This window comes from Tenrec ecaudatus, chromosome 1 (genome assembly GCF_050624435.1).
Source record: "Tenrec ecaudatus isolate mTenEca1 chromosome 1, mTenEca1.hap1, whole genome shotgun sequence".
NCBI lineage: Eukaryota > Metazoa > Chordata > Mammalia > Afrosoricida > Tenrecidae > Tenrec > Tenrec ecaudatus.
This window is the reverse complement of record NC_134530.1, coordinates 166,399,101-166,467,358: the sequence shown is the minus strand read 5'-3', so window position 1 is coordinate 166,467,358 and position 68,258 is coordinate 166,399,101. Positions and strand designations below refer to the sequence as shown.

At 52.7% G+C, this 68,258-nt stretch overlaps 4 protein-coding genes and 1 pseudogene across 8 annotated transcripts in view; 1 reads left to right on the top strand and 4 right to left on the bottom strand.

The window, feature by feature from the left end:
• The window catches only part of BCAN (brevican), a 13,173-nt gene extending 3,250 nt beyond the window's left edge, over nt 1-9,923 (bottom strand). For both annotated transcript variants that reach the window (XR_012786909.1, XM_075563484.1), the window contains exons 1-7: nt 9,821-9,923; nt 8,833-9,207; nt 8,226-8,400; nt 7,845-7,972; nt 7,099-7,392; nt 4,128-4,349; nt 2,790-3,404 (exon numbers count right to left, since the gene is read on the bottom strand). Coding sequence is in view for 1 of the 2 variants with exons in the window: in XM_075563484.1 (XP_075419599.1) it covers nt 2,790-3,404; nt 4,128-4,349; nt 7,099-7,392; nt 7,845-7,972; nt 8,226-8,400; nt 8,833-9,207; nt 9,821-9,905 (1,894 nt within the window). In the remaining variant the exon portion in view is untranslated. The remainder of the gene's footprint in view (nt 1-2,789; nt 3,405-4,127; nt 4,350-7,098; nt 7,393-7,844; nt 7,973-8,225; nt 8,401-8,832; nt 9,208-9,820) is intronic.
• Nucleotides 9,924-33,341: 23,418 nt separating this feature from the next.
• On the bottom strand, nt 33,342-35,569 carry HAPLN2 (hyaluronan and proteoglycan link protein 2). Its single transcript, XM_075540396.1, has 5 exons — nt 35,482-35,569; nt 34,889-35,242; nt 34,658-34,774; nt 34,050-34,232; nt 33,342-33,891 (listed from the first exon to the last, which is right to left on the bottom strand). Exons 1-5 carry the CDS (start codon nt 35,567-35,569, stop codon nt 33,608-33,610), a joined length of 1,026 nt encoding a protein of 341 aa, XP_075396511.1. The 3' UTR covers nt 33,342-33,607.
• Nucleotides 35,570-48,609: 13,040 nt separating this feature from the next.
• LOC142437101 (heterogeneous nuclear ribonucleoprotein A1-like) lies at nt 48,610-49,582 on the bottom strand (annotated as a pseudogene).
• A 7,459-nt stretch (nt 49,583-57,041) lies between these two features.
• Nucleotides 57,042-64,420, top strand: GPATCH4 (G-patch domain containing 4). Of its 4 annotated transcripts, none has more exons than XM_075563457.1 (8): nt 57,042-57,127; nt 59,629-59,768; nt 60,340-60,413; nt 60,499-60,591; nt 60,700-60,786; nt 62,519-62,610; nt 62,882-62,932; nt 63,135-64,420. In XM_075563457.1, exons 2-8 carry the CDS (start codon nt 59,690-59,692, stop codon nt 63,937-63,939), a joined length of 1,281 nt encoding a protein of 426 aa, XP_075419572.1. In that variant the 5' UTR covers nt 57,042-57,127; nt 59,629-59,689; the 3' UTR covers nt 63,940-64,420. The 4 variants fall into 4 exon arrangements, with proteins under 4 accessions (XP_075419572.1, XP_075419556.1, XP_075419548.1 ...); XM_075563441.1 differs by lacking the exon at nt 57,042-57,127 and adding an exon at nt 57,148-57,364; XM_075563433.1 differs by lacking the exon at nt 57,042-57,127 and adding an exon at nt 57,148-57,504.
• A 341-nt stretch (nt 64,421-64,761) lies between these two features.
• On the bottom strand, nt 64,762-66,993 carry NAXE (NAD(P)HX epimerase). Its single transcript, XM_075563472.1, has 6 exons — nt 66,775-66,993; nt 66,541-66,649; nt 66,307-66,417; nt 66,101-66,214; nt 65,309-65,456; nt 64,762-65,007 (listed from the first exon to the last, which is right to left on the bottom strand). Exons 1-6 carry the CDS (start codon nt 66,945-66,947, stop codon nt 64,805-64,807), a joined length of 858 nt encoding a protein of 285 aa, XP_075419587.1. The 5' UTR covers nt 66,948-66,993; the 3' UTR covers nt 64,762-64,804.
• Nucleotides 66,994-68,258: the final 1,265 nt, after the last annotated feature.

Genomic DNA, 68,258 nt, shown 5'->3' with positions numbered 1-68,258 from the left:
TCCCAGTCGGAGAGGGCTAAAGGGAAGTGCCCAGCGACCCCGGAGACCCCCTACACTCTGGGGTAGAGCTACTGGGTGTTAGTCCTGAGGCTGGGGTTTTCATCTGGATCCTGGTTAGGCTGCATGACCTTGGGCAGGTTACTTCTCCCTGGTTCGAGTTTAGTTTTCTTTGTTCCAGTTGGTCTTAAGACAGTAGTCATAGCAACAGTGGGGTGTGGCCTGACCTTATTGCCTCAGGGACCTAGGACTTGGGTGGCCCAAGGGGAGCCTAACCATTCATTGCACTGTCCAGTGGGCAGGTCAGCGTCAGTGGAGATCCACACTCTCCCAGGGACCGACGTGGCTTTGTCTCAGCATCGTCTGACCTCCCTTTTACCTTCCCCTCCTCAGACTCCTTCTTCTGCTCGCCAGTTCACTTCTCCTCAGGCTCCCTGGCCTCCTGCTGTGCTTGTCTGAAAGCCTGGACTAGGCTGTCTGGATCTGCCCAGTGGCTAGGCTATCTGCCCTCTCCACTCCTCACTCTTTCCCTCTGGCTCCTGGGGTGAGCTCTGGCCATCCTCCCACAGGGATGTGCGTTCCTTGGTTCGCCTCTTAGCGGTTTGGATGACCCCAGGGAAGGTGGTCCTATAGGCTGACAGTGCAGGTCAGGGCCCTCAGCCCGAGTTAAGATCTTCCCTGAGTGGGGCCCTTCAGACAGCACAACCCGTGCCTAGTGGTAGAGGCCAAGACCCACAATGCTTCACTCTGGCCTGAGATCTCATTGCCTGATGGGATTCAGAAAGAAGCTGGAGTTGATTCAAAGAATTCTGCTGGGATGACCTAGCTGTTTTGGTTAAAATTAATCCAGCACCACGCCCCCTGTCACCTCCTCTCTCCCAATGGTTTCTCCCAAGCTGTGGGTCTGTCCTCCTGGGCAAAGGGACAGAGAGGGAGGAGGAGGCATTCTATTTAACTCATTAGACACCAGGCCCCACAGAGGTGACTCCTCCTGGAGCTCCCTCCTGCTTTGTTGCTCCTCTTGGCTCCTCCCTATCCAGCCATCCAACCCTGGGGGACAAGTCACAAGTCCCTCCCCTGGCTGAGGGCTGCCACCGGAGTCCAGGACACCCTGAATCCAGTGAGAAAACTCTTCCTGAGACTTTCTTTTGTCCTCCGTCCCCTCCCCGACTATAGTTCTGACACCCTTCCCTTCTGTGTAGTAGCAGGCCAGGGGTCCTCGCTCTCCCTCATGCTCCAGGTGGTGAAGCTGGAGTCACTAACACACAGCAGAGACCTCCACTGGTGCTCCCCCTCCCTAGCCCATGGTACCGAAGGCCAGCTAGGCAGGCAGGCAGCCAGCAGTTGGAAGTGGGTGAGCTGGGGTGAGATGCAGGAGTGCACAGCCTACGCTGTACCATCAAAGGAGTGTGGGGCGGGGGGTGGGCAAGCATTTTCCAGGGAGTTCCACAGGGAAGCCCAACTTTCCCCATATACTGGGGTTCCTCTCCAACCCAAGAACCCAGCTCAAATCGGTCTGCCCCTCCGAGTTGTCCACCATCTCTGACTTGAGTCTTCTCCAGGATTCGGGACTTTGCAAACCTTGGGTCTGGGTGGGTGAAGCCATTCCCTCTGGCATGAGGGAGTGGTTGTTAGTGCAGGGATTAGTGGAGCAGGGGTGGGTTGGGAATGTGGGCATTGGGGTGAAGAGCCATACCCCTTCGGAGAATCAGGGCTGGGAGGGTTGGGGCACCAGGTACCAGGCATGAATGAGCCTGCATATCAAAGATGGTCTTAGCCAACTCCAGTGTGGGAGCAGCCAGGATGGGTTGATAGCAATGCAAGTGCACACAGGCACACCCCTGCTGTGCAGTGCCTCCCCATCAGCAGTGAAGAGCTACATGCCCTGAAAGGCCTCCGGGCTGACAAGGGCCTCACTGGGGTCCATCCTATGGACAGTCCTATGTGGGATCTCAGCAGTAGGGAAGGAGAGTGTGGACAGGCCGGGGGAGAAGCTGAGGGAGCAGGAAGGGGCTGTTAGATGCCAGCACTGGCAAGGGTGTGGTGGCAGCGGATGAACAAGGAAGAGGCAGAGACACAGAGACAGGAGAGAACTTGAGGGAGGGGCATGGCATGACTGAGAAGCGTCCGAGAGCGACCTAGGACACAGGTCCATGGAATGAAAAGACCAGACAGCTGGAGGTGGAGACAGAGGGTTCGAGTTGGGGTTATAAAGTGGTTTAATAGAGATTTATTTCCGAGGCTTGTTTTCCATGAAACAGTCGAAAAAAAATACTTCACAGAAGTAGTCACTTAAGGCTCCGTGGGGCTAGGGGCTCTCCTGGGATCCAATCACTGGGAGAGGGAATCCCAGGAGTCCCTGATGTCAGTGGGAGGCAGCTGAAGGGGGTGGCACACGGGGGGAGGGGGCAGTGCTTCTAGACCTGGACCCTGGGGAGGGCAACAGTTGAGGGAGACACCCTGAGCAGGGTGTGAGGGTGCCCTGGGAGGCGGATGAGAGTCCCAAGGGGAGGAAAGGGCCCCAGGTGGTCCGAGGTGGGGCTGAGCGTCGCAGGGTGGGAATCATGGAGTTGGAGGTCACAAGGTGAGGGTTAGAGAGTGAGAATGGAAGTTACAAGGTGGGGTGTCCCAGGCTGGAGACCCCCAGGTAGAAGTGGGTTACAGAATGAGGAGAAAGGACAGAAGGTTCAGGGGCAATGGGGATTAAGGGACTGCAGGTCAAGTGATCCAGAGCTGCAAAGGGAGAAACAGGAGGAGGCCCAGGAGGCAGGTGGAGCCTTGAGCAGAGTTACCTGATGCAGGGGCCACGGCCACTCCACCTCGGCTGCCGCTGTCAGTGGGCAGCACCGGCTGAGCTGGCACTGAGGTCCCTGCCAGGGCAGTTCTTCCGGAATTGTCTTCAAAGGGGGCCTCGGGAACCCGTGTGGCTGGAAGCAGGGGAGGGGCCTCTTCGGAGCTCCCTGTCTCCTCACTCTCTCCTCGGGGGACCTCAAACAGCTCAGGGCCTTCAGTCTCTTCCCCCACCTCTCTTGCTCCAAATGGCGTGGAAGGTGGTGGGGACACCAGTTCCCACCTGGGAGTCGGCCAGGTCTCAGTGAGTGACTCACGGACTGTTGGGAGCCTGGGAGCCTCTGACCCCGCACCAGGATGTGGCAGTGCACCAGCTTGTGGGACCACCCTCGCAGGTGGAGAGACCTGGGACAGCAACTGCTTCAGGGCAGGGTCGGTGGGGAAAGGTGCCTCTGAGCCCAGGCTGCCCAACTCGCTGGGCTGGGTCCACAGGGCCTCCTCCTCCTCCCCGTCTTCCTGCTCCTCGTCTTCCTCCTTGTATTTCTCTTCTTCCTTCAACAACTTGCCTTCCTCTTCCGAGGACCCCGGGGGAGGTGTCATAGACTGGGTTTCCAATTCTGTACAAAACACAAAGGGTTCAGCACCAAGGACAGCGTCCGGACAGCAGAAAGGAAAGGGCTGGGTGGAAAGGTGGGGCTGGGGAGGCCTCTTTGCTGCACTTCCTAAGAAGAGCTCCAGTCAGAGGTTCAGAGTGGCGGGAGAATGGAGAAGTCCTTGTGCTCTCTCACTAGCCAGCAGCATGGCTGCTGCATCTCCCTTTCCTCTCTCCAAACCAGAAAACTCCCTGTCCTCACGTCTGACTCATAGCGACCCTATAGGACAGGGCAGAACTGTCTCTGTGGGTTTCAGAGGCTGTAATGCTTTACAGGAGTAAAAAGCCTCATCTTTCTGCCTCGGTGGTTTTGAACTGCTAACCTCACAGTTAGTAGCCCAACTTGTAACCATTACTCTATTTATTTAAGGAGGCGGGGCCAAATAAAGGGAACCTTTTTCCTGGGGGTAACTCCTTAAATTGAGCGTTTCCAGCCCTGTCCAAGCTTTCTAACTCTGCACTAGAGACTGCCAGTGCAGCTGAGAGAGACTGGACGAAGCTAAGACTTCCCGGAGAGTTGGGGGTGGAATGTGCTGGAAAGATGAAGGTTGGGAGAGGGATGGGGGAGATGCCTCACTGAGCTGCTGAGAAAGGATGGGACAGAATCATGCAGTCAACCTGGGCTGGCTCCTTCTGCTCCCAACTTCTCTCAGGTGGAGACTTCCCCAGGATAAGTGATTCAAGTTACCTAGGAGGGTCCTAGGGGCCTCTGCAGGGTCTTCAGGGGTGGAGCTTCCACCTCCTCCATCCTCCATGATGGGAATGGAGTAGATGGCCCCACGAGACTCGCTCTCCACCCTGTCCTGAGGCAGCTGCAGCTCCTCCAGGGTCTCGGTCACGGTGATAATGGCTTCCAATCCATCAGAGGCTGGGGGTGAGGTCTCAGGGATGGCAGAGGGCTGGGCAGAGTCTGTTGGGAGGAAAATGCCCAAAGGAGACTGACTAGGTGTCCTCTTGAGTCATGGCCTGCAGTGTGAGAACACTGGTTCTTTTCTCACACCTTCCCTGGGCAGCTCCCTCAGGGCCCAGGAAGTCCCTCGGACCAGGTCACGCTGTCCTCAGTCACTATCAAGGCTCTGCTATGTATCCAGCCAAGCCCCAAGGATGCAGTGGAGGACAAAATGACAAGCTTCTTGTCCTGCAGTCTGCACACAAAGAAGGAACACACAGACACTGGAGCAAGTACAAAAGCATTGCTCCAACGTTCCGCTGCATATGTGCTGGGTTTATTCCACACACATCACATGTCTCTGCAATCAGCGGACAGGTGCGAACGAGTCCCCACAGCAATCTGTTTGCCTCAGTCTCATTAGGTACCTTATGAAAAGCAAAGAGGTACTGAATGAAAACATTGAGGTGGGGGATCAGCTGGCTCCAAGAGCTGATCTTTCCATCCATCTTTGAACATCCAAGACTGAGGCTGATGAAGATGATTTACGGAATGCCTCATCACTGGGGACAAGTCTTGGATGCACCAATACGATCCAGAGTGCCCGATCCAATCAAAACAGTGGCTGCTGAAGGGAATCTGCTGGGTTGGGCAAATTCAAGGCAGAGATCAGCACAGGAGATTGCTTTGAGGGGACTCCCACAGGGGGAATCTTCATCAATTTGCTCGAGGGTTACAGAATGCTACGGGGGCTTGTTGGGAAGAAGTTTACAGAACATTGAATACTTCCTTGGTGACAAAAGGCCAGGGAAGTGGGGAGGAATTTCCCCCGTTGTGACAAAGCATCTTCTCTTCTCCCGGGGGAGCAAGGGCTGTGCAGGGAAGAGTGTGTGGGCAGCCAGACCCTCTCCACCCTGTAGTTCTAATCTTGACCCTTCCGACCTCTTTTTGTGCCCCAAACTCAAAGAGCATGTTAAAGAAACGCCATGCGCATCCCTCAAGGAAGCCCAAACAGTCCTTTCGACCTGGCCTAAGTCAGAGAGCACAGAATTCTATGGGGGGAGGGCTAGAGAGACGGAAGCACCTTCATATTTTGATACTTTTGTTGAACAGAAGTTTGATTTTGTGGCAATACTTTCTTACTTCCTCTCCCATGGCACAACATACAGCTGAATACAGAGACTTCAGGGAAAGTGGTCAAGAGAGGCTCAGGTGAGAGCTGTTCCCTAGGTAAGGGGATGGAGGCCAAAAGATGGACCAGGTGGCCTCAGCACCTGGGGACCCTGGGCTGGGTGGCAAGGTTATGAGGGATCTCATTCATTCCGCCTTACACCCCAAGGTCCTTCGACTGGCGGGGACAGGCGCCCTTGACACAGGCGGGGTGAAGGGCATATAGAAAGAACCTTCAATAGTCACCAGCTGAACTTGGAGCTGGGACCAGAGGCCAGCGAGGGCCACCCTCTCCTTCTGGAGTCTGCTCCTTTCAGGGAAGGAAATTCCGTTTAGGATGGCTGCACTGTCTTGTCCTTTGGGGAAAGGAACAGAGAGGAGAAACCCAACAAAGCGAAGATGGAATGGGGCTATGAAATGCCCCGAGGGCTGTCTGCTCAGCGGAGCAGGACAGGATAGGACGTCCCTGTCCTCATCACCTGCTCCAGTGAGCCTGGCTCCAAGGCAAACAAACACACCTCCTGTCCTCCACCTGCTCCCAACACCAGGAATCCTCTCCCCTCGCCATTCCTGCCCGCCTCCCCACCCCCCAGCTCTGCCTGCGTTTCTTTGCAGGGCAGTGCTTGGTGTAAGATGCAACGCAGAGAAATACTAGCTACCATCACCATCGTCATCATCATTGTGAGTCGTGTCCCAAGGGTCCCTCCCAGATGGACGCACCTTCATGCCAACCTCCCTTCCCCACCGCCCGCAGCCCCCAACCAGAGAGGTCTGCAGATAGGGGCCACAGGAAACCATGCTTTTCGATGAGGCTCGCCTCATGCTGGCAGCGAGGCACCCTGTCTGCACCCTCAGAGAAGGAGCTCCATGAGGATAATGACTGTCTCCTCCTTTTTCTGCACCCCACCCTCCTAGCAGCACTGCAGGGTCTCAAGTGTGATCATGCTTCCGGGATGGTCAGCCACCCGTGGCCTGGACCCTGGGCCTCTGGGAGTCTCAGGCGCTGCCTTCCCTTCACCTTCCAATTCAAGATGTAGGCAGGGAAGCACCAGAGCACCTCTCCACCCAACTTGCTCCCAGTTGGGGGTGGGGGGATTCTCTCTGCCCAGCCTCTGGTAGTTAATAATCAGACATACACCGTCAAGCTTCAGAGTCTGAAACATGACCCCTCCACCCCACTCCTTCTGGGGAGGACTCTAGTTGCCTGGGAACAGTGGAGGAGCTGGTGAGATTCCTTAGTGGATCCAGAGACTGTCAGTCATCTCTGCACACTGAGTGAGCCGGCAGGAAATAAGAATTTAGTGGGCCAAGCAATATGGAGAGGTCACTTTGAACGTGGGAGACAATGGCCTGGACTGACTCCTGGTTGGAGACGCAGGGAGGCAGTCGCTCCACGGGGGCCACACAGCGGAACCAGGCCAAGCCAGGAGGCACGCCCAGACTTAGGGCCCTAAGGGTGACAACGCTCTGCCTTCCCCTCCCCCCCCCACCCCCCCACCCCCGGCTCCTGCAAGCAAACAGCACAGACCTGAGGGAGGCTGGCCCGAGCTGGGGCAGGACTTCTCAGGCTGGACAGGTCTCTGTGGGGCTGGGGACTCACCTCGGAAGCAATAGACATTGAAGCGGCTGTGCTTGTTGGGGAAGCCAGTCTGGTTGGGGAAGAGGAAGAGGGTCTTGACGCCAGGCAGGCCTCCTCCACAGCGCTGACTGGGGTTGACGATGGGGTAGCGCACACTGCCGTCAGCCAGCCAGCCTGGGCTGCAGCGATCCAGGCCACCATCCCAGGCCGCATACAGCTGACCCGTGGTGGCAATCTCAGCCCCCCGTTCCTGGCAGTATGTCCTTGCCTCCTCCAATGTCAGCTTATCTGGGGGGGCACCCAGGAATAGCTCTCCTGTCGGGGGAAGAGGGAGGTGGGTTACTGGGAAGCCCCTCCAACCCGGGGCTCCCACAGGGGCCTGAGCAAGCTTCTCCAGGTCTCTGTCTCCTCATCCGTGTCACGGGGTCAACTACTCCCCCCTACACACACACACACACACACACACGCTGGAAGGAACCTGTCCAACCCAGCCTCCTCATCCTGCACAGAGGGAAGTGGAGGCTCAGAGGAGCTAGGAGCAGAGAGGGGCCCAGCATGTGGCGGCAGGGTCAAAGCTTCCCTCCCGGGGCTGTGATCTCTTCCACAATGTTTGGAAGAGGATTGTCTCCTTGCCCTGGGTACCCAACGCGACCATGCAGCCCTGGGAGCCTGATGGGTCAAGTGCTCTCCAAGCAGGCCTGCAGGGAGACCTCCCGACAATGCTGGGGAAGGGCTCCATCTCCTGGGGACCCTTCACTCCCAATCACCATTTAGGTCTTCAGCATAACAGTAGACATCATAGAGGTCATCTGGGTCCACCACCCCATAGTTCCGCACCCCAGGGAAGCCGTCCATGTCTCCATAACAGGCCTCTCGGGGGGTCTGGATGGGATACCTGGGGAGGGAGGCATTTCTTACTGATCCAATCCAAAGGCAGGCCCTCTCCACATAGCTGACTTTTGATTGTTGACAGCTTGGTTGTCTTGGCAACTTCACCCCACTTCCCCCCTCACCCTTTGAGCAAGGTTCTCAAATCTCCCCCCCACCCCCCCACCCCATCCCTCAAGGCAGGGATCCTGTATGCCCAACTAAACGTAGCCCCTCATACAGCTGCGGGCCACAGCGCGCTCGGTCAGCCCCTTGCCCACCTGACGGTCTGATCCGACAGCCAGCCGGCATCACACTGCTCGTAGCCCCCGAGGTAGGCGGCATAGAGCTGCTCGGGGGTGGCGATGTGGGCCCCGATGCGGGAGCAGGCCTCCTGGGCCCCAGTGAAGGAGAAGGCATAGCGGGCTGAACCCTCCCGGTAAAGGAAGACGACCCCTGAGGAGTGGAGAAAGGGCCTGAGCACGGACCACCCCCGGCCCTGTGCCATTGCGGGTACTCACTGCCCTCCAGTCGAATCCAACTCCTAGCCACCCTGTAGGGCGGGGTAGAATGCCCGGGTGAATGACCGAGAAGGTCACTCTCTGTGCGAGGGCAGCGGGAGGTTTTCAACCGCTGACCTCGCCGTTCACAGCTCAAGTCATAACCCTTACACCACCAGGGCCCCTTCCCGCTACACAAAGAGCCAGCGTTGCGGCTCTCACTCTACAGCATGAGGGGCTGCAGTTAGACTGTGGGTAGAACTTTTTCTCTGTCTGGAGAAGAAGCAGGTAACTCCCTAGGACTTTTCCAACTCCTGCTCAGCCCCATGGGCCTGTAGGTTCCCCCTTCACCAGGGGCCTCCGTACCCTCTCCCAGCCCGCCCCTCACCTTTGACCTTGACTTCCACCGCGTCGCTGCTGTCTTCGATGCCATGCTGGACCTCACAGCGGTAGATGCCCGAGTCGTTGGGCCGCAGCTCGCTCAGCGCCAGGGAGACATCGGTGAGGGAAGCAGGGTAGGCGGGCAGCGCCACGCGGAACCTGTAGGCCTCGCTCACCTTGATGCGCACCCCGCGCGCCACCAGCACCTCGGCCTCCCGGCCCCCAGATAGGAAGGTCCACTTGACGCGCGGAGAGCCCGGCACGGCCCGGCGGCTGTGTGGCGGCCTCAGGTAGTGGACGTGGCACGGGATGGTGAGGGCGCCGCCGAGCACGCCCTGCAGTGGTGCGTCGCCCGCGATGCGCACGCGGAAGGCCCGGTCCTCTGTGGGCAGGGCGGGGCGGGGCCCGCTGCAGCCTTGAACTGTGCGCTGGCTGAGTCCCGCCCCCGGCTTCCAAGCCCCGCCCTCACCATCTGGCCCCTGCCCCCAAGACCCCCCGCGGCCTCCCTCATCTTCCCCTGGGGTTTCGTAGCCCCGCCCCCAGAGGCCTGCTGTGCCCTGTGTAGGGTCCCCAGGCCCACCCACAGCCCTGCATACCCATCTCAAAATCTTTCTGTCAACGTCACTCCCAGAATTCCTCTGCTTTGCTCCCTGAATCTCCCAGTTTCACCCCAGGATTCCCTGGACCCTCTCTAAAGTCCTCTGAACTCTGACCTCATTCCTGTGTGTTTTAACCCTCTCCCCAAAGTCCCCCAATCCGTCGTCCCCTTCAGTGTCACCTCCAGGATGTCTCCCAACTCCATCCGTTCTTCTCCTAGGGTGCCAAATCCTAGGGCCCAGCACCTAGTCCTCTCTCCAAAGCTCTCCTCTCTGCCCAGGGTCCCACAACGCATCCCTTCTATCCATGGCAGGTTGGAGGGAGAAAAGAGGCCACCCCCTACCACCTGCAGGGGAGTGCAGGAAACAGACACCATGGCCCTGGGTGGAACCGCTTACCTGAGCTGTCCCTTTCCAAGGCATCAGCTAAGGCCAGAGGGACCTGGGTCAAGGCTGCCATCAGGGATAGGAGAAGTGGGACCATGATGAAGGCTGATGGAGGGATCTGAAGAGGAAGGATGGAGTGAGACCTCGGTACAGACTTCCCCGGATCTCTCCCGTATAGGTTTGGGTTCCCATGTAACCTGGCCTCCAAAACCCAGTCTCCCCACACCCCACCCCACTATTAACGGTGCCTATCTGAGTCCCCATATCCCAGCCAAGGAATTCCTCCTCAGAGCTGGGACCAGGGTCTTAATGGACTTGCTATGTGACCTTGGACAAGTTCCTTGTCATCTCTGAGCCTTTGTTTTCTTACGTGTAAAAGAGCCCATTACCACCATGTCACAAGCTGTTACCAGGCTATGATGCTTAGAAAGTGCTTTTCAGTACCAGGCACACAGTAGGAACTCAACTAAGGCTCTGAGCATAAACGGGGGTCATGACGCTTATGATTCCCCGGCATCTCCCATGACGTGCCAGAGTCCATGTTTGAGCCCAGGGCTCTCTCCTCCCACAGCACTCCTCCAGCTTTCCCTTCTCACCCATTCTTCCCTGGGCACCAGACCCACTTGGGTTCCTCCAAGGGGTCCTGTGAGACTGAACTCAGACAACACACAGCTCTCCTCTTCCCTCCAAAGCTACCCCGGCGGCTGCCGCCTCACTTCCTCCCCCAGCCTCTCCGTTCTGCCTGGCACGGGCTTTCCCACCGGATCCCCTGGCTCAGATATGAGCTGGCACAAAGCCCCTGTCTCTGCCAGCCTGGCCCCCATCCAGCTTGGCCCTCCCCCCGCCCCACCTTCTGTGAAAGCCCTGAACTGGGAGAGTGGGCTAAGGGGAGTGAGAATAAATGGCAGGGGTCACCCCCCTCCCATGCTTGCTATCAGAAGCCCTGGAGACCCAGAATATTCCTTGGAAGATCTCACAGCGCTTCCACTCTCTGAATGGGAGGGGGAGCCAGATGACACGGAGAAAGGGAGAGTGGAATATAGTTGCCCTTATGTTCCCAGCAAAGCAAGTTAGATACCAAGTCTGTGTCCTCCAGAGGGCAGGCTGCAGGTCAGTGTCCCAGGGTACCTCTAAGTGTCGGGGCAGAACATGGGGACCCATGTCTCTCATGGACTAGGCCAGTGATGCTGCAGGAGGGCTGAAGGCTAGACTGCAGGCAGGACTTCGAGGCTTACTCCCACGTCGGCCCCATTGCTCACTCATCTTCATCTCCTCTGCCCTTTCCAGAATCTGAAGACTTCCCTCGTCTCACAGATCCTAAAGGTAGTCTCTCTGCCATTGTAACCTCCATTTTCCCCATTGTGGTGGGTGTCATTTTCTTGGGGTCAAAGTTGGGACAGGAGTGACAGGAGCCAGATGCCCAAGGCCTCTCTTGGGCCTTTGAAGGAAAGGAGATGCTCGAAGGAGCCAGATCAGAGGGTGCTGAGAGCGGCACTAGTCATGGGGTCCTCGGGGGGTTGTGTTCGGGGCCTGGGAGTGGCCATTGTTTGGCATGAGCAGCCAGTGCTTGATGGGTAATTAAGAGACCATTGGCCAAGAGCATTTGAGGCAGAGCCTAAGCCATACCCCTTCCCAGTGCCCTCCTCTCTGGGCTGGAGCTAGAGCTCTGGGGCCAACAATTTGGACTATCCCTTCTAGCCTCTGTCGGCAGGTAAGGGATGGAGGAGGAGGATCTGAGACTGAGGGGTGCCTGCTGCCCTGGAACATGAAGGGCACCCCACTCCCAACTCCAGAACTGGGAGTTACTGAAAAGAGGGCCAAGAGGGTGGCTGCGGTTGTGTGGGCTCTTAGGTCAAAGTGGGGCCGCAGCTGCTTCCTCATCCCGCCAGGGGTCTTGAGCAAACTCAGGAACCCCCTCCTTCAGTACCAGACTCATCACTCAGAAGGGCTTGGCCTTCTATGTCCTCCTTCCACACCACCCACTTTCTCTCCGTCTCCCTCCAGAGAAGGGCACACGGCTCCTCCTCTAACCCAGAGCATTTGCTAGTCCTGTTCCTTCCCCTACTTTCGCTCCAGCCTCCTCTCCACCCTCTCCAACCCTCTCATTCCTGTCCCCGCCTCTAGATGTCCACCTTCCTTCTGTGTTTCCCCCAGCTGTTTCTTCATGTTACAGCATTTGTTCCTGACTTAGGACCTTCCTCTTTCTCCCAGGCACCACAGATCCAGTCCTCAGAGACTCAAGAGGAGGCTGTGTGTGCATGAGCAAGTGTGCTCCTAACACCCACTCACTACCTTCATGCTGAATGCCCACCCGCTGGCAGCCCACAATGTGCCCCCTAACACCTGAGCTCTGGGGCCCAGCAGGGGCAGCAGGAGGCCAGAGCTCTGGCCATACACAGCAGGTTGGCTCTCAGCTGCCCCCTTGGTGGCAGTCTGCAGAGCAGCAAGAGGCTTCAGCAGGGCTGGCAGGTGTAACTGCGGCAATCACATAACTCAGCCTCGTTATTGGAAGCCCCATGAAGAATTAGCTACCCATCAACTGTAGCGCCTGTCCGTGCACAGTATGAAAGGTGCACGAAGCTCTTGTCAATGGTACTTAGCGGTGAGGGTACAGACACTGGCATGCTGGTCTTTTGGGTGTTATCTGGGCTCATCTAAGGGTTGTAAGTGATACCGGTACAAACAAAATCGATGACAAAGCTCTTGATCCTGTTAGGACTCAGATGACCAGTTATTCTGCTGGAAAGGGGTTTGGGGGAGTTCTTCCCCAAAGGGGTTCTCAGCACCACCACCCCCAGCAGTGATGATCAGAATTCCAGCTAACAGGTCCTGACAGCCTGCCAAAGGCATGTCTCCTGTTTCCCAGGGAGGAAAACACCATGCTTACGGTTTGGGCTATACACGCTGAGGATCCCAAGGTTCAGGGAGACCAATTAACTTGCGCAAGGTCACACAGCAAGTAAGTAGGGGAGGGGATTCCAGTTTTAGAGTCTGCGAGATGGCCCCTGGCTGCAGCTCCTCCTATCGGCTGCCCTGCGGGCGACAGCCGAGTGCCCCTGGTCATAGAGTGGCGGGTGGCCGCCGCTCCGCACGCGGAACCTCGGCATAGAGCAGGGGGCTGACTCGGACTGCCGCCTCCCTGCCCAGGACAAGGTCGGACAACCCCGCCCGCGGCGGCGCAGGGAGCGGAGTGCACCGCAGGGAGGACGCGGGCCCACCTCCCGTGGACCCGAGGCGGAGGGAGCTGCGGGGGGCAGCAGCAATGGGGGTGCCAGCGGCAAGGCTGGGCGTTGCGGCTGCAGCTGGCAGCAGGGGCGGTGGGCGCTCTGCGAAGCCGGCCGCCGCCCTCGCCCAGGTGGGCGCGCCGGGCCGGGGCCTCGGAGGCCAGAGCTGCGGGCCTCGGGGCGCGGACCCCGGTGGGGGTGATGGGCGCCCCACCTTGCTCCCCACCGCGCGCGGCGGGCGGCTGGGCTGCGGTCTCACTCACCTGCCGGCAAGAGGCCGAGGGCCGGGGTGGGCGTGCGGCGCCGCGAAGTTTGCCGCCTCCTCCGGGGGTTCCTCCGGGTCCACGCTCGGTCCTGCGGCTGCAGCCCAGACTGCGGCGGGGACTGCGCGGACTCGGGGAGCGGCCAGGCCCGCAGGCGCTCGGAAGAGGGCGCCGGGCCGCCCCGCGCGGCACAAAACCCCCTTTCTTCCCCCCGCCCCTGCCCCGCCTGTCCCCGGGCCGCCCCCGCCCCCTTAGTTGGGAGTCCGGGGGGCTCCGGCCGATCACGGGACCGGCTGGCTTCTCTGCGCTGGTTTCTGGCGGCCGCGGCGAGAGCAAGGGCGAGTGAAGTAGGACATGGTTCTGGGGCTGAGACGCGAAGACTTGGTACAGTAGGGAGGGAGGGCCGAAGAGGCGGGGAGGGAGCGCTAGCCTGAGCTCGAGGATGAGGTTGCAGCTAGAGGGATGGAAGTTAGACAGCCGGAAGGACTTCCCGGTAGTCAAAGGAGGAAGAGGAGGGACTCAAATTCCGGCTTTTGGGGGCGGGGGGCTTGGGATCAAAGGAAAATGGGAGACTTTGTCCCTGGAAAGAGAGGGGAACCGCCCCCCACGCCGTGGTTTGGGTTGGAGGGATGAAGATGGGGGGGGGCTGGGGGTGGGAAAGGCTCTCTTTTTAGAAGGTAGGTTCAGTCTCTGTGGCACTGGGGCTGGCTGCACAGAGGAGGAGCTGACTTTGCAGCGGAGGCGTGGAGGTTAGACAGCAGACTCCTGGCCTAGTCAGGGAATCTTTAGACACGAGGGGCAAAACGAGGCTAGCACGCTGGGTGGACGCTAGTGGCCATGCAAACCAATATGCCAGATGCCGGCCGTTGCTGGGAGCCCAGAGGGCCACGGGCCAGGGCTGCTGCCGCTTTGACTATGCAGCCTGGTGCCAGGGGGCGGACCCTGAGCCTGCCCCGCCGGGAACCTCGCTACTCAGAATACCAACGACATCACCCCCAGGCCCAGGGCCCCGACTTTCCCAGGCTCCCTTTCCTCCTCCCTCCTTCCTGGGACTCCAGGCAAAGCGCCTCCTGGCACACACTGAAGGCAGGACAGGCAAACGCCTGGATTCTCTACCCAGGACAGAGGCCACAGTGGCACCAAGGGTAGCTCGTTTGAGACTTCGCTCCCAGATTCTCCATTAGAATCCAGGAAATACCCCCACATAAAGTGGGGGTGCCTGCAATGCAAATGCAGCCCCGTGCAGGTGCCCTGAGACAGTCTGTCCTGGGGTCCCCAGCAGGAGATCGTTCCTCCCTTGTCTTTTAGTCGCATGTGCAGGTAAGCTGGGACAGGCACATGCAGTCCTTCAGCATCAGTTCATCAAACGACTGCGGTGCACTCTTTTACAAGTATTCTCACTTTATTTTTGACACTGTTTCCGACCTTTGCCCCACCAACCCACCCTAGCCTAACGTTGACCCCTCCAATGATCCATAACGTTTTTGCCGTCTTTCTGACCAGTTTATCATCTCCGCCCTGATGCGTCACCAGCATTTGCATGGAGTACACTTTGAAGACATGGCTACTGGGAGGGTGGAGGTAAGGGGAACAGGTCCCACCAAATACAAAGCTACACAACACACAGCGCTTAAGGGAACAAGACCTACAAGGAGGGCGGCGTCCGCTCCTCCCCGGAGCAGGGGAAGCGGTGAAGCCGCGCAAGGTTTTCCTGCGTAGTGTGTGCGTTGGCCGTGATGAACCTTGTGTTTCGCTCAACCAGTTAATGCAATAGGCTTTATGGAAGTCCGTCCTCAAGAACAGGAGCCCTGGTGGCGGTGGCATAGTGGGTTACATGTTGGCCTTCTCATCTTGGGGTCAGAAGTTCGAAACCAAGAAGCTCACTCAACTGACTGGAAAGAAGAGGCTTTCTATTCCCTTAAAGAGGCAAATTCTCGGAAGCCCCCACCCCCTGGGGCAGTTCTACCCTGTGGGAGAGGGTCCTATGAATCCGAAGTGACTCCATGGCAGTGGACTCCTAAGTCGGGCCTTTTGGGGTTCACTGTGCAAGACTGGAGGGGAGTCTCAGGCCTTGGGAGAGTCTGCCGAGGAAGGAGGAAGACTTTATTCATGTCACTGGGGAAAACGCTGAGGAGGCTTCAGGAAGTTCATGGAGGAAATTGTTCTCTTTTCTTTGCATTTTCTCTTTTTTTATTAAAAATTTTTTTCTTTGCATTTTCCACAGACATTTGAAAGCCTGCCCCCCTCATATTCAATGAACAACTCCAGCCGTGAACCAGGCACTGTTTTATTTATTTCTTTGTAGGCTTGTTTGTATCCCAGAAGTTACTGTCTCAAGAGTCCGATGAGAACACTAGAAGTGGAGGACAACCGGTTAGAGGAATTGATATCTACAGCCTGCTCAGCTGGTTGACAACAAAGCTGCAAGAACTGCTTTCACCAAGAAGCTCTCAAGTCCACTGCTTGTTGTCGTTAGGAGCCATCACGTCGCTTCCAACCCACAGTGACCCTGTGCACCACAGAATGAAACCATACTCGCTCCTGCACCGTCCGCACGACTGTTCCTCTGCCTGAGCCCACTGCTGCAGGCACTATGTCCATCCATCTCATTGAGGGCCTGCCTCTAAGGTTTAAACATCATGATACAGTCAACTTGGATTTAAGGATCATATATATCTATATATATACATACACAGTGCGCTCGGCAGTTCTAGTTAACTAGGCTGAAAACAACTGTGTTAGACTTGGTTGACTAGAAAAACAAATCCAGAGTCACTCATCTGTGTGTAAGAGAGAGCTTTAGATCAAAGAGCAATTGTTCATTGAGAAAACATCCCAGCCCCGTCCAGATCAAGTCCAGATATGTCCGATGTTAGCCCATATGTCTGATACTAGTCCATAAATTCCTCCTTGACTTACGCAACACAGGCAATGATGCCGAATGCAGGAAGATCGCAGGCCGGTGGGTGGAAAGCCCTGTGGATCCAGTAGTGGTGGACGCATCTCCAGGGCTCTGGCTGCCATCAGCGTGGCTCCATGTGTCTTGTCAACAAGAAGGTGAAGCAGAGAGAGAGAGAATCCAGCCTCTAGGGAGGAAGAGGCTGTGACTTGATTGACAGGCTAGATTCACCCCTTCATTCTTTGACATGAAATTGTGTAACTGCAACAACCTAGGCAATGCTTTCGCACATCATCTCTGTTGGTGGACAGGCTCTGTTGTAACCCTTGGAGAAGCAGCCTATGGGGTAGGGGCATCTGAGAAGGCTTTGGGGGACAGGTCTGGGAAGCACCAGCATGACTCTGGGACCTCTCTTTGCTCCTTTCAGATCTCGCACCCCAGAGCTGGAAGAGACCCCCTCCCTAGGACAGGCTCGATGTGAGTACATGTGCCCCCACCCGTCCGCACACAGGCTCTGTGGGCCTTGAGCCAGGCAACCCAGTGGCTGAGGCTGAAAGTCAACTCCAGGCATGGCTCACATGTAACCACTGTTCTTGCCTGAAAGGAAACCTAGATGCGACTGGGCAGAGAGAGAAAGTGACCTTCCTTGCCGTCTGCCCACAGGACCCGAGGTGTGGGCCAGCTGCACCTGGTCTGGACAAGGCTGGTGTCTGAGAGGCAGACCCAGGACAGGAACAGAGCTGGTGAGTGGGCAGACCGCCGCTGCCAGGAGGTTCTGGAAGTGACGAGGGCGGGCTCCTGCGTTGTCAGGTCTGTTTCCCTGAAACATGAATGGCCGAGTAATAATCGTATCTGCTGATTCACTGTATGGGCAGCGTCTTCTGCACCCGGGCTGGGTCAGACAAATGCCTGGCCCGTGGCTTGGGCTCAGCAAAAGCTAGGGTTTTTTCCCTTTGCCAGTTACATGTTGGTACATGCACTGATGCATGCGCACGCATACCCCTGCTCAACCTCAGGCCAGGGGCCAGTGAGTGTGCCCCGGGGGAGGGTGGGAGTGGGATGGAAGACTGGTTCCTTTCCTGAGGGCTTCCTAGAGGAGGCAGGGAACACCTTGGGAGACTTCCTTTGTGCCAGCTGGGGCCGTGCAATGTGCAGAGGAAGCTGGAGGCTGGCCGAGCGGTTGCTGAGCGGGTGTTTTATTAGCAGTGCACAGCCAGACAGCCCCCCAGTTGCTGTTAGCTCCCTGCGAGGAGACAAGAACCAAAGGCTCCCCTTGTTCAGCCCACCCAGGATTCATCGCGGGGGGTCTCCAGGGACCAGTTGGAAGTAAACAGAATCCAGGAAAGCAGGAAGAGCGAAAGAAAGTGAGATTTCAAATAGAACTTCCTGGCCCAGTCACGGGAGGAGAAGGTCTCAGGTAAGTACCTCTGGACATGGAACCTGAAACCCAAAGAGAAGCAAAGTCCAGGGTCACTCAGCCTATGAAACAGTGACCCACAGCCAAGTGTCTGTCTCCCAGGCCAGAGTCCTTGCCAGCGTCCCCCAGCTGTCTCTCTCAAGGGAGACAAGAGAGGGGGAGGGGACTGCAAGTGTAGGCGGCTCTCCTCCTGGTTCCACGTGCAGCCCAGCTGGCGCACCTCCCAGCCTCTTGGGCCCTGGGGAGTTTTCCAGACTCTAGATGAGAACAATCAATCTGCCTCCACCCACTCTGGCAGCCAGGCCAAAGCTGAGGCCACGACCCCAGTGGAGGAGACAGACTTACCCCTCCAAGTTCCTGTACCCCAGCCCCTTCCCGGCCCCCATCCCAGTGTTAGCCCTGCGCCTTCTCCATCTTGAAGGGCCACTGGCCTCTCAGCCCCCTGGGCATCCGTTCCCATTGTCCCAGACTTGCCGGCAGGCTGAGTTCCTCCCTGAGCCCCCCACTCCCCACCCCCAGCTCCCCATCCATCCAGCACAAGCACCTGTGTTCTACACCACAGGGCCATGGCAGTGGGGCTGGAGGGGGCGTGGAGGCGCTGAATGCGGGACAGCTGTGGTTGGAGAATGGGGGCTTTGATAGTGGCTGAAAGGGGCCAGGAAGCACGGGACCCCAGCTCAGCCGAGGGAGGGGCCTGGAAAGTCTGAGGACAGCTCTTAGGCCTCCTGCAGCCAGATGGGGAGAAGTGGGGTAGTGGGGAGTCGGTGGTTGGACCCTCCCGCTTTTCCCCTGCTGCATGAGCAGGAGCGAGGTGTCCCCTGAGCTACTCAGACTCTTCGCTTTGTGGGGTGCAAATTCATGTTCAGAAGAGCCACCAGAGAAGAGCGGAAATGACCAGGGGTTTCGGCTCGAGGGCACAGTACTTCTTAAGACAAGCACACAGCCCCCCACTCTGTCTCAGGATGGGACAACCCACCCACTTCTCTCTCTCTGAGCCTCAGTTTCTTCACCTGTCAGGTGGCGATCACACCTGGGCTATGGTTTGGATGCTGGAACCAAGTAAAAACTTCAATACAATTAAAACACAAAATCAGGTGTGAAAGAATGAAAAGGGCAAAAGCAAAGCTGCCTCTAAAGCTATGAAACAAACAGAAGTAGCCTAACTGTAGGTCAATAATTAGAGGCAAAACCACGCATAGAAACACTTCCTTTCTAGTGACTTTAAAACTCAGCGTTTTGATCGTGCATCCTTAGCCGTACAAGAAGCAAAGAAACAAGGGGGCAATCTTAATACTGGTACATGATTTAAGAAAAACAACTTGCTGTGATAAAGAAAATAGGTGGTTACAGTAATGATGTTAGGAATTATGAGTTTCAGTGTAAGAGAAAGAATGTTAATAGAGCAGCAACAACAAAGAGAACAACAGCAAAAGAACCACCCCACCTAATTCTGAGCTTCCATAGAAAGTACCCGCAGGAGCTCATTATTTGTGTGTGTGTGTCTGTGTATGTATGTGTGCATGTATGTGTGTCTGTGTGTATGTATGTGTGTATGTGTGTATATATGTGTATGTATGTGTGTGAGTGTGTGTATGTGTGTGTATGTGTCTGTGTGTATGTATGTCTGTGTCTGTGTGTATGTCTGTGTGTGTATGTGTGTGAGTGTGTGTATGTGTATGTATGTGTGTGTGAGTGTGTTTATGTGTGTGTATGTGTCTGTGTGTGTATGTGTGTGTGTGTATGTGTCTGTGTGTGTATGTGTATGTGTGTATGTGTGTGAGTGTGTGTATGTGTGTGTGTGAGTGTGTCTGTGTATGTGTGTGTATGTGTGTATATATGTGTGTGAGTGTGTGTATGTATGTGTGTGTGTGTCTGTGTGTCTGTATGTCTGTGTGTGTCTGTGTATGTGTATGTGTGTGAGTGTGTGTGTATGTATGTGTGTGTGAGTGTGTGTATGTGTGTGAGTGTGTATGTGTGTGAGTGTGTGTATGTCTGTGTGTGTATGTGTGTATGTATGTGTGTGTGAGTGTGAGTGTGTGTATGTGTGTGAGTGTGTGTGTGTATGTGTATGTGTGTGTGTATGTGTCTATGTGTGTGAGTATGTGTATGTCTATGTGTGTGAGTGTGTGTATGTGTGTGTGTATGTGTGTGTGTATGTGTGTGTGTGTGAGTGTGTGTGTGTATGTGTGTATGTGTGTGTGTGAGTGTCTGTGTGTGTATGTGTCTGTGTGTGTATGTGTGTGAGTGTGTGTATGAGTGTGTGTGTGAGTGTGTGTATGTGTGTGAGTGTATGTGTGTGTGTATGTGTGTGGGTGTGAGTGTGGGTGTGAGTGTGTGTGAGTGTGTTTATGTGAGTGTGAGTGTGTGTGTGTGTGCGCCCGAGCGCGTGTGCACAGTCACGCATGGGGAGGGAGGAGCATCACAAGCCCCTGGGAAATTGCCATGATCTTTCCCTTCTATTTTCCCGCCCAGTTTTAAAGTTCCTTTGTATATTCCTTATCTAATTCAAAGGTGTGTCAGTCTGGGTGCTTTAGAGAAACAAATCCACAGGAGCTCATATGTATAAGAGAGAGTTTTCTATAAAGGTGAAGTGCACATCAAGAAAACATCCCAACCCAGTGTTGCCCAAGCCCACAAATCCAACATTAACCCATATGTCCAACACCAATCCACAAAGTCCTCCTTCATCTCACAAAACACACACAGTGATGCCGACTGCAGGAGCAAAGCTGAATCAGTGAACGTGTAAGCATCTCAGTGCTGGCAGGGGTCTCCACGTGGCTGCTCCAGCACCCAGGGCTGCATCGGGGTAGGTCCATGTGGCTTCTCCTTGGGGATGTCTTGCAGGAAGTGAGCCTTGCCAGCTGAAGCAGGGAACTGGCTAAGGCAGCTACACCCTGGTCCAACCATCAGAAAGCAAGAGACCTGAGAATTAGAAAGGTGAGGCTCACCGAGCCATTTACCCCTCCGCCCTTCAATTAACCCACATGTGTTTATCAGCCAGGTTGGCACAATACACTAACTACCTCAAGAGGCTTTGGAGCAGCGACACCCAGTTACAGTGAGCACCTCTGGTGCGCACACAGTGGTCCCTAATTAACCCTTCACTAAAAGTGCTCTTTGGGGAAATTCCAGATCTGGCCAGATAGCCTGTCATGCTGGAAAATGAAGAAGGTAGCAGACAGCCTTTGCCCCCCCGTCATCGTGAGCTTGCACAGCAGGCTCGTGACTGGAGTAGTGTGGCTGAAGGTACGGACTCTAGACAACAGCCCCCACACGCGCTCCCTCTCACCATGGCTGATCTAGCTACTTACTGCCACCTCTAAACCTTTGGCCTGTCCACAGCAGAGACAGGTGCTAACCCTTCAACCTGGTTCCGCCCCTCACAGAGCTCACCTAGCCACGTGGTAGCTTCTTTCACTCTGGGGGACAATGCTTGTCCTTCTGGGGTTGATGCATGTTCTGTATTTTCTTTGCCCAAGCGTCTTCTTTAGCCAGCACCACTATCCAAGGCCTCCAAGTCAGTAAGTTCCCATGCAGTACCAGGAACCCTGGTGGCATAGCGGTTATGTGTTGGGCTGTTAACCACAGGGTCCGCAGTTCAAAACCACCAGCCTCTACTTGGGAGAAAGATGAAGCTTTCTACTCCCCCAAAGAGTTACAGTCTCAGAAACCTACAGGGGCAGCTGGATCCTGTCCTATAGTCAGAACTGATCCGATGGTAGTGAAGCTCGGTTTTGGGTTTATCATGCGTCACCAAAGAGAAACCACTTTATAATGGGCACATGACTATAAGATCATTGGTCTAACGCAATACTACATTGTCCAGAAACTGCCGGTCTGTTAATACATTAATATAATCTCTTTAAGATACATCTACACACCGCTGGGGGATAGCACCCTTTGGGACTGGCGTACCAGCCTCCAAACTACAGAAGATATTTTGAACCAGTGACTATGATCTGCTACTGTGTCCAGATAATCAGAATTTATAGGTACTGGAACCAAAATATGGAAGTGGGATGACCCCTCACACTGTCACTCCTAGCGATCCCCTTGGGAAAGTTGTGCCTCTTTCCCTGTAAATTGAGGCTCAGCAGGGCTGGAGGCTCTGGTTCCTGGGGTGGAAGATGTGTCTGCTAGGGGTCGCCGTGAGGGGTACCATGGATCTTGAGGCTGTTAGAGCCACTGGGTCATTTTGGACCCCCGTGCTCATTGACAGGCAGACACAGAAAGGGATTGCCATGGCAGATAGAATTCCCCTTGGTCACCCACGGCCAGTGGTAGCCATGGACCTGTCAGAGGTGGGTAACAAAAGGCTGAGCCTGCCAAAGATGAAGGTCTGGCTTTATCCATTGAGAACGTTGCCTAGCCTAGCAGACCGGGTTGTAGGGGAGGAAGCTATTGAATATTGACTGTGCCTCTGGAACCAAGGGCAGCAAAACTAAAAACAAAAACCCCAACTCACTGCCCTCCAGTTAATGCCAACTCAGAGTGACCCTACAGGACAGGGTGGCCATCGCTGACCTCCTCTGGCTTCCTTACTGCACAAGCAGAGGCCAGACAGGCCTCCACCCTCCACCCTTCTGTACCTCTGCTACACCAACCGTTCCTCCCACACCCTCTGCTTCCATGCCGGGCTCGATGGCGTTCTCTTTTATAATGACCCCAGAGAACTCACAATCACGGCGGGCTACCAGGGAAGTTAATAGGATTTCACACCTCTGGATCAGTAAACAGTAAGGACAGTCACGGGTGGACAGCTGCCAAGTCGTTCCCCTGGTCCTCAGCTTCTCCGCCACGTGGTCCTTTGGCCTCTGCCTCTTGGGCCAGGGAGCCCGCCCACTGCTGTGCCTCACGGCCTCCCAGACTCAGCACTGCTCCTCTGTTCTGTCCCTGGTTTCTTTGCCTTATAGCCTGTGGTCTGGCCGGCCGGGCTCCTTGCTCTGCCCCACAGTCTGTTCTGTATTCACGGGTACGGCTAGTCTGGTCTCGGCCTCCAGCACTTCAGACAGAGATCTAGAATGTGCTCTTCAGCTCGCAGTCCTGCGGGGTCTCCTTACTGCTGCTTCTGGGATACCTCAGCCTTGGAGACAGGGGAGTGGCAACTGAAAACCGACCAACCCCTCTCTGGGTGCGACACGTGCCTTATTTGCAGCCCCACCAAGTTGTTTTGGTAGGAGTTCAGCGACATGGATAACCAAAGAACCGAACTTACTACCTTCTTTGAGTTGTTGCTGACTCACAATGACCCTACGGCACAGGTAGAACTGCCCCCTTGAGTTTCCAAGACGGCCATTCTTTATGGGAGTAGAAAATCCTGTATTTCCCCCTTGGAGCAGCCGGTAGTTTTGAACTGTTGATCTTGGCGATAGCAACTCAAAGCCTAACTCTGCTACCAGGGCTCCACACAACATAGATACTAAGACATTTCACTCTGCCACACCCGCCCACCTACTTATTGTAAGGAGTAACCCCCCTCCCTTGAAGAAGCAAGAATCAGTAGGGACTGAACAAAGCAAGCTTAAACTGGGGCACTAATAGATTGGGGCAGGGCAGAGGGTGAATGAAAACTATCACTTCCATCCTTGCAGTCTACCGAGACTCCTATCGACAAGGAGGATCCTTGTAGAGGGGAAGGTCCTCTCCTTCTCCAATGGATTGATCTGGTGGTGGTGGTTGAGAATATGTCCAGCGAAACATCCACCAACTCAAAGGCTTCCACATACAATGTAGTGGAATCGATTCAATTCTAGGCGTGTGGCACCATTCTCGCCCCCTGTTTCAGAGCTGTTCCTCCCGTAGTGATATAAACTCACTCACAGCCCTGTAAGGGTCCCATCTAACCTTTCAAGTTGTGGTTGGCCGCTTGCTCCCAGGTGGAGAGTTCTTTAGAAAAGCACAATGCAGCCAGACCGTTCAGAGATCAACCTGGGGACAGAGGTTCACGGGTTTCATTCACTTTCCATGGCTCCAGAAAGTTCACGAGAACTTGAAAGTCTGATCAGGATTCTACTACAGGTTCTTGATCAACAGAAGGCCTCCTCTTTCTTCCTCGAAGTGGCTGGTAGTTTTGAACTGCTGACCTTGGGGTTAGTAGCCCAGTGAGTAACCCACTCTGCCACCAGGACTCCTTCAGCTGCACATATCTTCCTCCTATTCCTGACTCTCCTTCCCGTGAGTCCAGGTGACAGAGGCTAATGCTTGAGCCTCGGATGACCACTTGCGAGTGTGGAAAGCTCCAGGCGCCACACATGAACTCAGAGGGAAAACAGAAGCATTAGACATGGCATTCGGCCAATTAACTGGGACGTCCCATGAAACCATGACCCTAGACCTCCAAACTAACTACCCAAATCCCATGAGATAGAAAACAATCTCAGCAATTCCTCTCATTTTTATCATTGTTGGAAATACATGTATCACACCCCTTCTGACATCTCAACTTTTTAAAATATACTTTTATTGGGGACTCTTACATCTCTTATCACAATCCATACATTCATCCAGTGTGTCAAGCACATTTGCACATAAGCCGCCATCATCATTTCCAAAGCATTCTCTTCCCACTTGAGCCCCTGATATCAGCTCCTCATTTCTTTCCCCTCTCCACCCCACCCTTCCTCCCTCAAGAACCCTTGATAAGTTACAGACTATTATTTTCATATCTTACATCGTCCTCCGTCGCCCCTCACCCATTTTTCCATTGTTTGTCCCCCTGGGAGGGGGATATAGGTTGATCCTTGTGATTGATTCCCCCTTTCTCCCCCCACCCTCCCCTAATCCTCCTGGTATCTCTTCTTTCCTTGTTTGTCCTGAGGGGTTTATCTATCCTGGATTCCCTGTGTTGCAGGCTCTTATCTGTAGCAGTGTACATGCTCTGGTCTAATGTGATTTATAAGGTAGAATTTAGGTCATGATGGTGAGGGGAAGGAAGCACCAAAGAACTAGAGGAAAGTTGTGTGTTTCATCAGTGCTATACTGCACCCTGACTGGCTCATCCCTTCCCTGTGACCGCTCTGTGAGGGGATGTCCAATTGTCTACAGATGGGCACTGGGTCTCTACTCCAAGCTCCCCATCCTCCATTCACATTGGGTATGATTTTGTTCTGGGTCTTAGATGCCTGGTACCTGATCCCATCGATACCTCATTATCACACAGTCTGGTGTGCTTCTTCCATGTGGGCTTTGTTGCTTCTTAGCTAGATGGCCGCTTATTTAACTTCAAGCTTTTAAGACCCTAGACGCTGTATCTTTTGATAGCTGGGAACCATCAGCTTTCTGCACCACATTTGCTTATGCACCCATTTTGTCTTCAGCGATCGTGTTGGGAAGGTGAGCATCACAGAATGCCGGATTGTTAGAACAAAGTGTTCTTGCATTGAGGGAGTACTCAAGTGTTGTCCCCCGCAGTGCTATGGTTCAGTGAAGGACATCGTGCCTTGTGGTGGGGCCGGCCCTATGGTCCTTTCTGTGTGTTTTCTGCTCCGAGCAGGAATAGCATCCTCGGGGCTTGGTGGGCCAGGATGTCCTCCTCTCCTCCTCCATCCCTTTTCATTTCCCCGTGTGCTCTAATCAGACGCACTCCTCTCCCTAAGCTGTAGCCCCAGTGCTGTCCTCTGAAGTGGGGTTGGGGCAGTGTTCACATAGTTAGGCTTGGGGCCAGCCTCGCAGACCTCTCTACTGGTTCTCTGGTATATCTCAGCATTTTTTTTTTTTTTACAAGCGTACAGCTGCTGAAGCAATTACAACAACTGAGGAGGCAACCTTTCCTGATCCACTGTGACGTTGCTTGCTCTCTCCTGCCCCGGTAACCACTAACGTTGCCTCGTCTGGCCTTCTTGGATAAGTGATGCCACACAATGTCTGTCCTATGCTGGGCTCAGCAGTCACGTCTTCAACGTATCAAGACTTCATTTCTTTCCCATCGACATCTGTGACTCTGACGGAGGGCATGTCTGACCAGAGGAGCAGGCCTGTGCTTAGTGCCAGCTAGGAATGGTAGAAAGGTAAGCCCCCGCAGGCGCCATCAACCCCAACAATGCCTCGCTTCTGTGCCCGTCGGGGAGGGTTCTCTAAGACAGGTTGTACAGGGTCTCCCGGAGGTTCCCAGCTGGATTGAGTCCCAGTCTCCCCATCTGCCCACTGCTCCATGACACATCGGCCTTAGGACCTGTTTTGGGGGAATCCTCGTGAGTCTGTCAGCTGGCCCAACTGGGGTGGCCTGCATGTGGCTGTGACGCTGGAAGCTGCGCCTCCAGTATTTCTAATACCCACAAGGTCGCCAGTTGTGTGTGGGGTGTGGGTGTGTCGGTGGGGGGGCAAGGGAGGCAGGTCTCAGCAGAGGCTCTACACTAACACAGACTAGAAAGAGAAGTTTGGAGATTGCGTTCTGAAAAGTAGCCAATGGAAGAATTTTTTGGAGTACAACCGAACATTGTCTGACTTACTTGCTTTGGACGCCTGATCAGAAAGGAGGATAACATGTTTGGTGAAGGAGAGGGCCGGCGAGGGGGGAAGAGCAGCCACAGAGACTGTGGCATCCGAGCCAGTACCACGCTGCCTGTAAAGTCAACAGGAGATGCACCCTCCTGGACAGCTGCCTCGCTAATACGCTGAGCATCTTGCTGTGTGTTAGTGATAGAGCTGCCTTCTTTGGCAAAATGTCTGTGCGGGTCCCTTTTCTGTTGGGTTGTTTGTCTTTTTGTTGTTGAGTTGTCGGATTTCTTTGTATCTTCTGGATATTAAACCTGCGTTAGACATATGGCTCCCAAGTATTTTGTCCTGTTCTGCAGATTTCCTCTTCACTGTGTTGATAAAGTTCCTTACTTTTTTCTTCTTTTCTTTCAAACCATTTTGCTAGGACCTACTCTAAACGGCATACCATTTCATGGTTTAATCAGGTCAAGCAATGGCATATAATTCCTACCACAATCCGTTTCAAAAGATAAAGTCCTTTAGTGCGCACGTATTTTAGATTCTGATGGAGTCCAATTTACTTATTTTTTCATTTTAGCACTTGTGTTTTTGGTGTCATATTTAAGAATCTATGGTTGAAAACGAGGTCCTGAAGCATTGTTCCTATGTTTGGTGTCAAAAGTTGTTTTATTTTTTAAAATAATTTTACTGGGGGCTCGTACAATTCTTATCACAATCCACACATACATACATTGTGTCAAAACATATGTACATTTGTTGCCATCATCATTCTCAAGAGTTGTTGTTTTATTACATTGTTGTTTGTTTGTTTTGTTGTAAGAGTTTTCTGGTCTTCTTATTTTGGGGTCTTTTATTTTCATCTTCCCATGGTGTGAGGTATGAGTCCAGCGTCATTCTTTGGGATGTGGACATGCTGTTGTCTCGGTGCGATGCTTAGGTTTGGTGTCAACGTGGCCGGACCACGATTCTCAGCAGTGCGGCAGCCATCCCCCAGGACGTGAGCCAGCATATCTCTACGGTAGCCTCTGGTCTATCCTAATGACCTCCATGACAGGACCTGCTCTGTGTGGGAAGATAGGGTGGAGGGCAATCCCTTCTTCGGGGTACAGCCCTGATGCCATTGGAAGCTTCCCTCCGGAATGTGGCTGACTTCTTGTACACAGTGAGGCTGTGCAAAGCTCACTCGATTCTTCTGGGATCTGGACCCTGCATCCAGCTCATCCGCCTCCAGTTTTCTGGACTCCCCATACTGCCTGTGACCCTGGGATCCATCTAATCGGCCACCTGACCTGCGGACCTTGGGTTCATTGAACTTTGCAGCCACAAGCCTGAACTGATGTTGGGGATTAATTTGCTTCTGCATCCTCCTGCCTGTGGTCTTGTTTTCTCATCTCTCACGGCCACAGGGGTCAGGAGAAGCCGTCAGCTGAGCGTTTATCGAATGTTTTGAGATGAGAAAGTGTGAATCCTCCTTTCTTCTGTTTCAATGTTGCTTTGGCTAAATTCAAGGCCCCTCGCCACCACATATAACTTTGAGGACTGACTGCTGTGCCTGCAAAGAAAGCCGATGGAAATTTGTTGGGGATTGCAGCAAGCCTGTAGATGACTTTGGGCAGTGAGATAGGTAAAGTTTATTGTGCCAACCTGGCTGAAAAACACACGTGGGGTTAATTGAAGGGCGGAAAGATAAATGGCTGAGTGAGCCTCGCCTTTCTAGTTCACGGGTCTCTTGCTTTCTGATGGTCAGACCAGGGTGCAGCTGCCTTAGCCAGTTTCCTGCTTCAGCTGGCAAGGCTGAGTTCCTGCAAGACATCCCCAAAGAGAAGCCGCATGGAGCTACCCAGATGCAGCCATGGGTGCTGGAGCAGCCGCGTGGAGACCCCTGCCAGTGCTGAGATGCTTACATATTCACTGACTCAGCTATCCTCCTGCAATTGGCATCATTGTGTGTGTTTTGTGAGATGGAGGAGGACTTTGTGGATTGGTGTCGGGCATATGGGTTAATGTTGGACTTGTGAGCCTGGGCAGCACTGGGTTGGGATGTTTTCTTGATGTGCACTTACCCTTTATACAAAACTCTCTCTTACACATGTGAGTTTCTGTGCATTTGTTTCTCTAATGTACCCAGAATAACACAGGCAGCATTGACATCTTAACAATATCCACTTTTTATAATTCATGAACACAGGATGCCTTTCTAAGTATTTAGGTCTTCTTTAAAATTTTCCAGCAATGCTTTCTAGCATTTAATATTCGGTACAAGTCTTACACCTCTGGTTAAATATATCCCTAGCTATTATACTCTCTTAGATGCTAGTATATATGGAATTGTTTCCTAATTTTTTTCCAGATTGCTCATGCTGAGAAGGTTATTTTTGAAATGAAGATTTATTAGGAAAAAATATTGAATATTTACAGGTGAAGAGATAGGGTGTATACGAGCTGCTTTAAATACCCCAGCAAAGACAAGCACCTGAAACAAGAAGGACAGAATTTTGGTAATGGTCAAGCTAGAGGATGGGGAACCTGGGGGCTCACATTACTGTGTGTGTGTGTTTGAAAGTTTCTATAGTGATACTTGTTACACGTAGTGATGAGAGCCATATGCAGACTAAACCAGCTGCCTTTGAGTCAATTCCAACTCACGGCGGCCCTTGAATTACAGAGCAGGACGGCTCCGTGGTTTTCTTGGCTGCCAACCCTGGTGGCACAGTGAGTGTGTGGGGAGCTGGTCTGGAATCGCAAGGGTGGCAGTTCAAATCCATTCGCTGCTGAGGCTTCCTACTGCGCAGATGTTCAGCCTTGGAAATTCTAACCCATTGGTCCGTGCTATGCTCTGTCTTATAGGGTCATTAAGAATCAGGATTGACCCGATGGCAGTGAGTTTGAATCTTACCATCGATAGCCAGGCCTTTCTTCTGTGGCGCCTCCACATGTGTTTGAACTGCCTGTCTTTAGATTAGTAGTGGGACGTCACCCACTTGCACCGCCCAGGGACCTAATCGGCAAAGTACTTGTAAACATTGATGATCATGGGTTTTTGTGAGAGGAAAAAACAGAGCTTTTCAGTAAACAGAAGTTTTCTCTCCTGGCAAATCTCCTCCACCCCCACCAGCCCCAACTCCTTTCCTCTCCTCCCTGTGTCTGCCCTCCCTAACCATCAACGTCTGCTTCTTTTATCTTGATTTTCATAACTCTGGTCTCATGCAATATTAGTCTTTGCGTGACTGATTAACTTCACTCAGCATGACGTCTTCCAAGTCCATCCCTGCGCTGCAGTGTTCGACAATTTCATCCCTATTCTTTAGCAATGTGTTTATCTCCTCTTCCTCCACAAAACAAACTCACTGCCATCGAGACACGACTGACTCATCGCGACCCTATAGGACAGGGTGCAACTGCCCAAGAGTTTAGTGGAGTAGAAAGCCCCGTCTGTCTCCCGAGGAGCGGCTAGTGGTTTTGAACTGTTGACCTTGAGCATCACGGCCCAACTCGAAAGCACTATGCCATCCTTCCACTACCCACGGCTATGTGTTTAGGCTGTTTCCATCTACCTACTATTAGGAAGCGTGCTGTGGTGAACATGGGTGAGCATATCGCTGCTCGGGCTGTGTTGCACACTTCTGGAGGGTCAATGCCGGGCAGCGAGATCGCTGGGCCGAATGGAATGTGCTTGAAGCACCTTCCACGGAGCTTGTCCAGGTCTGTGCCCACAGCAGTGTGTGTGGCTCCAGCCCCTCCGCCCCTTCTCCAGCACTTGCTATCCGGTGGTTTTTTAACTCTGTTATCAGTGTCTCTTGGCAAGATCGTGCATGGTTTCTCGACAAAGGCTTTATGCTGAAGCCACATCCCAGCAGCCTGAGTTGCCAGGGCTCTGACTTCACAATAGACCAGAACTCAGAAGACCCAGAGGAGACACAGCTGGGCTGTGTGACTAACCATAGATCCCAGGATTTAAACGTCTTCGCTGGCGCTGAAGGAACGCATTGAAGCTTCTCATTAACTGTGTCTCTATGTTTAGGTCAAAGTAGGACTGCACGTCCCTGCCCCCTTGCGGCTGAGTGAGGTTATGTGATGAACGGCACCAGCTCAGCTATGAACAGAAAGGACAGGTGTCTTACCTGCTCGCATACAGACCCTCCAGAGCTCTTACATTTTGCCCCTTGGGCATGGCGACTGACAGCGTCTGAGATGTGGCTGTTCGGCCAGCCTTGATCTCTGAGTGACTGACGATGATGCTCCCGTAGGCCCGAGTGAGAACTGCACTTTTAAACCACTGAGGCTTGGGGGTCGTTTGTGATCACAGTCTGAACTAGCGTGTTCCGTGCAGTACAGTGTGACGTGGAGACCAGCCACACGCATTTCTTGATGGGAACTGAGCAATGATTCGGGGCAGTTTGTTGAGAGGTGCTGTGGGGCCTTATGGACACCTGAAGGGAACACCACCCGGCCTCCCGCCAACCTCACCATTGCTGTGTATGAGCCCAGGGGGCAGCCACGGTGCCCACCCATGTTGCCTGGGGCTTTCCTCTTTTTAGCCGCTCCCCTACTTTACCAAGCATGGTGGTCTCCTGCAGTGACGGGTCTCCTGATAACACGTCCCACGTACGTGAGACCAAGCCTCGTATATTCGCTTCAAGGAGTAGGTGATAGTCTCGTTTTGTTGTAGTTGTTCACTGCCATCACATTGGGCCCTGAGGCGTGACAAAACACGCACGATGGAAGCCAATACTGCCTGGCCCTTCCCCATCCCCAGGACAGGTGATGGGTGGGCCTGGGGTGAAGTTGTCGTTGGTGCTCCAGTGAAACCTGGCCAGCATGGTGGCAGCACAAAAGCCACACTGATGGATGGGCTAGGACTGGGCAGGAGGTGCCCAGCTAGGGATCCAACCCAGGCGGCTGACAGGGAAGGTCAGAATGCTGGCCCTCGAAGCGCAATGTCCCCAGTACACACTGAGAGCCTTCTATGTCAGGCACTGTATGAAGGGGCTTCAGAAAGTCTGTGGAAATTTGAAAGAAAAGAGCATAGAATTTCCCCATGAACTTTCTGAAGCCCTGTCATGCATTGTCTCAAGTGATGCCACAAAGGCGGGAGGCAGGTGACCCAAGGCTTGGAAGCTTGGACAGATGTTTCATTTGTAGCGTATCAGTTATTAAAGATGTTGACATTTGCTGTCCCTCTTCTATAAAATCCCATAAATGAAAACTCTCCAGGAATTACAGCATGATTCCTTTTAGAAAGCAATTTTACATGGATGAAGGGTCTTTCAAATGTTCTTGGCCTTGGCCTCCTCAACAGATGTGGGGTACCAGCCTCCACAATCCAATGGGTCCAAGGGGCAGTTGTGTAACTGAGGGGTAAAATGAAAGAGACATCAAACAAGATAAGGCATGCAAGGGTTCACCTCTGGGACCACCATGACTTCAGGAGCCAGGTCTGTGCAGAGAGAGAGAGAAAGAGAGAGAGAATATATTTCCAATTGTCTCTAAGGACATGCAAGCCCCCCTAATTACAGGTAACCACATACATAACAAAGTGGGTTGTACCCTAACCCTAAAAGTCCCTGAGTATATTGGAGGAGTAACTTAACATCAGTGCTTGGGGCAGGTGAGGGTGAGTGGCTGTCTTCAGAGCCTAGAAGGTGATAAATAGCAGGTGTCTGCCTCTATAGTTAAAGTTGCTGGCCAGATAGCAATCAGCCTTGTGCTTGTAAGAGGTAACTTTAAGGTAGCACTATGATGGGAAGATATGGTGGGGAACAATGTTAATGATGAGACTGTAATTGGGACTCAACTCCAACTCACAAGGATGAAGGCCTCCCTCCACCCAAGAAACCTAGTCTGTCTGGCTTCTTAATATGTAAGAATAGATACCGCAGTTCCTACTTGCTGGGCCTGGGGCGTGGTGCCAGAGAAGCGCCAGCAGCCTGAGCACTGTGTAGTAGGCACGCCCAGTGGTGCCTCCTCCCTGAGACTCCTAGAATGTCTTCAGCTCACAGCAAGGGCCAACCTGACTTAAGCTCTCCTGAGATGGCCAAGCAGCCAGACTACAACCTGGAGAAAATTGACAACAAAGCAGAACCCACTGTAGACATGCTTCCCAATTACCTGCAAGCTTTCAAGAAGGCCCTGGCCCTGGTCAGGCAGGTGCAAAAGCAGACCAACAAAGAAACCAGAGCAAGAAAAAGCCCCAGTGACGACTCTAAACAAATCTGAAAATAATGGAAGTTTCCCACAAACTTTTGAAGCCCCCTCGTATCTACCTCACAACTTTTGCCTGTTCAGTATTTACAGGTTTAAGCCTTCTTGACAGCAATTATAAAAATCTGTTTGAAAGCTAACATTCCATGATCCTTGTAGTTTTCCCATCACCCCTACACTCCACCCCCACTTTCTGCATACTGACCCTATTAACCACCAATCAACTTTGATATCTCACTAAATATATATATATATATATATATATATATATATATATATATATATATATATATATATATATATATATATATATATATATATATATAAAGGGCTCATCCCATATACACTCTCTTCCAGGTCTCTGTTCCCCACAATGACTCTTCTCTTGCCCTGGATTTTTTTTGTCATTAGATTTTTTGAACAACTTTTAAAAATGTAATGGAAGAGAGCATGTGAGAGAGAGCATTAGAGTTTGCCTGGTGCGTGATTAATTATGGCTCCTTTAATCAGTCGGGAAGAGTATCCCTGGTCAGTGTCCCTGGTCTAGCACTCCCCTGCCTTTCACCGGCTAAGGAGGTGAATTTATCCAGGCAACACCCAGTCCTGGTGGAGGGAGCAGCCTGGGGGCATGGTGCTTGTTTAACTTCCCCGAGCCAATGGGAGGACTGTAATAATCTCCCCTCTCCAACAGTTATCCCTGCGAACGGTTCTCACGGGATAAACACATGTTTTAAAATATTTGTAATTTTTAAATTACAGAGGGCCGGCCTAGGGCGACAGCCCTCGGGGCGAACCGAGCGACCCTGAGCATGCGGCTTCTTCTCAAGGCGCCCAGCGCAACCACGCCCCAGTTCCCCAAGGTCCCTGTCCCTGCAGGCCGTGCAGTCTCTAACCCCTCTCCTTCGGCCTTTATTTAGGTCGCCTCTCCTAGCAATACCCCTCCTCCGGCGTGTCCATTTCGTAGCAGCAGCAACCTCTGCCTACCCCCTGCTTCTTGGGCGTGTAGCTGGCACGCTGGGCCCAGAGCAGACCACGACAGACATCGGCACGCTAGCCAGCACAGCCGGTCCCCGAGTTATTTATTGCTGTACAGAGATGATGAGTTAATGCCCCTGGGCGCCCCACCTGCCCCCATTTCGGCGACAGTCCCCTTGGCGTCAGTCCGCGATCGTGGGTCCTTCCGAAGGTCAGTTCCGAAGTCCCCTTGGGTCGTTCCGAAGGTCAAGACGCCCTCCTCTCCCAGACACCTGGGCCCGGGCGGGGGTCAGGAGAGGTCGCTCCTCGTCTGGCGGAGGACAGTCCCGCGGGGGACTCCGACACGGCTCCCGAGCGTCGGGGCGCGCGGGGGGGGGGGCCCTACTTCTCTGCGTAGCAGTAGGTGCCGTAGGCCGCCTGCTCGGGGCGGGGGAAGCCGAAGCTGCGCACCCCGGGGTCCGGGAGGCCCCCGCAGCGCGGCCGCGGCGCCGTGATGGGGAAGCGCACGCTGCCGTCCGCCAGCCAGCCGCCGTCGCACTGGTCCAGCCCCGAGAACTTCCAGGCGGCGTAGAGGTGCCCGACCTTGGCCACCGCGGCCCCGCGCCGCCCGCACGCCGCGTGGGCCTCCGACAGGCTCAGCCGCCCCGGGACGAAGAACACGTGGCCTGGGGAGCCGGGCCGGTCACCCGCAGGCAGGCCGGGGCGGGGAGCGGCGCGGGTCTCAAAGCCCTCAAACCCGCCGCTGCCCTCCAGCCTTCCGCGTTCTGCTGGCCCCGCCCCCATACTGGCCCCGCCCCCAGCCTGGCCCCGCCCCGCCCCTCACCTGCGACCGCGGAGGAGAAGCAGAAGGCGTCGTAGCGGTCGCGCTTCCAGTCGCGAGGGCCATAGCTGCGGATGCCCGGGCGGCCGCGGCCCCCGCACGCAGCGCGCGCCGTGAGCACCGGGTAGCGCACCGAGCCGTCCAGCAGCCAGCCCGCGTTACACCAGTCCAGCCCCTCGGTCCAGGCTGGCGGGGGAGGCAGGGGCGGGGGTCACCCAGTCCGCAAGGTAAGCACAGGTTTGCTTGTGCTTACTGACTAATCTGCGGCGAACAGGTTTACCTGCTTATAGGGGAAACTAAACCAAATTCACTGCCATCGATTCGATTCCGACTCGTAAGGACCCTATAGGCCAGGGGAGTGGAACTGCCCTGCGGGTGTCCGAGAAGGCAACTCTCCTAGAGAGCCTCGTGGTTCTCCCGCGGAGAGGCTGGGGTTTCGAACGGCTGGCCTTGCGGTTAGCAGTCCAGCGCGAGCCCCACCGTGGCGAAACACTGTTCACGACGGATGAGTTAAGTAAGCAGAAGTAAACCCGGCTTACTGTGCTCCTCCGGCAATCCGACACCGCAGACGGCACCGGGCCCACACTCCCACGGCCTGGGCGACCACTCACCCTGGTACAGCTGCGCGTAGGTGGCCAGGCGGCCGTCCTGCTCCTCGCAGGCCTGCTTGGCCTCGTAGTAATTGAACTGGTACCGGCCCCGACTGGGCTGGTACGGAAACACCACTCCTAGGGTGGGCAGGGGGACGGAGAGTCTTGTGATGCCCGCCCCCGAAGGGGCGGGGCGCGAGGCGCTGGGGGAGGAGCCCTGGGAGACCACACCCCCGCGCGGAGCTGCCTCACCTTCCAGGCGCAGGGTCAGCGCCAGGCTCTCCTCCTCGATGCCGTTGATGAGCTCGCAGCGGTACCGGCCCTCGTCCTCCAGGCGCACGCCCGCGATGACCAGGGAGGCGTCCAGCCGGTGGCCTCTCCGCATCCTCGCCCGTCCCCCCAGGGGCCCATAGCCGCGGGCGTGGAGCCCGTTGGTGATGAGGATCGGTGTCTCCCGGAGCTCCCCCGGCTCCACCTTGCTCCAGCGCACCTTGTAACTGGGAGGCGGGGCGCCCAGGACGCAGGGCAGCGTGGCCGTGTCCCCACGACGAGAGTGAATGACTTCGTGGATGGGGGGCAGGAGGTAGTGGGGGCCAGGGTGGGGCGCTGAGTAAAGGGGGCCACAGTGACAGGAACGCCCCTGGTCCCCACTGCCCCAGTGCCCATTTCCGACACTGCTCCCCCCTTCCAGGTGCGTTTGGGCCTCCCGCATCCTCTCCTCCGTTGTCTGTTGTGATCTGGCTCCTCTTGTTCCTTGTGTACTTTCCACAGCTGCCCTCTCCACGTCCTTCATCTGCCTCGGCGCCTCCCCCACGACATCCCCCAGGGCTGGGATGGGGGCTTACCTGGGTCTCCTAGGGTTTTATGGATGAAGGTGAGGGCCCACGGGAGAAGGATGCTGCAGAGCGCTGGAAGTGAGAGCCGGCCTGGCATGATGGGACTCAGACTGGTACTGTTCTACGGCCACGCACAATGGCGTTCCTTAGCCCTATGGGCAAGGGAGCAAGGTGAGGGGGGTTCATTCCCAACAGGGATCCCTTAGAGGGGGCTGTGCCACTGAACGTTGCCATAGGGGCAGAAAAAGGGGTCGAGGACAGGGGGGCAGTAAAATAAACCCTCCCTGCTGGTGCCAGGGGCATATCTGCCCTCTCAGATGCAGTCGGTCAGTTGTGGATGAAGATCAGGTTGGGAGCCTGCAGTATGGATGACAGACAGCTCACTGTAACGAAGAGCAGAATCCTCACAACTGGACCAGCAGGTAGCATCGTGATACACGGAGAAGAAATGGAAGCTGTCGGGGATTTGTCTTGCTTGGATGCACAAGCCAAGCTCATGGAAGCAGCGAGCTCCAAAGACCTACTGCCTTAGGCAAATCTGCTGCACAAGACCTCTTCAGAGTGCTGTCACCCTAAAGAGAGAGATCACTGTGAGGACTAAGATGCACCTGACCAGCCCTGGTGTTCTCCACTGCCTGGTATGCACGTGGAAGTTGGACGTTGAGTAAGGAAGACCGTAGAAGAATGGATGTATGGAATTGAGGTGCTGGAGAAGAAGATTGAAAAGTCCTGTGGAGTGCTAAAGGGACAAACCCATCTGTGTTGGCTCAGTATGACCAGAGTGCTCCTTGGAGGCCAGGACGGCAGACTCTGTCTTACATTCTTTGGACATTTTTCAGGAAAGGCCAAACCCCGGAGAAAAGACATGGCGTTTGGGAAAGTGGAGGGGCGGTGACAAAGAGGAAGGCCCTCTATGAGATGGGTGGATACAGTGGCTGCATCCACGGGCTCGGACACAGGAACAGTGGTGTGAGGCTGCCCCAGGGCTGCGCAGTGCTTCGTGCTGTTGTGCACAGGGCCGCTGTGGGTCAGATCCGACTCGATGGCCCCTAACAGCAACAACATCCACCCCATGCTCATCCCAATTGCTGCTTCCTCAGTCTGCCCTCTCCTGACACGTTTCTCCACCCTGCAGCCAGAGCACATGGGATTCTGCCATCGTCCTCCCTAAAAAGGGCTCCTAGTGGCCTTGAGCAGGAAGCCCCTCCGGGAACAAGGCTTCCAGATGGCTCTGGGGATCCAGCCTCTCCTTGCACCTCCAGCACGGCTCTCCACCTAGTGGAGAACTAGCCAAAGGGCTCTATTTCCCCTTTGGAAGTTCTTTTTTGTTGGCAGTTGAATTTAGGTTGACTTCAGTCATACACATCATGTATTTTTATGAAAGCGTGGGTTATCATTTTCTTAACTCTAACAGGCTTCCCCAAGGATAAGATGTATTGATGAAAATTCCCACTAATTAGGCAAGATTCTTTTAAATGTCATGGGCAAAAAATAATGTCATGATCTATTTTGGTCACTCATTTTTCCCTTTCTTTCTTGTACCTATTCTTTATCACCGCCCCTTCACCCCACCTTTTTCTGGAACTGAACTGGGAACCTCTTAACTTCGTTTTATTCGTTTTCCCTATCTGGCTCCTCCACTTCCCAGCTGCATGGCTTTGAACAGATGACTCCTCTCAGACTCAGCGTCTCCATTAGTCAAATGTGGGGACTATTACTAATTGTCCCTCTGCCCCACTAGGTAGTTGTGAAGGTTAGATGTGTTCATAGAGGAGAAATGCTGACACTAGTGCTTGGTGCATCTTTGTGTGTGATTGTGTTAGTGCTCAGCCCAGTTTCAGAAACACTATTAAGTCAGGTCCCTTCCAACTCCCAGGGACCCTGGAGGGCAGAGCAGCCCTGCTCCATGAATAGGGTTTGGGGGACCCTGGAGAGCGGAGCAGCCCTGCTCTGTGAATAGGGTTTGGGGTACCCTGGAGGGCAGAGCAGCACTGCTCCATGAATAGGGTTTGGGGGACCCTGAAGGGTAGAGCAGCCCTGCTCCATGAATAGGGTTTGGGGGACTCTGGAGGCGGAGCAGCACTGCTCCGTGAATAGACAGGGTTTCAACAGCTGTGACTCTTCATAGAAGCAACAATCTCTTTCTCCCTCCGAGCGGCCACTGAGTCTGATCCACCACCTTCCCGCCACCCAGCACGCCCCCCTCTCACCACACCACTGGAACATCTTTCTGGAACATAGGTGTTTTCATGAGCAAGCTCACATTGAGGACTTATGAGGAAGATGAGGGGCATGGAGGGAGGGAGGACCCTGAGTTTGGCCTTTTCACGAATGTGAGGCCAAAGGAAAGCGTGCAGTGGGAGACACAGAGGTTGGGCACAGAAGGAACTTCCCAATGGTTACCCGTCCACGTATCTGGAATATGAAACCTGAGAGATTGTACCTCCCAGCCTGGACCTGAACACCCCCCGGCCCCCACGGACCACCTTTCAGCCCAACAACAGGCCTAGAGAGAACACCAGGGAGGGGGCATTCCTTAGCACAGCGGTTCTCAACCTGTGGGTCGCAACCCCTTTGGGGGTCCAACAACCCTTTCTCAGGAGTCGCCGAAGATATCGGAAAACACAAATATTTCACAATATATAATTACATATTGTTTTGTGATTAATCACTGTCTTAATCATGTTCAGCTTGTAACAATGAAAATACATCCTGCATATCAGATATTTCCATGACGATTCATCACAGTAGCAAAATGACAGTGATGACGTAGCAATGAAAATAATTATATGGTTGGGGGGGGTCACCACCTCATGAGGCCCTGCATGAAAGGGTGGCGGCATGAGGAAGGTGGAGAACCCCTGCCTTAGGACAATCAACACACAAGATCCAGAGAGCAGCATTTGCCCAGGATGAAGCTCAGAAGATAGGAAGGGCAAGGAGGGGAGGAGGAAGGGAAACAGGAAGCAAGGAGAAAGCAGGAAGAGTGGGACTGTAATCACAAACAAAATGTGTATTAATTGTTGAATTAAAAGGACAATTTGCTCTGTAAACGCGCACCCAAATCACAGTGACAAGTTTTTAAAGGGAAAGCAAGTCTCAGGAACAGGGACATGTGCAAGAGCAGCACCTCTCCTGTGTAGTACAACCTGGTCAACGAGAGCGACCGTGGCACCTGGGAGAGGCACTCAGAGACCAGACATCACCATCGCTAAAGTTAGCTGGTTCTTAAAGCTGTTTGATGTGCCTGCTACTGCTCCAAACACGTTAGATTTCTCTTTGTCTAGCTACCTATCTCTGAGCTCTGCTGGCATCGTAGTAACATGTTGGGCTGCTAATCACAAGGTCAGCAGTTCGAAACCACCAGCTGCTCCTCCAGCAAAGATGAAAGTTTCTACGTCTGTAAAGAGTGACGGACTAGGAAAACCACAGGGGCGGTTCTACTCTATCCAGTAGGATCGCTCTGAGTGGGAATCGACCAGATGGCAGTGCACGAGAGCCATCCTGTGAGGGAGACTCTGCTATAAATCTTATTTCATAGAAAGCTGATGGTGCCTGGCTATCAAAGGATATAGCATCTGGGGTCTTAAAGGCTTGAAGGTTGGGGAACTGATCTCGGGGAGCTACATGTAACCTTCTCTCTGGGGGATGGGCAACAGGAAAGTGGGTGAGGGGAGACACCGGGCAGTGTAAGATAGGATAGAGTAATAATTTATAAATTAAGGGTTCATGAAGGAGTGGGGAGTGGGGAGGGAGGGGGAGGGAAAAAAGGAAAATGAGCTGATTCCAGGAACCCAAGTGGTAGGTGAATTTTGAGAATGATGAGGGCAACGAATGTATAAGGGTGCTTTACTCAATTGATGTATGCATGGCTTGATAAGAGTTGTATGAGCCCCAATACAATGATTTATTTTTTTTTAAGTCTTGAAGGTAAACAAGCAGCCATCTAGCTGAGAAGCAACAAAGCCCACATGGAAGAAGTACACCAGCCTGTGTGATCACGAGGTGTCGAAGGGTTCAGGTATCAGGCATCAAAAAACAAAAAATCATATCGTTGTGAATGAGGGGGAGTGTGGAGTGGAGACCCAAAGCCCATCTGTAGGCAACTGGACGTCCCCTTACAGAAGGGTCTCGGTTAGGAGACAAGCCCGTCAGGGTGCAGTGTAGTAACGATGAAATATACAACTTTCCTCTAGTTCCTAAATGCTTCCTCACCCCCCCCCCACTATCATGATCCCAATTTTATCTTACAAATCTGGCTAGACCAGAGTATGTGCACTGGTACAGACAGGAACTGGAAACACAGGGAATCCAGGACAGATGATCCCTTCAGGACCAGTGCTGAGAGTGGCAATACTGGGAGGGTGGAGGGAAGGTGGGGTAGAGAGGGGAAACCGATCACAAGGATCTACACATAACCTCCTCCCTGGGGGATGGACAACAGAAAAGTGGGTGAAGGGAGACGTTGGACAGTGTAAGATATGACAAAATAATAATTTATAAATTATCAAGGGTTCATGAGGGATGGAGAGCAGGGAGGGAGGGGGAAAAACGAGGAGCTGATGCCAGGGGCTTAAGTGGAGAGCAAATGTTATGAGAATGATGAGGGCAACAAATGTACAAATGTGCTTCATACGATTGATGGATGTATGGACTGTGATGAGAGTTGTGCGAACCCCCAATAAAATGATTTCTAAAAATCCCATTTCATAAAAGCTGCCTACACACGGAGAAACTTGAGTGAAGGTTCACCCCAGTAAGAAGAGCGCATTTGCCAGGGTTTCAAACAAGTCTGAAAGCGAGTCTCCGCTTTCAGCTGCTGCTCAAAATGTCTGCATTTCAAACCACACACCTCAAAAGGTTAGACACAGAATTAGCATCCCCCCAGCCCATCTGCTCCCTAGTATGTGCTCAGACAGACACCTGTCCGGCAATGTGCACCCAGGGTCACCCACAGGTGGACACACCCTGAGTTCCCTTCAGCAACCGAATGAATACACAAAGCGTGGTGTACACCCACAGTGGGATAGGACTCAGTCACCTGGAAACGAGGTTCTGACCATGCTACGACACGGATGACTCTTGAACACGTGATGCTGGTAGAATCTGTCAGACCCCAAAGGGCTTCTATCAACCCACACAGATGAGCTATCCAGAAGAGGCATCCGTGCGTCAGAGCTGGGGGAGGAGGGTGGTTACTGCTTAAAGGGGACCCCAGTTCTGCTTGGGATGGGGAAAACTTCGGAAAGGGATAGTGAGGGTTGGGGGCTATAATTAGTGTCGCGGATTTGGACCCTGAGAAATGGTTGTGATTGCCATATCTTTCATGGTATGTATTTGAGCACAATAAAAAAACGATAAAAGCAAGGGACCTCCCAGAAAACAAGCAAGCGCCAGCAGCTCAGTCGCCTACCTGTTAGCCGTTGGCCTTGTCGCAGCGATGACAAGCGCGGTGACTCACAGCTTCTGGTCCTGCTTGAGGGTGAGGGCCCAGGTGAAGGTGTTGGCTGGCCACCTGGGAGGCTCAGGCCCCTCAAATTCCCAGGACTTGAAGGCCTGATCAGCGCTGTCTCTCCCTTTTGCCCCGTGGAGGAAAAGCTGCCACCGAGAGCTCGCCCTTGGCCCCGTCACTCTATGGGGCCAGCCTGGTGTCCAACTAGATCCAGAATCATTGCGCCTGTGGGGTTCACTGCCATGGGACCAGGAGAAGACCCTGGGCTTGGGATGGTGGGTGGGCACGCAGGAGAGGATGGAGTGGCAATACAGAGGAGTGAGGAAAGGGGGGCGCCTCCTTGCTTCTGAGAAGTTCTTGGGTCAGAGAAGGGCTGGGTTGATTGGTGGGTGGGAGGGTATTGGACCTATGGGGGTGGGGAGCAGCTGTGAATGAGGCTTAAAGGCTCACATGTCAAGCTCCAGCAGCCTCCTCACCTCCACATGGACCTCAGCCAAGCACTGCTTCGTCCCCCTACCTGCTGCCTCCCCCACCCTCCCCACCCCCCACAATTCCTCACCTCTGTCTTCTGGTGCCTGAGTGCGCATTGCCTATGGCAAGAGGCTCTCAAGGTAGGAACCAGACTTGTGGGTCCTCCAGCTGCTCCCAGAAACTTGTCTACCCACCCCCCTGTCTGTCTATCTATCTGGCTGTCTTCCTTCTCTGTCTCCACCCCATCGGAAGAACAATTTCCCATTGTCTCCATCTTTCCCCCTATTGTTGAATAACAGGGCCCCTTTCTTTCTCCCAAGGGTGAGGACAACAAAATGTCAACAGCCGGGGATGGGGGATGCAGGGCCGGCTGGCACACAGCACCGGAAAAAGGCCTGGGTTGGAGGTGGGGCCCAAACCAGAAATGAAATCGTGAAGGAGACAGAGATTGGAATGAGGCCCCCCAAGGGTCCAAGTTAGGTGGCTCTGATTTTGCCTGCGGTCTGTCAAGGGCAGAGGAGTGGTTCGTATGGTAGTAGGAGAGGCGGACATTAGACAGCACAGTTTTCTCTGTCTGGGGCAGAACTTGGGAATGTCTAAGGATGGAGGGACTTTGGAAAGCTCTCTTCAGCCAGGCAGTAATTATCTTCCTTTAAAGTTCTCAAGAAAAGGGAGATTCCCAACCTCCCTGGGTTAGAATTCACTCTTCCCAGAGCCCTGGTGGTGCAGTAGTTACCCATTAGGCTGCTAACGGCAAGGTTAGCAGGTCAAACCCACCAGCCCTCCGTGGAAGGAACGTGGAGACCTTCCACTTCTGGAGAGGGCTGCGGTCTCAGAAACACATGTGGCAGTCCTACGCTGTCCTAAAGGGCCATTACGGGTCAGCATCGACACTGCGCTCGGGAGGGAGTCCCGCTACTTAGGATGAGCTTTCTGAAGGCTGAACAGCTGCTGGAGTTTAGAATTTTTTTTAAGTCATTTTATTGGGGTCTAATTTGCACACAGTTCTGAAGTGTACAATCTGGTGGGTTTTTACAGGTGCGCACACCGTATTGTTACCGTCCCCTGCTGCCAGATGAAGACACAGAATATTTCCAACAACCCAGAACCAGTCCAGAACTTTACGTTTGCGGTTCACGGAGAGGGAGGACTCCCCGGTAGGTAGTCATTTAGAAGTCTCTGGAGCGTCCGTCACCTCTTAGCCTTCTACTCTCTCCGAGGAACAGCCTCTTATCCAGTAGCTTTTCAGAACTGGAGGCGACCTCGGACCCTGAGCTTCCTCCGGCACCACATGAAGACCAGCAGACGGGAAAGCAGTGACTTGGTTGAGATCCGACAGAGCACAGATGCTACGTCTAGAATGGCCTGCTCCCTTTACTAACTCCTATCCAGGATGACCTTCTGCAGAGAGAGGAGCCAGGGCCTGTGCCTGGTCTACACCTCGTTACAGGGAGCCCCTCCCAACTCTACTCCCCAGGAATCCAAGTCACTCCTTTCCGCCTGTCCACTCCAGCCCTGTCTCGAGACCCTTTCCTCCTGACTGCTTCTCTCATGAGAGAAGACAAATAGCCCCTGTTGTCCCGGGCAGGACACCCTGATCTCATGCCTCTGACTGGCTTCAGCCCAAACAAGACAAACAGCCTCCCAACACAGGGAGGGCGAGAGCTCGGGCCGAGGCCTCTGTGGCCAGGCTTGTGTCTCATCACTGCTCCACACTACATGGTGAACCACGCTCAGAAGTTTCTAGCACACACATTGCAGAGGCTGAGTTTGCCTGGGACGCTCTGATCCACGTGGAATGAACCCTTGAGAGATACAACTAGAAAGGGTCAGACGGGAAGAGCCGAGCTGCTAGTACACGGAGCTCACTTTCGGTCTGCTTCCCAAGACGCCGCAGAGCAAGAAAGGGATCCAGCGCTCAGGCTTGAGGGAGCTTCTGGGCACGGAACCTGCATTGTTGGTCTTTAATTGGCATCTAATCCACATGTCTTGTAATTCAATCACTTAATCCTTTTGAAAAGAGTTGTGCAATCCCCACCACAATCGATCTTAGAACCTTTTCTTCTTTCTGGTAGTTACTGTGGTTCCTCCCCAATTTCCCTCCAGTTCCCCCTGGCAGGTCCCTAGAGAATTAGAAATCCAATTGCTGACTAGTTTTACCTACCCTGGATTTTACATACAGGGAAAAATGTACAAAACAGAATCCAGGGGCAAAGTAAAACAAAACAAAAACATGACAAAATTAAATTAGGGGGAAAATTGAACAAGAGGAGAAAATATTAAAACTGGAACAAATTTTAAAAGGGCCAAAAGGAAGATCAGCGGGTAAGGTAGTGTTCTTTTAAGACCTCACTGCATCTGCCATGGCTGACTTCACAGTGCCCTCTGTGTGGTGGTCTGTCGCTTCGTATCTCTGGACGATGGTCGGAGGCTTCATCCTCTGGGTCTCTGCCAAGGGACTTGGGGTTTCCATTGGAGTCCATGACCCCCTGCCAACTCGGTGTTCAGAACTGACGCTCAGACACCACTGCTTCCTCTGAACTTGCCTGGTACTATTTATCATCCCACACAGGCTGACGTGTTTCTTCCATGTAGATTAGCTGACGCCTCACTTAGACGGCTGCTTGCTTTGAGACAAGTCTTTAAGACCCCGGCGGATATTCCTGTGGAGAGCCGGCACCATCTGGTTTCTTCACCACACTTGTGAACCAGCATGGTCTTTGTCTTTCTTAGCCACTATTTTTCATCATTTTATTGGGGGCTTGTATAGCCCTTATCACAATCCATCCATCTATCCATCGTGTCAAGCACATTTGCACATATGTTGTCATCATTTTCAAAAAAATTTTCTTTCTACTTGAGCCCTTGGCAGCACCTGGTTCCCCTCCCCCTCCCTTCTGAACCCTTGATAATTTATAAATTATTATTTTTTTCATGTCTTGCACTAACTGCTGTCTCCCTCCACCTACTTTTCTGTTGTCCATCCCCCTGGGAGGGGGTTATATAGAGATCACTGTGATCGGTTCCCCCTCCTCCCCCACCTTCCCCTTAACCTCCTGATATGGCTACTCTCGTTATTGGTCGTGAGGGGTTTATCTGTCCTAGATTCCCTGTGTTTCCAGCTCTTATCCCTATCAGTGTACGTCATCTGATCTAGTCAGATTTGTAAGGTAGAATTGGGGTCATGATAGTAGAGGGGGAGCATGAAAGAACTAGAGGAAAGTTGTATGTTTCATTGGTGCTACACTGCACCCTGACTGGCTTCTCTCTTCCTTGTCACCCTTCTGTAAGGGGATGTCCAGTTGTCTACAGATGGGCTTTGGGTCTCCACTCCATGCTCCCCCTCATTCACAATAATATGATTTTTCATTCTGGGTCTTTGATGCCTGATACCTGATCCCATCAACACCTCGTGATCACACAGGCTGGTGTACTTCTTACATATGGGCTTTGTTTGCTTCTCAACTAGATGGCCGCTTATTTATCTTCCAACCTTTAAGGCCCCGGGCGCTATATATTTTGAGAGCCAGACACCATCAGCTTCCTTCACCACATTTGCTTATGCACCCGCTTTGTCTTCAGTGATTGTGTAGGGAGGTGAGCATCATGGAATGCCAGGTTATTAGAACAAAGTGTTCGTGCATAGGGAGAATGCTTGAGTAGAGGCCGAATGTCGGTCTGCCACTTCAATACTTAACATATAAATATATGTACGTAGATCTATTTCCTCATCATGATATATAAATATTTTTACATTATGTGCATACCTGTATTTAGACCTCTATAAATGCCCTTTGCCTCTTGGTTCTTTCCTCTATTTCCTTTTACTTTCCTCTTGTCCACTATCCTGATCATTCAGGTTTCAGTAATTCCTCTTGACTACATTGCCCTTGATTAAGCCCCAGCAGACATCCTATGCCCTCCTCGCCATTGATTTTACTTTATTTTTTCCACCATTGATTTTAGATCACTTGTTGTTCCCTTGTCCCTGAGTTGGTTGCAATCCCCCCATCCTCCCCACCTCGCCGCCCCCTCTCCCGTGTCCTCCAGGAACATCGGTCCTGTTGTTTTCTCCTCCAGGTTGCTTATCCTGCCTCTCTTCTCCAGATAGACTTGCAGAGATAATAATATGCACACACAAAAATTTTTAATGCACAAAAACAAGACAGAGCAAAAGAAAATAAAAACAACAAAAGAAAAGCCCATAAATAGTTCCAGGTCTGTTTGTTGACCTTTAGGAGTGTTTTCTGATCCAGTCTGATGGGGTGCCACGCCCTGGACCCACAGTCTATTTTTTGTATTCCCGAGGGACATCATGGCTTTGCTCCCCTTGCTGCTCTGTAACACGCCCTTAGTGTTTCACCTTGGTGTGGTGGGGTCAGATTGGGCACAGTTCCCCCACTGTGTCTCCAGTGTTGTCCCTGTAGCGCTATGGGTCAGTGAGGGATGTCGTGTCTCGTGGTGGGGCTGGCCCTATGGTCGTCTCTGTGCATTGGCTGCTCTGAACAGGAATACTGTCCTCAGGGCTTGGTGGGCCAGGATGTGTTCACTCTCTCCTTCCCTCTTCATTTGCTCCCGTGTGCTCTGATCAGAAGCACTTCTTTCCCTCAGCTGTAGCTTCAGTGCTGTCCTCTGAACTGCATTCTTCTGGTGGGGGTGGGGGTGGGGGAGAAAGGTGGGAATGAAAGCAGGAGGGGGGGCAGTGGAGGTAAGGAAGTGGCTGTGTGTGAACTGGGTGTTATTTGAAGGAGGGCGAGTCCTGTCGATCACAGGCAACCCCTTCCTGCAATTCTCCCTTCGGTGCCATCCTGCCACCTCCTGCAGTTATTCCTGCAACAGGGAACGAGCTACCGAGGGCCATTGTAGCCAAGTATCTCAAACAAGGCAGGAAAACCCTGATTCTCTCTCTGTGTCCCAACTCGCCACCCAACATCGAACCAGCCGACCTCAGCACCAGGCCTCTGACTCCTTTGATGCCTAAGCCATTGTTCCCGGGCCTGAGCTCCCGGATGCAGCCACTGGGCCAATCCTCTATCTCTCCGCCCCTCCACTTTACCAAACACGATAGACAAAGTCTTGCCATCCTTGCCTCTAAGGCGCACTCTGGCCGCACTTGTAGTTTCCGTGTTCTTCTGAACCACAATCGCAAAGCACCGGTTCCTCCACGGTCTTCTGCTCAGCGTCCAACTTTGACAAGCACATGAGGCGGTGGAGAACACCATGGCCGGGTCAGGCGCACCTTCGTCCTGAAAGTAACATGCTGGCTCTGCGACACTCTAAAGAGGTCTTGCGCAGCAGATTGACCTCATGCCAGACGTCTTTTGATCTCTTGACTGCTGCTTCCATGAGCATTGACTTTGGATCCAAGTAAGACAAAATCCTGGATAACTTCAACATTTTTTCCCTTCTCTTTTCTATTAATTATGACGTTATCTATTGGTCCACCTATTGAGGATTTGGGTCTTCCTTACACTGAATTCCACTCCACACCGAAGGCTGCAGTCTTCGATCTTCATCAGCAAGTGCTTCACGTCCTCCTCACTTTCAGCAAGCAAGGATGTGTACTCTGCATGTCTCGGGTTAATCAGCCTTCCTCCAACCCTGAAACGTCACTCTTCTTCCTATAACCCAGCCTCTCGGATGATTTGCTCAGCAAATTGATTGAACAAGCATGGTGAGAGGATTCAAGCCTGACACACACCTTTCCTGATTTTAAACCATGCAGGATGCCCTTGTTCTGTTCACACACCTGCCTCTTGATCCGTGGACAAGTTCCACAGGAGTACAATGGAGTGTTCCGGAACGTCCATTCTTCCCAAGGTGATCTACAGTCTGTTATCGGCCACGCCATCGGATGCCTCTGCATACTCAATGAAACACAAGCGCACATCTTTCTGGTAGTCTCTGCTTTGAGCCATGATCCATCTGGCATCAGCAATGATAGCCCTTGTTCCATGTCCTCTGCTGAGTCCAGCCTGAGCATCTGACAGCTCCCTGCCAATGTACTGCTGTAATTGGTGTTGGATGATCTTTTGTTGTTGTTGTTGTGTTGTATGATCTTAAGGGGGTGGGTGGGGAATTCACTTGTGTGATGTGAAGGATATAATTCTATAGTTTGAGCATTCTGTTGGGTCACCTTTCTTTGGAGTGGGCACAAATAAGTTTCTCTTCAAGTCAGTTGGTCAGGTGGCTGTCTCCCAAATTTCCTAGCACAGACGAGCGCTTCATCAGCTTGCTGAAACATTTCACTGGGTGCTCCGTCAGCTCTTGGAGCCTTGTTTGGGCTAATGCATTCAGTGCAGCTTGAATTCTTCCTGCAGCGCCACTGGTTCTGGCTTATCTGCTGCCTCCTGAAACGGTGGCTGTTGACCAGTTCTTTTTGGTACAGTGACTCTGTATTCTTGCCATCTTCTCTTGATGCTCCCTGCATCACTCAATATTTTGCCTATAGAATCTTTTCTTTTTTTTTCAAGATTAAATTGTTTATTGATTGCACATGATAATTGATGATACATAAGTTCCAACTCTGTAATTTTATCTGCTACCATTATTCAATTTAGATATATTGCATAGAATGTGCCAACAACCATTTTTTGTAACCAAATAAACTTTTAATTAATTTGCTTGGGTGCCCATTTGTAAAGGTGAACTCCAGGTTACACAACAGCAACTGTCAGTTCAACTAACAGCCAAGGTCTCTGACAACAGTGGCTCCTCTGCCCAAGCAGTCTTCAAGTTATTTGTAAGTGTGTTTCAAATTAACCTGGCACCGCCCTCAACGGAGTCTACACTTCACACTGTCAGAGCAGTTTATACCAAGATGGTTTAAGAGTAGTAGACTAACTTTACATAGCACGTTTAAAAAAGACATTTATTTAGCGTCATGATCAGACTATTACATTTAGCAATCAACAGCATGGGTGCAAAAGAAAAATAAGAAAAACTACATGAAAACCCCTTGTTGGAATGTTTACACTTTCCACAGAACAGAAACTAAAATAAACTGTTACACAATTAATCACAAATCCAGCCCTCAAGGTCTTTAGCCCATACACATGAGGACTGTCTAAAACATGTCTTCTTTGTAGCAGCGAGGCCCTGCCACCACTGCGCTTGGCTGAGTTCACAAATCTGTTGCAACCTGTGGCTTCCCTGTCACTTCTCTGGCTCTCCTATCCTGCTGAGCTGTGTTTCCTGGTAGTCATTTAACATCTTCAGCCACTGTCATAACTACTGCTCCTGTTCGAGCCACACAACCACCTTGGTTCCGTGGTTTGGCAAAGCATTGACCTCCACCACCACCGTAAGGGCCAGAGCTTCTGCCTCCAAAGTTGCCTCCCTTCATTGGTCCAAAATTGGAAGATTGATTGTTGTAGTTGCCAAAATCATTGTAGCTTCCACCACCTCCAAAGTTGCTTCCATCATGACCAAATCCATTGTAACCATCCCCACTGCCGCCATAGCCGCCACCACCGCGGCTGCCACCAAAGCCACCACGTCCGCTGAAGTTTCCGCCTCGACCAAAGGTGTCATTCCCACCAAAACCACCACCTCGGCCACCACCGAAGTTTCCAGAACCGCTTCGACCTCTTTGGCTGGCGGAGGCCCTGGCCATTTCTTGCTTCGACAGGATTTTTTGCACTTCACAGTTGTGGCTATTCACAGTGTGGTGTTTCTGAATCTTATCTACAGAGTCGTGGTCCTCAAAAGTCACAAAGCAAAGCCTCTCTTCTTGCCACTGCCTCGATCCGTCATGATTTCAATCCCTTCGATTTTCCCATCCTGCTCAAAATCATCTCATAGGGGGTGCTCTTCAGGGTCCTCCTGGATGCCTCCAACAAAGATCTTTTTCACCGTGAAATGGGCGCCCAGTCTTTGCGAGTCTGCTCGCGAGACAGCCCTCTGGTTCCACGGCTCTGCCATCTACCTCGTGTGGCCGTGCCTTCATGGCTGCGTCCACCTCCTCCACAGTGGAGTAGGTGACAAACCCAAAGCCCCTGGAGCGCTTGGTGTTTGGATCTCTCATCACCACACAGTCCGTAAGGGTCCCCCATTGCTCAAAATGGCTCCGCAGACTCTCATCTGTGGTTTCAAAGCTCAATCCTCCGATGAAGAGTTTCCGCAGCTGTTCGGGCTCTTTAGGAGACTCGGACTTGGACATGACGGCGGCGGGGAGAGAAAGTCCCAACGATGGCTGCTGCCTCCGCGGCGTCCACAGGCAGAAAGGTGTAGGCACACCGCTGTGTCTCTAGAATCTTTTCTTAAGTTAAAATAAATTCCAGAAATCTCAATAATTTAAATGCAAACGTCAAACCATCAAAGTACCAGGATAAGTACGAGAACAGTATTTGTTTACAGTTGGAAACAACTTTTATCGCTCTTTTTCCTGATTGTCTCACGACACACTTGTTACTCATTTATAAACATGGACATTAAAAAATGAAAGTCCCCCTTAATCTCACCACATAGAGAAAATCGCCTTTAACTTCTTATTGTCTATCCTTCCAAACTTCAAGGCAGCTATGTGCATACGTACTAACCAGCCAAACTCACTAGTCAATTCGACTCTGAGGACCCTGCAGGGCAGAACTGCCCCTGTGACTTTCCGAGAGTGTAATTCTTCACAGGAATAGAAAGCCCAATCTTTCTCCTGCACAGTGGCTGATGGTTTCAAACTGCTGGCCTTTTAGTTAGCAGCCCAATATGCAACCACTATGCAACCAGGGCTCCTGGTGTACATTATATATGTGGTGTTTGTGTGTGTTTCCTCAAGCATGATTTCAATGTTGACTGCAATAAGAGAGAAGGCCAGCAGGTGGAGCAATAAGCTGCTTTATCGGGCAGACACTGGCATTCTAGGTGTTGCCGGAGCTCTGCTGGGCGTCTCCAGGTGTCCGTGACTGAGGACGCTAAGAGATGAAGGTGCTTGAGCAGAGCCCTCCACATGCTGGGATGTCCTTCAGGGTCAAGGAGCCCTTCAGACTTTTGCTTTTTGTGGCTTTGCTGAGCTTTCCTGGAGGAGGAGAAGTCCCAGTGTCTCAGAGCATTTTTCGTATTGTGGTACCAAAGCCAAAAGACCCTACCTGGTGTTCTTTCTAGCCTGGCCGTCTTTCCCACCTCTACACCGACAGGCTCTGGTGTCTTCATGCTGTCCCTTTAAGAGATTTCCCCCACAGTGTTTTCATGGGATTTTCTGGATATATTTCATTTTAAAAAATATCTTTTCTACAGATGTGCTTTATACAATTGATGTATATATACGTATGGATTGTGATAAGGTTGGTATGAGTCCCTAATAAAATGTTAAAAAATATGCACACAAAAAAATGTTAAAAATATATATATATCTTTTCAAGCAACCCAAATAAGTGTGTGCTCCTTTACCGCCCTCCTTGGACTTCCTAGGACACCCCTGGAAGCGGCAGTGAGAACTACAAATCAAAGAGGACCGGCCCTCTGGCACCCTCCCTCCTTCCCTGCCATCTGTCTGTCTGTCCACTCACACTTAAGCAGCGCTTACTCTCACCCTGGGATTTTGGGGGCCTTCCAAAGAGGAGGTGCCGGGGCCAGGTGGCAGTTAGACCGCACTGCGTGTTGAGAGGTCCCAGTGCTGAGTTCAGGGTGCTCCTGTTCCACTCCTGCGTCCCCGAGCCTGCTCAGGTCACTCCCCTGTAACCTGCAACCCTCGCTAAGAAGCAACTCCCACTCCTGACCCACCCCAGGGGGCCAGGGCAGAACCCCCCCTGGGGGCTTTTAGGGTTCGATCTGGGGGAGCAGATGACTAGGGATTTCTTGCCAGGACCCTCAGGGTGAGCTCAGCCCGCCAACCTTTGGTTAGCAGGGGAGCCTGCAGCCACGGAAAGATTCCTTACTTACAAACCCACCAATCCAAACGGTTGCCCTCCATTCCAGCTGATCCAGACCCCAATCGTTAGGGGGTTGTGGTGATGGCCAAATATGACAGTTTGAGAAAATGTCTTGTTTTAAAAACAGTACACCACAAAGCACCAAAGGCGGGGTTGGGGGTGGGGTGGCGGATCATATCATCGTGAATGAGGGGAGTACACTATGGGGACCCAATGTCCATCTGTAGACAACTGGACATCCCTTGCAGAGGGGGAGTGGGGAGGAGATGAGTCACTCAGGGTTCAGTGTAGCAATAATGAAACTCACAACCTTCCTCTAGATCTTAAACACTTCCTCCCTCCCACTCTCATGATCCCAATTCTACTTGCAAACCTGGTTAGACCAGAGGATGCACAGTGGTACAGGTGGGATCTGGAAACACAGGGACTCTAGGACAGATGGACCCCTCAGGACCAAGGGTGAGAGTGGTGATACCGGGAGGGAAGGGGGCTTGAAAGGGGGAACCAATCTCGGGGATCTACATATAATCTCCTCTCTGGGGGATGGGCAACAAAGTGGGTGAAGGGAGACACCAGGCAGTGTAAGATAAGATAAAAATTTATAAATGATTAAGGGTTCATGAGGGAGGGGGGAGCGAGGAGGGAGGGGGAGGGGAAAAAAAAGGAAAATGAGGAGCTGATTCCCGGAAGGCGAATGTTGAGAATGATGAGGGCAATGAATGTACAAGTGTGCTACTGTACACAATTGATGTATGCATGGATTGTGATAAGAGTTGTATGAGCGCAAAAAAGCCCACATGGAAGAAGCACACCGGCCAGTGCGATCACGAGGTGCCAAAGGGACCAGGTATAAAGGCATCATGCAAAATATATATATATGTGTGTATATATATATGTGTGTGTGTCTACATATGTGTGTGTCTACATATGTATGTCTACATATGTATGTATATATATATATATATATACCATATTGAATGAAGGGGGAAGTGCAGAGTGGAGACCCAAGGCCCAAGTGTCGGCCAATGGAGATCCCCTCACAGAGGGGTTCAGGAGAGGAGATGGGTCAGTGAGGGTGCGAGGTAGTACCAAAGAAGAACACAGCTTTCCCCCAGATCCTGGATGCTTCCTCCCCCCAACTACCATGATCCGAATTCTACCTTGCAGGACTGGATAGGGCAGAGGTTGTACACAGGTGCATATGGGGGCTAGAGGCACAGGGAATCCAGGGTGGATGATACCTTCAGGACCAGGGGTGTGAGGGGCGATGCTGGGAGAGTGGAGGGCGAGTGGGTTGGAAAAGGGGAACTGATTACAAGGATCCACATGTGACCTCCTCCCTGGGAGAGGGATGGCAGAGAAGGGGGGCGGGGAGGGAGACTCCGGATAGGGCAAGATATGACAAAATAACGATGTATAAATTACCAAGGGCACATTGGGAGGGGGGAGCGGGGAGGGAGGGGAAAAAAAGAGGTAAGTGGAGAGCAAATGCCTTGAGAATGATTGGGGCAGGGAATGTATGGATGTGCTTTATACAATTGATGTATGTATATGTATGGATTGTGGTAAGAGTTGTATGAGTCCCTAATAAAATGTAAAAGAAGAAAAGAGAAAAAATGATTAGGGCAAAGACTGTACAGATGTGCTTTATACAATTGATGTATGTATATGTATGAACTGTGAAAAGAATTGTATGAGCCCCAATAAATTGTTAAAATTTAAAAAAATTAAAAAAAAAAAAGAGGACCTGATGCAAAGGGCTTAAGTGGAGAGGGAATGCTTTGAGAATAATTGGGGCGGGGAATGTATGGATGTGCTTTATACAATTGATGTATGTACATGTATGGATTGTGATAAGAGTTGTGTGAGTCCCTAATAAAATGTAAAAAAAGAAGAAATAATAAATAAATAAATAAAAAAGAGTTGTTCGGAGGTGAGACGTAGCCTAACCGTTTCTAATCTAGCAAACACGATGAGTATGGTCTCATTGGCCTGCCTCCAAAGGCGGGGCTCCTTCCCCCACAGCGAGAGGAGGGAGAAGGAGAAATCACCCAGCCAATGAGGCGTGCAAAAAAGCCAAGAATGGGGAGACAGCGGTCTGCACAAGATATGAAATTAATAATAATTAATCATTTATCAAGGGGTCACGAAGGTGGGGGTGGGGAAGGAATCAAAAGGAGCCTATACCAAGGGCTCAAGTAGAAAGAAAGGTTTTGAAAACAATGATGGCCACATACGTACAAATGTGCTTGACACAATGGATGGATTGTGATAAGAGCTGTAAGAGCCCCCAACAAAATGATTTTTAAAAATAAATAAATAAAAAGAATGATGGCAATATATGTAGCAATATGTTTCATACCACTGATGTCTGGGTTGTTAGAAGAACTGTAAAAGCCCCCAATAAAATGAACTTTTTATTTAAAAAAGTTTTTTAAAAAGTGAAGAAAATTGCAAGTGAGGATGAGAACACCAATCAAGAAGCAATGTGGAAATATTGTCAATAAGTTTTATTGTTTTTGTCTAGTATTATTGAATATTTTCATTAACATTTTCAAGCTCACAACAATCTAGTTTTGTGTACCTCTTTTATATTTATTTCTTATTCGGTGTATAAAATAAAAAGCTACCTTACAGTCTATCTTTTTTGATACTTGGAACTCTCCAGAAGGCAGCCAAGTGCCTGTTACATCGTTGAGTCCCACTGCTGACGGGAGGGACTTGTTTCTGAAGCACAGAGCTGTGCTGGTAGAATGATCTGCCTAACACTGCTCATGGATCTAAACCCAGGAAAAGAAACACAACTTAATACCTCCGTTTTGAGCATTTCATGTTACCGCCAGAAGGTTGAGAGAAGCCCAAGCGGCAGTGACGCCGGAGGCCACAGTCCCTTCCTGCGGAGGGTCCTCTGACCAATGCCCTTCTCCTCCCCGCTGGGCCAGGCCCCTCCGCCCTGAGGAACTCTGGCTTGTCTCCATCTGCTGGTAATAAAGTCACTGTTAATAGAGGATCTCTTTTAGCTTAGTAGACATTGCATAATGAAGGGGCAAAGGATAAAGAAAGGGAACTACACTTCTCATCATCTCTGGGGTGGTGAGAACGTGTTCTTTCAGGGTTCCCTGCGGACTTTGAAATATAGACAGGCAACTCATAAAGTGTACCGTTCAGTGGTTTTCATTATTTTTGTGAGGATGTACAGCTATGGCATCTAATTCCAGAACATTCTCACCACCCCAAAAAGGAATCCCGTACACATCAGCCCCATTAAGAAACCAAATCCTGTCCTCCCCTCCCCATAGCCCTTAACAATCACTAATTGGCTGCGGTCTTTACAGGCCTGCCAGTCTCGGACAGTATCTACAAAAGGAACCGCCCCATAGGTGGCCTTGTGGGGCTGGCTTCTTTCACTTCGCATGCTGTTGACCTGTGTCGTAGCAGCTACCGGTACTGCATTGCTTTTGAGGGCTGAGTAATTGTCCACTGTGTGTCTACACAGCCTCGGGTTCATTCACCCATCATCCAGTGGACACTTGCAACTGGGCTGGTTCCAACTTTCAGACGAGTATGAAAGTGTTGACGTGGACATTTCAGTCCTGGAAACTCACCAAGGACACCTTTACCCTGTCTTACAGGGTCACTATGAGTCAGAATCAACTTGATGGCAGTGAGTTTAGGCTTGGTGTGTTTGTTTTTAATCTCTAGTCTGTAGGAAACCTTTACTAAATTTGTGTTCTATGACTAGGTCCAGCAGAACAGAAAGCTCAGTGTGTGAGACCAGAGGCTCCAGCCACCTGGTTTTCACAGGTCTGCAGTGTGCCACCCAGGAACTATGGGCCGGGAAGTGTCCTTGAGGTAATTCCATTTCATTTTGAACTCTATGACCACACCATATACAAACACAGTCTAATGTTATAAAGTCTACTCTGATAGGAGGTGATATAAACTGAGGAGGAGTATAAACTGATAGGAATGGTAGATGGCTCAGGGGGTGGGTTGACCAGGTGGCGGAGGGGCTATAGGAATTGAAGTCCTGTCTATGTCATTTTCTCAGTGGCTCCAGAGACGCCACAATGAAACCAAGTTTGCAAAATGATGAAACCAGACCGAGCCCTTAATTTCATAAATGAGGGCATGGATCCTGTCAGGTAAGATAAGTCACACAGTTAGTGACAGCATGGGAACGTTCCTCTACTGAATTCAGCCTGAGCACCAGTTTGAAACATTCCATAAGCCTACTGCATCTAAAATGTAACTAGGATCCATTACATTGTCCCCATGTAGTAATATTCTAAACACAACATTAATTTTATGGATAAAACCTCAAGGGGACTAGGAGATATGACATACTGAGTCATTGTATAAGAACCATTATTGCGGAGGGAGGGGAAAAAAAAAAGAGGACCTGATGCAATGGGCTTAAGTGGAGAGCAAATGCCTTGAGAATGATTGGGGCAGGGAATGTGCAGATGTGCTTTATACAATTGATGTATGTATATGTATGGATTGTGGTAAGAGTTGTATGAGTCCCTAATAAAATGTAAAAAAAAAGAGGAGAAAAAAGAAAATGATTAGGGCAAAGAATGTACAGATGTGCTTTGTACAATTGATGTATGTGTATGTATGGATTATGATAAGAGTTGTATGAGCCCCTAATAAAATGTTTTAAATAAATAAATAAATGAAAAATTTTAAAAGAACCGTTATTGCGATACGGCAATTTTCCCTGTGGAAGTTCCTAGGGGAAACTAAATGAAAATAATCTGTGATCTGGGGCGAGAAGGTCAAAGTCAGACTTGTTTGGAATTTCGTTCCTGGGCACTGGTTGTGAAGGGTGAGCGAAGCCCAGGGGTAGCTTGGACAGGTGTAACCCTTCTTGTTGGTTTCTTTGTAATATTTTCACCCTTTCCTGCTCAATCGATCCTCATATCTACAAAGGCAAGTTCCAAACTGCTGAGCACGGCATTCATTCCGGGATCGAGTATCTCTCTCAACACCCCAAACCACCTCCTTGCACCTTCCAGGGCTAGACCGGTGCTCTTGTCTTAGGCATCTTTGGAGTCCCAATGCCAAAGGTCCAGGTCCTGGCGCAGCGACCGTGGTGCATCCACAAGTGTCTGATGAGCCTACTCAAATCTCTAAGCTCTCGGACTGGAAGTCCTGTGGGCCAACAAATCTGTCTTGGATGTAGGACAACCAGAATGCTCCTTGGAAGTGGGCTTAGTGAACCATCACCTCACGTACTCTGGACGTTTACTTAGGAAAGACCAGTCCCTGGAGAAAGGCATCGTGCTTGGCATAGGGTCCTTGACGGAACGGACTGGCACAGTCGCTACAAAATAGCTCAAAGTGAACAACGATTGCGATGAAGGTACGAGGCCCCGCCGGGCTCCCCGGCCGTGCAGAGTCGCCGGGTCAGCGCAGGCTGTATCAACAGCTCTTCCCGGAGGCCGAGTCTTCCGGCGGCTCCAAGTCCGCTCTCAGCTCACTCGGTGGGCGCTCCGGTTGTCTCCTGTCCCCGACTTGTGCCCGAACAGGCTCAGGGGGCCCGAAAGCAGCTCCCGGCGACCGGCCAAAGCCAGAAGGGGTAGGAAAGTCCGGGCCGGCTCAGGCCCTGAAGGAGGAAGGCGGCACGCCTCCAAGACGCCCCCGGAAACGGGCCGCGCGCGCCCGGTGGCTATGGCAACCAGCCAGCGCAGTCGGCCTCCCGAGCGCATCCCCGGAGGACCCGTTGGCTCGCTCGGATTGGTCCCCTCGGACGTCTCTATGGTTCCGGCTGCCTAGAAGTGCCGAGAGAGCACTTCCGGGCCGACGGCGGCGCACGCGTCGGGCCGGCACGTGATCGCGCGCGGGGCAGCGCGCAGGGACGGTAAGGGCGCGCGGGCCCCGGTGCGGTGTGGCGCGCGGAGGAGGCGCGGGCCCGGGCAGCCGGCCGGCCCGCTCCAGCGTTGCGGCTCCCGGGAGAAGGCCGCCTGCCTGGGAAAGGGCCGCGGCGCACGGGGTGGGACTCGTCAGGTTGCGCAGTCACCCGGTCCAGGGGCTCCCCCTCCCGTGCCATTCAGTTCCACGAGTCGGACCGGACGTGTTGTCGGCCCCGGCCGTCGGGGTTGGTACCGCGGGCGAGGCTGGAGATTGGCGTTCCTGCGACCCCGGCCGGGAGGGTGGCAAGTACAAAGGGCGCTCAGGGCCGGACTGGAGTACGAACGGCAGGCCCGGATGCCCTATTGTCTAGCCACGGTGATGCCGGTGAGAGCCGGAGCTTCGAGGAAATGCCTTGCTTTTAGTTTTCCCAATTTCGTGCCTTTCCAGAAGGGTCAGTCTTTGCCATTTGTTATCGTTCGGTTCAGTGGAAAAGAAACGGAGATTTCCGGCGCTGACACGGGTTTGGGATGTCAACGGTTGTTCCGTATTGGAGCAACTGAACCTCCGTATGCTGGTTTCTTCGTGCGTGAAGGATGGCCAGTGATGCTTAGGTTGCTGGGAGCGTTGACTGAGACGATCGTTAGGAAGTTATCGGGTACCAGCTGACTGGCATGGAGAACCAGGGTTAGGGATGATTGTTGGACCCATATTGAAACCTGAGAGAAGGCAGGGTTTTGAGATGCCCCTAAAGGCCTCTAGGAGCCCCGGTGACCCTGTCCGGCCAGTGTTGGACTGCTAACTCTATGGTTGGTAGTTCAAACCACCTGCTCCCAGGGGGACATTGAGGCTGTCTGCTTCATTTAAGCTTTACAGCTGAGGGAGCGTGGGGAAATGAGCCGATACCAAGGGCTCAAGTAGAAACAAAAGTGTTTGAGAATGATGCTGACATGTACAAAAATGCTCGACACGATAGATGGATGGATTGTGATAAGAGCCCCCAATAAGATGATTTTTAAAAATGTTTACAGCCTTGGAAACTCCAGAGGGTTGCTGTGTGTCACAAATAACTCGGTAGCATGTGGTTTTAAAGGACGCCATAGTTGAGTCTGTCTTGTCAACAGTATCCAGAGGCAAGATAAGGCTATTTCTTCATGCGACACTTTTCCGTTGGGACTATTATGTTATCAGTTAGGTCTTCAAGTAATTGACCTGCACAACAGAAATGTGCTAACAGTCATACTGAACGTCCCGTCCCACTCACCGGCCTCAGATTGGTGACCATTCTTAAACCTAATATATAATGTTTAGGAGGAGTAACTGTAATGCTGTGATTTTTTTTTCCCTTCCAAATCTGAGACCGTATTAAACTCAAATGAAAGTAGTTACTTTGGGAGCTAAGAATTATTCTAGTGCTGCTCACTAACCAGCTAACGATAATCTCAGGCAGGAAACCCAGGCCGTGTGTCCTGGAACTACAAACAGGGATACTTTGCCTCTTTGCAGAGCTGCCAGGATTAAATGAGGCAATATGATAGTATGTGTAGGCCACCTGTTATGCATTATCAAACCACAAACCAGCCTTTCCCCGAGGAGCAGCCCTGGGGGGGTGGGGGGCATTGAATTGTCGACCTTGCAGCTAGCAGTCCAGAATTTAGATGAGCAGGTACCTCAGTAGTGGACTGGGAAGATGAGATAATCCAATGTCAAGCGCAGTCTGGCATGTGGTGCCCTCCTGTCTAGCTAGGTGTTGTTCTACACATCAGCCCTTCTGAACTTGCTGTGTAGATGTTGGCTTCCCTGTGATCAGTGTGGGGAGCAGAGAGCAGGAAGAGTGCATATGGATGGATCCTGTAGTCTCATAGATTAAGGAGGCTGGCAGCCTAGGTTTCTAGGGTGGAGGGAGGCCTTCACCCATGTGAGTTGGAGGTTGAGTGCCAATCACATTCTCATAATATTGTTCTCCATTATCTCCTCCCATCATAGTACTACCTTAAAGTTACCTCTTATAAGCTCTCATGGCTGATTGCTATCTAGCTGGCACCTTTAACTTTGGAGGCAGCAGTGTGCTCTAGGCTCTGAGGACAGCCCCTCCCCCTTTACCTGCCCCCAGGCACTGGTGTTAGGTTACTCCTCTGTGTACTCAGGGACCTCTAGGGTTAGGGTACATACAGCCCACTTTGTATGTGGTTACCTGTGATTAGGGGGGCTTGCATGCTTCCTGAGTGTATGTAAGTCTTGGTTGAAAACATATTCTCTCTCCTTGTGCCGATCTGGCTGCTGAAGTCATGATGGTCCCAGAGGTGAGCAATTGCCTGCTGTATCTTGTCTGATGTTGCTTTAATTTTACCCTTCAAGTACACAACCTCCCCTTGGACCCATTCAATTGTGGGGGCTGGTACCCCACTGGCCCCCTCCTCCCACTGCCTCCTCAGGGCTCATGAAAGAGCTCGTATAAGAGCAGCAAGTTGCAGTTGGGTGATTTTAGTGCCTTCTCCTTTCCTCTTGAAGGGATCATTGTGACTGACGTCCTTCCTGGTGAGGACCCAAGGACAGAGCCTTTCTGCTCACCATGAGTGTCAGCCCAGAGGTCAAGAGCCGTGGGATGAAGTTTGCTGAGGAGCAGCTGCTGAAGCACGGATGGACTCAAGGTACTCCCGGGGGCCCTCCCACACCCTCAACTCTGCTGACTGCCCAGGGCAGGCAGCTAGTCAGGCACTCAGGGACCCCCTAAAGACCATTCAGGGAGGAGGAAAAGCTAGTTTAAGAAGCTTGCCGAACAACTGATGTATATACATGTATGGATTGTGATAAGAGTTGTATGAGCCCCTAATAAAATGTATAAAAAAGAAAATGATGATGGAAATGTATGTACAAATATGCTTGAAACAATTGATGTATGAAATGTTATGAGTTGTAAGAGCCCCCCCAATAAAATGATTTTAAAAAATAAAAAGAAGAAGCTTGCAGAAGACACTTTCTGACTTTTCCAGAAATAGGAAGAATGGGAGAAATTTGACAAGTAATGAGAAAGAAAAGGGGTGTGTGTGCATGACGTAGTGCTAAAAGGAGTGGAACTAAGATTGCTTCCTTCCAGGAGGGGTGGAATGTGTGCAGAACAGCAAGGAGTGGCGTGTGGTTGGGGGGGGGGTGGGACGGGAGCGTGCCTTATGAGGGCTTGGCAGCAGCAGGGTGAACCAAGTCACTCACTGTGTTCTGCAGGCAAAGGCCTGGGCCGGAAGGAGAATGGCATCACCCAGGCCATCAGGGTGACACTGAAGCAGGACACTCACGGGGTAAGACAGGGAAGTCAGCGGGATGGAAGATGGCAACCTTTGAGGGTAGGCAGGGCGGGCTCTCACCCATTTCTTTGCCTGGCAGGTGGGACACGACCCTGCCAAGGACTTCACAAACCACTGGTGGAACGAGCTCTTCAACACAACGGCCGCCAGCTTAGTAGTGGAATCTGGGCAGGTCAGTGACTGATAAAGACAGGTCCAAGAAGCTCAAGGGCCTGAGGGGTGTGGGGTGATGGTGGAGACATGGCATGCCACCCACCCACTCATGGGTACATTCCCACAGGATGGAGTTCAGATAAAGCGCCTTTCTAAGGAGACTGCCCGTCAGAGTCGCCCCAAGCCCAATTTGCTGTATCAGAAGTTTGTGAAGGTACAGAGGCTGAGGGGAGGGGGTCCCCTTCCCTGCTGGTAGGTGCCATCCAGCTGATTCCAACTCACGGCGGCGACGCGGACAACAGAAGCCATCTTCACAGTGGTCACAACTGGAGTCCACTGTCGCCGCCACGGTCTCCGTGCATCTTGCCAAGGGTCCTCCTCTCTTGAACTGCCTCTCTGCTTTATGAAGCCTGGTGCCCTTCTCCAGGGATTGGGCTCTCTTAACACGTCCCACGTGTGTGAGGCAAAGCCTTGCCATCCGGGCCTCTAAGGGTACTCTGCCCATACTTCTCCCAAGACAGATTTGCTTGTCCCTTTGAATATTTTTCGCCAGCACCACCATTCCGATGCATCATTTCTTCTCTGGGTTTTCTTATTCAGTGTCCCACTTGCACATGCATACAAGGCTGGCTTGGTCCTCAAGGTAACATCTTGGCTTTTCAACACTTTAAAGAGATGGGGTGCAGCAGGTTTGCTCAGTGCAAGGCGCCCTTTGATCTCTCGACTGCTGCTTCCACGCGGAGTAATTGTGGATCCAAGCAAAATGAAACCCTTGACAACGTCCATCTTTTCTCCATTGATGATGTGAACTCTCGATCCAGTTGTGAGGCTTCGGGTCCTCTTCACGTTGATTTGTAATCCTTGCTCTTCAGCACAGGCTTCAAGCCCTCCCTTTCAGTAAGCAAGCTCGTCATCTGCATATCATAGGTTGTCAATAAGCCTTCTTTCAGTCACAATGCCACGTTCTTCATATAATCCAGCTTCTCGAATTCTTTGCTTGCACTGTGTAATAGGAAGTGAATCCTTAATGATCGTCTGTGAAACGCCCGGGGCTTTACATGTCATGCACTACGTCTTCTGTTTCTGCATCTCGGCTGTTATCTTTTCCCCCACCCAGGTTTTTGCCATCATCTTGTGCTAATTTCTGTAAGACTCCTCACTTCTAGCAACACACACCACCCAACCAGTGCATCCTCTGGAAGTATCCCTCGAAAGCAGATTCCATCGAGGCCTTGGCCTCCTCTCTGATCTAGGCTGCAGGACGACCAGTTCCGACCATCACCGTGACTGACAGGGCCATTCGTGCCTTGTCCCTGGCCCTGTGCGCTTCTCCAGCTGTGTCTCCAGGGCCTTGACTGAAGCCAGATGGGACCCTTATCAAGCGTTCACGTCAGACTTTTCCTTGTTGCACATGCCATCCTTCTGTCTGGGAACTTCCTATCCTTTGCCTTGTCTCCAGAGCGAGCTCTTCCTGCATCTTGCTTCCAGAACCTCTTACCCTGAGCTAGGCACCTCTCCGACACCAGAGGCAGCTCGTCCATCCTCTTGCCGATGTTCTGCCACACGCTTCTCTGCCAATGGAAGCTCTTTGGGCTGGACCCATCTCGGCTCATCTCTGCATCCCCAGCCCCTTGGCCTCTAGTAGGTCCTCGGTATGGGTTAAACGGAGGTACTTCTTGACTCCTCGCTGGTTAAATGTACATAGGTACTGGGGTGGAGACGGTGTGTACACACACACGCACACACCCACACACCCACCCCCCTGATGACCCAGAACCCCTCCCATGACATTAAGAGCTTAGTCACTACCCACTTCTGGAGCTGCCCACCCCTGCCCAGGTGGGAGCATGCAGGATGGCGTAGCTGTGTGGGTCGCTGGCAGATTTAAGGGAGCAGGGAGGACTGGTGTTGAGTGGCCTTGTCCACCCCATGATCCCTCTCTCTAGACGGCCACCTTGACTTCAAGTGGGGAGAAGCCAGAAAAGGACATGGAGACTTGCAGTGATGACGAAAGCCAGAGGCCCAAGTGTCCCAAGATGTGAGACTTGACTTAGCGCTGGGGAATGTGGGAGGAGATGCCCATACACCGCAGGGGGAAGGACCAAGTCTGCTGCTAGCCCTGAGCTGCTTGGGGGTGGAACGCTCTTGCATGAGTCTTTGTATAAAAAAGTCAAAACAAACCCACCCCACCCCACCCCACCAAATCCTGAACAGTGACTGGAAGCTGCTCTGGGCTGAGGGACTGTTCTGGAGGGAAGGAGAGGCCCGGCCTTCTCTCCAGCTGTGTGTAACTCCTGCTCTCTCCCCAGTGTAACTGATGAGATGCTGCTCCAGGCCTGTGAGGGACGAACAGCACACAAGTAAGAACAGCCCCTTAGGCTGGCTTCCCTCTCCTCCTGAGCCCACCTGTAGGAAGCCTGTCCCACCACGGCCCAAGTCCTCTTCGCCCCGAGGAGGCATTCCTGCCTGAAGATGAAGCCTGCCCACCCCACCCCACCCCCGGTCCCCAGGAGAAGACCCATTTCTCTGTCTCCTGGGCCTGACTTCGGCCGTCTCTTTCAGGGCTGCCCGTCTTGGGATCACGATGAAGGCCAAGCTTGCTCGGCTGGAAGCCCAGGAACAGGCTTTCCTAGCTCGTCTCAAAGGCCAGGGCCGGGTGGCCCCTCAACCACAGTCTGACAGCACATTCGCCCGAAAAAAGAAAAAGAAAGAGCAGGAAGAGGTTACATCCACTGAAAGGCCTATGTTGGGGGAGCACCCAGAGCAGACTGAACCGAGTGGGAGGAAACGCAAAAAGAAAAGGCGCCATCGGGACATCTCAGAGGAGAGCCAGGCAGCCGTAGAGGCAGCGCCTGCAGAAACAAGGGGCCCTGGAGAACTGGAGAGGGAGGAAGCTGAGCAGCCCCTCAGGAGAAGGAAGAAGAAGCGGCGGCCACAGCTGGAGGAAGGAATCTCAGATGGAGGAGGGAAGGAAGCTTTGGTGGATAACCAGGCAGAGGAGGGGGAGAGCATGGCATGTGCTGACCCCTGCAGCAGAAGCAAGAAGAAGAAGAGGCGGCAGCTTGAGAAGGAAGAGGGCGAGGGTGGCTGGAACATGGAGGATGGAGGGGAGGCAGCTTCTGCAGGGAGGACCAAGGGTACAGCAAACAGAGCATTCAAGAGAAGGAAGAAGAGACAGGAATATGGAGAGGAGGAGGTCTTGGAGGAGAGGGGTGAGGCTGAGGGGGCTGCGGATAAGGAGACAGAGAGTAGGACACACATCAGTGCCAGCAGCAGGGCTCAGAGGACGACGCATCCTGAGAAGGAAAGAGCTGGGAGGAACACTGGCCACAGGGCCAAAAAGAAGAAACGGAAGGAGAGAGACTGACGGCCTAGTCAGAGTGGGCTCTGGTCTAAGGCACCCCTTTCAAAAGGATCCCCTCCCACAGAGGGCACTGAGTTCTGGAACACCAACCAGGCTGCCGACAAGAGCAGCAGAGCAGCGGCCGAGGTTTAAGGGAGGTGTGGATCCTTTTGTACTTCTAACCCAGAGATGATGAACTCGGGTGTCTGCAGGAGCCAGGTAGCTCAGGGACGGGCTGCAATCCCAGAGAGCAGGAGTGCATAGACCCTTTAAAGGGCCATCCCTGCCCCCACTACAGCTGAATGCTGACACACAGGCTTTTAAAGAGAAGCTCAAAATATATGTATTTGAAATGTTCTGAGTTTTACATAAAAACATACCAGTTTCTAACATTCTTGTCAGGTAACTGAGCACACATCCGCTGGGGCTCCTAGAACATACAAATCTATCCTGCCCTTTCCATTCCTAAACTGGGCGCCAGGACAGGTCTGGAATAAACCAGAAATCCAACTTACTGCCATTGGGTCAATTCCATCTCTGGGCCTGTGAGACTGACTGACTGCAGGGTGAGGGAAGTCTGGTGATGCTGAACCTTGTCAACGGCCCCACACTTAGTCCACTGCACCACCAGGGCTCCAAAAAAGATTTCCCTTGGAGCCCTTTAGAGAAAACACTTTTCTCAAGCCTAGCTGTACCGTTATGCAAAACAAAGCACCAGGCACCTCACCCAATGCCCTGTGACCCCAAGGTAAGAATCACTGCGTATGGAAAACAGTTCCTTGCTTGGAAGTCTGTTTCAGCACCTAACAGTGGAATTCTCATTGCCTCAAAATGACAGGTCTGGGCAAGGCACTAAGTCTTTATTGGGAAGAAACCCACCCACCTGCCCTCACTGCAGACGGTAGACACACTCGGTGTCCGGGTAAGAGGGCAGGTTCAACTGATATTTCTTTTCCAGAGCAGGTGGCACAAAACGGCCCCCCAAGTAGTGGTAGCGACCGGTAAAGTGGGCAGCAGACTTCTTGGGGGCTGTGAGGGAGATGAGCAAGTCTGGCTGGAGCCCTTCTGAGTTTCCCTTCTCCACATCCCATCCTGGAAAGAGAATGGCATTCAGGAAGAACACGTAACATTAGCTCTTACCCTCATCCCCAAAGGGTGGCCAGCTGTCTGGATTCCTGAATGAGGAAGTACCCCCTCTATGGGTTAATGTCTATTGAGGGTTGGGAGTCCTGAAATCTGTTGCCCAGCCTTGATAGGGGATCTATATCATGGCCTGCCCTGCCCTTCCAGTCTTAAGTATTTTAGACCTGGTCTGAACTTCCAGTCGAGATCCAGGATTCCTAGGTACCTGCCTCAAGAGGGCAAATCCCCACAACCCCCTTGGTCCCAGTACCTGAGGGAATGTCGATGCTGGCAATGGGCACAGTGACTCCACCCAGGACTTTCAGGATGCTCTGGAATGGCTCCCGAACATCCCCTTTGAAGCTGAAGCCAAAGATGGCGTCCACGACCAGCTCATAGAGCTCATCAATCAGCATGGGCTGTGAAGGGATGAGAGGTCAAGGCTGCCTTCGCCAGGAGAGGGCGCTGTGCTGCCCCAGAGTAGGCCATGCATGCACAGCAGCACAAGTACAGCTACCTCATTCTGAGGCCTACAGTGAGTGGGAGTTGGTCACTGATTAGGCCAAGCGGAGCCCAGACTTGTGATCTGTTCGGAGGTACCAGTTCATCACGGGGCAGGCTGCAGGTATGGGCAGCCCATGATGGCATCCACAGGGCAGGATTCTGGTGTCAGCTCTGCCCTACAAACCCCTTCCTCTCTCTCTACCTCAGTGTCTCCACCTGTGAAATGTGTCTCGTGTCTTTCCAAAAGGGGTTCTCGAATTTCCTACTCCTAAGTCACTGTGAGGGGCCAAGGATGTGTTTGTTGACTGCATATTCAGGGCTGAGGAATTTACCAGAGTGAGCAGGGAGATGCAAGTGAAGGAAAGTTCTAGAGAGGGGACTCCTAGGGTGCACCTTACAAGGAAGGAGAAGGCTCTCCTGCCAGTTACCTTCAAGGAACATCTTCCAGGCAGCATCCCTGCCGCCTGAGAGTTTCAGCCAAACTCCTAGACAAAAGCACGACAACCTGAAAGTGAGGGGAGGCCCTGGGGGTGGGGGAGGCCCGGAGCAGAGCGCCTACCTCCAAGGGCAGGTCACTGAGGAAAGGGATGTCCATTTTCTGGCACTGGGTCACCAGCGCGGTGAAGAGTGGCTTGTTGGGTCTTTTGGGGTAGTAGATGGTTGGCTGGTAGCCCTGGGAGGAAAGGGAAGGGAAAGAACGGTGGGGTTCGATCCCACATCCTAGAGTGCTCCTGCCCGGCCCACAGCCCCTGCCCAAGTACTCACAAAGAGTTTGAGGTGTCGAGCACAGACGAGGCCATCGCCTCCATTATTGCCGGGGCCGCAGATGACCAGGACAGTGGGCGGGCTCCCGGACATGGACGTGGGGGGATAGGCCTGGGGGTAGGGGGTTCGGTAGTTAGCACCCAGGCTTGGCGGCCCCTGCCGGCGGGGTGTCCTTCCCAGGGCCTTGGACAGGGACGCTTCCCTTGCCCTCGGCAGGGCCGGTGGCGCACTGACCTTGCCGATGGCCGCGGCACAGCTCAGCCCGGCCAGCTCCATGAGCTGGTCCACACTGAACTGGTACTCGTTAAACAGCTCCTGGTCCACCGCCTGCGCCTCCTCCTGGCTGCGGAAAGCCTCGGCCTGAGTCCGCGGGGCGCCATCGCGCAGGGGCCGCGGGGTCCCTGCCCCGCCCCCGGGAGGACGAGCGGCCGGCGCCCCGCGCGCGCGCCCGCCGGAAGCCCCGCCTACCTCAGGTACTTCACCGCGGCGCCCGCCATGCTCCCGGCGACCCCCGAAGTCAGCCGCTGCGGCCCCCACCAGATGGGCCCGTAGCGGCAGACGCCAGCCTGGGCTGCGGCCCGCGGCCCGCGCGAGCCAGCAACCAGCACCCCGAGTCCCAGCAGCGCCCGCAGCCGGGACATCCACCCCGCAGAGCGCGCCCCCGGTCCAACGCCCACGGCACATGCGCGGATCCTGGACACGCCCCTAGAGGCGGAGCCTGGCCACGCCCCGGGAGTTGACGTCTGGACACGCCCCTAGAGGCGGAGCCTGACCACGCCCCGGGAGTTGGCGTCTGGACACGCCCCGGGGGCGGGGCCGGCATGCCGCGTCTCCGGAAGCGACCGTGAGGCGGGCGGCTATGGTGCCCTTGGTAACGAGCCTTTGCCTTCCGCGCCCCTTCCCTTAAAGCCTGCATCTAACAGTCCCCAGTGCCTTCCAGGCCCAGGTGGAACGAAATCGTGTGCTCCCAGCCATTCCCTGATAATAAGAATTCTTCATGTTATTGCCTTCTTGTTGATTCGGACGGCCTGGCCCTGCGCCCTCCTGTCCTTAACGTGTGAGCCCATTGTGGCAGCTGCTGGCGCCAATCCACCTTGTCCAGGGTCTTCCTCTCTTTCGCCGCCCCTCCGCTTCTCCAGGCAGTAATGTCCGCCAGGCACTGGTCTCTCCTGATCACGTGTCCAAAGGAAGTGGAAGTCTCGCCACCCTGGCCTCTAAGGAGCGTTGGGCTGTGCTTCCTCCGTAGTCTTGCAGTCCATGGTGTTGTCAACAGTCTTTGCCTACACCGTCCTTCAGACGCGTCCATTCCCTGTCCAACGTTTGCCGGCCTGTGAGGTGGCCCACAATGCCCTGTCTCCGTCCAGGCACACCTTAGTCCTCAACACGACCTCCTTACTCGTCAGCACTTTCAAGAGAGCTTTCTTAGGAGCTGTTCATGACATATGTAAGAGCTCAGATTCTGTGTTTTAGTCTAAAATTTAGTTTTAAATTAGTGTAGTCTCAAAAGCTGTTCGATATATGTATACTTTTCTAAATAGTATTTGAAAGTATGCAGAACTGGCTAAATGGATGATGCTGTCAGAATTAACAGATGCCCCATGGGGATGATTTATAATGTTCCCTAATAAAAAGATGTCTCTACAGTGGAGCAGGGGCATATACGAAGGGATTTTGAGTTCTCACTTAATCGTAGCCCTAACCTGAAACAAATGGTTCCTATGACATGGCCCTATTTGATACTAGTCGCCCTCATGAAGAGATCATTGAAGGTATGGGTGCTCCAGCAAAGTGTGGTGAAGAAACTACAGATGGTGCCCTGCTGTGCCAACAGTGCCGGGGTCTTCAAGGCTTGTCCTAAAGCAAGCAATGATCTTACTGAGGCATCTGCTAAGTCCACATGGAAGAAGCACACCAGCCTGTGTGAAAGGGTTGTAACTAATGTAATCCAAGAC

Excerpts from the sequence above, each read along its gene's own strand:
- HAPLN2 (XM_075540396.1), bottom strand. The coding sequence starts at position 35,569 with ATGCCAGGCCGGCTCTCACTTCCAGCGCTCTGCAGCATCCTTCTCCCG. Across the intron at positions 35,243-35,481 it reads TAAAACCCTAGGAGACCCAG|CGCCCCACCCTGGCCCCCAC; the intron begins GTAAGCCCCCAT and ends CCCTTTACTCAG. Across the intron at positions 34,233-34,657 it reads CTACGCGCAGCTGTACCAGG|CCTGGACCGAGGGGCTGGAC; the intron begins GTGAGTGGTCGC and ends CTCCCCCGCCAG.
- GPATCH4 (XM_075563457.1), top strand. The coding sequence starts at position 59,690 with ATGAGTGTCAGCCCAGAGGTCAAGAGCCGTGGGATGAAGTTTGCTGAG. Across the intron at positions 59,769-60,339 it reads GAAGCACGGATGGACTCAAG|GCAAAGGCCTGGGCCGGAAG; the intron begins GTACTCCCGGGG and ends TGTGTTCTGCAG. Across the intron at positions 62,933-63,134 it reads GAGGGACGAACAGCACACAA|GGCTGCCCGTCTTGGGATCA; the intron begins GTAAGAACAGCC and ends CGTCTCTTTCAG.
- NAXE (XM_075563472.1), bottom strand. The coding sequence starts at position 66,947 with ATGTCCCGGCTGCGGGCGCTGCTGGGACTCGGGGTGCTGGTTGCTGGC. Across the intron at positions 66,650-66,774 it reads GCCGCGGTGAAGTACCTGAG|CCAGGAGGAGGCGCAGGCGG; the intron begins GTAGGCGGGGCT and ends GGCTTTCCGCAG. Across the intron at positions 65,457-66,100 it reads TCAGTGACCTGCCCTTGGAG|CCCATGCTGATTGATGAGCT; the intron begins GTAGGCGCTCTG and ends ATCCCTTCACAG.